We start from the raw sequence: 72,089 nt of genomic DNA, 5'->3' as shown, positions 1-72,089 counted from the left end.
AGAATCGGAATCAGAGGGTCCAAATTAGTGGGAAAGGATCGGTTGCACGACCGGTGGCTGCCGGAAAACAGGCAAACCAGCGACACACCGGCCGCCAGCGTTAAAGGCCGATCCCGGCGCGTTAGCCACCCCACCGGCCGGAGATTGAGTGACCGAGGTCGTGCCGTCGTGGGTCGCCGGTCTGTCCAGCGCGTGTGGCCTGCTGCCGTCCGCACGGTGATCAATCGGCCGGAGATGAGGGAGGAGGAAAGTGGACCCGTCGGGGAAGAAAAGAAGAAGAAGGAGAAGAAGAAGAAGAAGAAAAAGAAATTCAAACCGTAGCTTCGTTTTTAACGTGCTACTAGTCTATGAACTCGTGCCAACGTGTACTTCGTAACGGTACCTCAGTCAACCTAGAATTCCAACCGGAACAAAAAGTCAACTTTTGACCCCTGATCAACGGTCAACGGTCAAAGTTGGAAAATTTCCGGTGTACTTCGGAACGGGGTGTTACATCCAATACCTACACCTGAAGCATCACACTCAATTTCAAAAGTCTTAGAAAAATTTGGCAAAACTAACAAAGGTGCATTACACAAATTTTCTTTCAACAAATTAAAAGAATTTTCTTGTAATTCCCCCCATTTAAAGCCGACATTCTTCTTAACAACTTCATTCAATGGTGCTGCTATGGTACTAAAATCCTTGATAAATCTTCTATAAAAGCTTGCCGAACCATGAAAGCTCCTCACTTGGGTGATAGAAGTAGGAAACGGCCACTCTTGAATTGCCTTCACCTTAGCTTGGTCAACTTTGATTCCTGCGGCACTTATTACAAATCCTAGAAACACAAGCTCATCTTTGTAAAATTCACATTTTTTAATGTTAGCAAACAATCTTTCCTTTCTAAGAACTTGCAAAACTTGCCTAAGTTGATCCACATGGTCATCCAAATTTCGGCTATATATTACAATGTCATCAAAATAAACAACCACAAATTTACCAATAAATGGATGCATTACATGATTCATAAGCCTCATGAAAGTACTAGGTGCATTGGATAATCCAAAAGGCATAACTAACCATTCATACAGCCCATATTTAGTTTTGAATGCGGTTTTCCATTCATCACCTTCTTTTATCCTAATTTGGTGAAAACCACTCCTAAGATCAATTTTTGTAAACATGCAAGCACCATGCAATTCATTAAGCATATCATCTAATCTAGGAATAGGATGTCTATATTTGATGGTAATATTATTTATAGCCCTACAATCAATACACATTCTCCATGTACCATCTTTTTTTGGCACTAACAAAACAGGTACAGCACATGGACTTAAACTCTCACGAATATAACCTTTGTCAAGTAAATCACTTACCTGTTTTTGCAGCTCCTTTGTTTCTTCGGGATTGCTCCTATAAGTTGGTCTATTTGGTATGGCAGCCCCCGGAACAAAATCAATTTGATGTTCTATCCCTTGAATAGGTGGTAGTCCACTTGGAATTTCATTTGGGAAGACATCTCCAAACTCCTTCAAAAGAGAAATCATTGAACTTGGCAATTCAAGTTCTTCAAAGTTAGTTTGATCATTAAAATAATTTTCTTTATAAATCATGACCAGCAAAGGTTTCTTACACTCAATAACCTTATTAATATCCCCTAAACTCAAATAAAAATTTCTACTTAACCTTTCTTTTCTTTCTTTTTCTTTTTTTCCCTTGGATTGGCGCAAACCTTCGAATTTCTCTTCCTTCTCCAAGCTCTCGGGTTTGCCACTTCCTTTTCCCTCTCTTTCGCTTTTCCCTTGATCTTTCCACTCAATATGAACCCTAGAAACCTTACCTTGGTCAGCAACCTCAATCTTAACTTCTTGAAAGGATGGTGAAGCCGTTCGTGCCATACTTGCCTTTTCCTTGAGCTTTTCAACTTCTCTCCTTTGTTGCATTTGTAATTGGTCTTTGTAAATCTCTTTAAGAGATAATGGTTCCAGCTTGACCTTCTTCCCTTTGAACCTGAAAACAATACTATTTTCTCGACCAAAATGAGTAGCATCTTTATCAAATTGCCATGGTCTACCTAGTAGTATATGTCCAGCAATCATGGGAACAATATCACATAAGACTACATCCTCATATCTACCTATACTAAATTTTACTTTGGCTTATTTATTTACCCTCATCTCACCACTATCATTTAACCATTGTAACCTATAGGGCTCTGGATGTTTAATTGTTTTCAAGCCTAATTTATCAACTACAAGGTTACTTACACATTGGTACAACTCCCACTATCTATAATCATGCTACAAATTTTACCTTGTATTTCGCAGCGAGTGTGGAAGATGTTTTCTCTTTGTATCTGCTCTTCATCTTTGTAAACAGCAAGTACTCTCTTTGAAACCAAGCTAAACTCGGCCTTAGATGTATCTACAGGTTTGGCTTCATCTTCATTGCAATCCTCCTTTTGCTCGGTTTCAGCCCCATTAGTCTCACTCTCGGATTCCACCTCTCCATTACCCTTAATTACCATTATTCTTCTATTCGGGCATTGACTGGCTATATGTCCTCTTCCTTGGCATTTGAAACAAATAATTTCTCTTGACTTTTGAGGTTTAGGTTCAGATTTTACCTCACCTTTAATGGCTTGGGCAGATTCGATTTTAAATTCTCTTCTCGGCCGGTTGGTAGTTTCTTCACGAAGTTTCAACTTCAGCTTGCTTTCATAAGTGGAATTTTTTTTCCAGCCACTTGAACTTGTCCTTCCACTGCGAGAAACTCCTCCAAACCGTGTGCTAACACCCCTCCTCTTGAATTGGTTCTCAAGCTTAATTGCTACATGCAACATCTCCTCCAATTCCAAGTATTGTTGTAATTCAAGTTGGTTGGCAATGTCACGATTCAAACCACTAAGAAATCTCGCCATTGTTGCCTCCCTATCCTCATTCATATTCAACCTCATCATTAACATCTCCATCTCTTTGTAATAATCCTCCATAGACCTACTTCCTTGAGACAACGATTGAAGCCGTTGATGCAGCAACCTGTGGTAATGGGATGGCACAAACCGTTTCCTCATAGCTCCTTTCATTTGACGCCATGTTGTAATCAAGTCATCACCAACTCTCCTTCAGGTGCTTTGCTCATTTGTCCACCATTGGAGTGCATAATGGCCAAACTCCATTGCTGCCAACTTCACCTTCTTACCTTCCGAATAATTATGGCAGTAAAAAATCATCTCCATTTTTTCTTCCCACTCCAAATAAGCTTCGGGATCACTTTTACCCATAAAAGGTGGGATGTTAACCTTGATATTTTCCAAATCATCATCTGTATCTTCCCTCCTATATCTTCCACGGCCAGCTCTATCTTAAACAGCAAAAGTTTCATCCATACCTTCTTCAAAGTCTCCACCGAATGGCTCCTCATCAAATTCCTCTCTCGGTCTCTCGCGACCTCCTTGTCCTCGGCCTCGCCCTCCATGGAATTCTTGCCTATTTCTTGTATTCAGCATTCCTTATGAGGCTTCTAGTCTTCCCACTCTTTGATTCACATGCTCAACTTGAGCACTAACCTGCTGTATTGACTCCAAAACAGCTCTCATGTCCACTTGGTCTCCGCTACTGGTAGCTCAGGCATCGCCATGGAATGCTACGGACTCCTCCTCATTGATCCTTAAGGGTGGCTCTCCTCTCCTCATTCTTGATTCTGTCATGTTAGTATAATAATGCAATAGAAATAAAATAGGACCTTACAATTTCACTCCCTTACGTGTTTCACTCAAATGAGAACTCGACACTCGTGTTTGCATACTTGTTTCGGCTTTTTACCCTCTTTTAAGCTCAACACACTTTTGCCTTTTTCCACTCAATGAATTATCACAAAGTTCTAATTAAAACACCCATAAAACAGCAATTAGACCACTAGTATGTTTTAATTAAACTTATCAACAAAACAGTAAGCAAAAATAAACAAATACCGAACGGAATGAAAATACCTATTTTCGGTTTTTCTAGACAAAATAAAGCAAATTAATGAGAAAACTTTGGAATTTTGAAGAACTGGACCAGATGGTAATATATTATGAGTTCAAGAATAAAATTCTAGAAAAAGAAATTCAAATACGAACAAGAAACAAAGAGAACAAAAATATAGAAAAGTTGTTGGTTGTTGTTCTTTGTAATTCGAGTTTTGTATCAAATCCTTTAACTGATTTTAATCCAAATAATTTAGCTGATACGAACCTAGGACGACCTACTCCTAAACCCGTATTATATTAGCCCAGATCTTAATTAAGTTCAAGTTCTAATGGAATGGACCTCAACCCCTAACCAACCTGTGGTTAGAAACCTTGGTATAATGTAGACGCCACAATAGGCGATGGAAAACCTATTGATAAGTCAAGCTAAAACAACCAATTTTCTAATGGTCTTTTAGGTGTTTTCAAAGAACAAAGAGATAATTAATCTCACAAGTATTTTCTTTATCAAATCAAAGTTGTATTCATATTGAAAAATAAGCCTTTAAATAGGCTACAAAGCCATGAAATAAAACCCTAGAACATAAAGAAAACCGGCCACCACACATAAAGAAACCTAGTTGGCCGAAACTATACTTCCTTTCCTAATCTAAGTTTAATTAATTAATTCCTTTATATTAAATTAGGAATTAATTAATTTACAATGGAAAGAATAAAATAAAAACCTTCCTAAAGTTATTTGTCCAAAAAATAAATAAATAAAAGCCAAAAAGAAAGAAAAGTCAATCGCATATTAGGTAACGAGTTGACTTTGACATCTAGGCGGAATTATATCTTCAACCAAGCTAACGTACATCTGCCTGTTGTCCGAGCTAACTTATGGCCTATCCGAGCTAACTGATGTCTATCCAAGCTAACTTGTGTTTGGCCGAGCTAACTGATGTCTGTCCGAGCTAATTTGTGTCTGGCCGAGCTAACTAATGTCTATCCGAGCTAAGTTGCATCCGATGTCTGAAGTCCGAGATCAGATGTCCGAGGCAAGACTCTGAGTCAAAGATTAGATGTCTGAGGCAAGGCTCCGATGTCTGAGACAAGGGTGTCCGATATAAAATGTCTGAGACAAGGGTGTCTGATTTAAAATGTCCGATATATGAGTATCCGATGTATTAGCCTCCACCACTTGGATACTTAAAACAGGTCTTTTATCTTCAGGTATGGACAAGCCCTTTTGAGAATGAATTACTCTCTGGATAAAGGCAGCAAGGTTATCCTTAAACCTCTTAGCTTGAGCCCTAGTGATCGGTCCAGTCTTCATCTGTATCAGATCAGTACCCCAGCGAGTTGTCGGTGGTGCGAGCTCGGGCGGGTTTGCATCATTAGCACTCAAACTCAAATATCCAACAGCAAAAACAACTCTCCAAAAACTCCAATTATGGAATAGATAATCAACACAGCAGCAGTTACAAGAAATTTCCAGCAACCAAATCAAACTCCAACAAATCGAAATATTTTTCTTTTTCTTTTTTTTTTTAATATTCGGCTTTACCTCTTCTTTTTTTTTTTGTTTTGAATATATGAATGCAAATATTTAAGACTAAAATAGCAAAGAAAAATCAACAAAAACCAAAATTAACAAGAACAATGATGAAAACCAACCAACAAACTAGGAAACAAAAATACGATAAGACTAGGAAATCCTAATTCAACTAGGAATGAATTTTTTTTTTCTTTTTAAGATGCAGAATGTGTATGGGATGGATGCAACCTTAACCTAATGCTAAAATTGCAGAATAACACAAAAACAAATAAAACAAATAAAGATAGATTAAACTTGAACAAAACTTAGCTCTGATACCAAATGATACGAACCTAGGACGACTTGCTCCTAAACCCATATTATATTAGCCCGGATCTTACTTAAGTTCAAGTTCTAATAGAATGGACTTCAACCCCTAACCAACCTGTGGTTAGAAATCTTGATATAATGTAGGCGCCACAATAGGGGATGGAAAACCTATTGATAAGTTAAGCTAAAACAACCAATTCTCTAATGGTGTTTTAGGTGTTCTCAAAGAACAAAGAGATAATTAATCTCATAAGTATTTTCTTAATTAAATCAAAGTTGTATTCATATTGAAAAATAAGCCTTTAAACAGGCTTTGAAAGAAACAAAATAAACCCAAAAAAAAAAAAAACCTAGGTAAAACCGGCCACACACATAAAGAAACCTAGTTGGCCGAAACTATACTTCATTTCCTAATCTAAGTTTGATTAATTAATTCCTTTATATTAAATTAGGAATTAATTAATTTATAATGGAAAGAATAAAATAAAAACCTTCCTAAAGTTATTTGTCCAAAAAATAAATAAATAAAAACCCAAAAAGAAAGAAAGTCAATCGCAAATTAGGTAACAAGTTGACTTTGACATCTAGGCTGAATTATGTCTTCAACCGAGCTAACTTATGTCTGCCTGATGTCCGAGCTAACTTGTGTCTGGCCGAGCTAACTGATGTCTGTCCGAGTTAAGTTGTGTCTGGCCGAGCTAACTGATGTCTGTCCGATCTAAGTTACATCCGATGTCCGAAGTCTGAGATCAGATGTCCGAGGCAAGGGTGTCCGATGTATCAGCCTCCACCACTAGGATACTTAAAACAGGTCTTTTATCTTCAGGTATGGACAAGCCTTTTTGAGAATGAATTACTCTCTGGATAAAGGCAGCAATGTTATCCTTAAACCTCTTAGCTTGAGCCTTAGTGATCGGTCCAATCTTCATCCGTATCGGATCAGTGCCCCAGTGAGTTGTCAGTTGTGCGAGCTCGGGCGGGTTCGCATCACATCTTGTTCAATTTACGTATTCAAAGGCCTTAGTAGTGCAATAACAGAAGATAGTCAAATCATTTAAATTAATCCCTCTTAATTATTCAAATTAATATGTAATACCCCGTCCCGAAGTACGTCGAAAATTTCTCAAGTTGACAGAAGTTGACCGGGTTTGATCATTGTCGACCAAGAAGGGTCAAACTTTGACTTTTTGACTCTACAAGAATTCTAGGTTGACCGAGGCACTATTATGAAGTATGCATCGACCCGAGTTCATAGACTAGTAGCAAGATAAAAATGGAGCTACGGTTTGAAAGTTATAGGCAAAACAAGTTGAGGTCCGTGTCTGAGGGTGCCGAAGTTGACTTTTATTTTTGTAGAATTGAGCTTTGAATCATTTATGGTTGTGAAGTACTTGTCAATACAAGTTCATAGATTAGTGGCACGCCTAATTTGGACATTTCTTTGGAAAGTTATGAACCTGCAAAATTTTTCTAACATTGTAATATTTTATATTATTTTATGCTTGTGTAAAACATGTGCACAGTACATGCCACATGTCAAAATCTCAGCCACTCCTTTGAGTGCAAAGTGGCACCCATGGGATGGTTTCTTATTGGCTCAAACCCGTGTGTGAGCCATGTGAGAAAAGAGAGAGACCCACCACCAACCAACCACCACCGTTTCTTCCATTCTAGCCACCATTTCCATACACACGCCACCCCACCACCTCCGTCTCCTCATTTTCGGCTAGCCCACCAAATCCCACGGCCAGCCAACTGCCGATGCATTAGGATTGAGGCTTTTTCGGCTGGCGGCACCGATTGCTTCAAACCCAGATTTCTCCCTATCCTAACATCCATTTGCCTCACCATCTGTCCCGTTGAGTCACCTATCCCCCGATCTACCTTTCCACCAAACTTCACGGCCAATGGCCATCGAACACGCCGCCGGCTGTGATGGTTTCCAATGAGCGCAACGGGTCATCGAAAAACTTGATTCCAACGAGTTCCCAATCACACCACCCACCTTTCCCACTAATCCAAACCCTTTGAACCCAAATCTGAGGTCAGTTTCCTCCAATTTACGGCGATTTGTGAGATTCGAGGATCTAAAGACCGAAACCTTCCCGGCAGGATTCAGGCCACCTCGGGTCCGATCTCTGGAAGGTAAGAGTCAATCCTTAATCCTCACATTGTAAGCTTCGTTGCGATATATTATTCGTGAATTTTAGTTACCGTTTGTATTAGCTCCCCCGGATACCGTGTGTTGTTTATCCAAATAAAATATTAATATATTTGATCTTATGCAATGTTGATATTTTAGGAGCACGTGTGGGTCGTGAGACTGATCCTCTGGAGGATCTTGATTACGTGTGCTTGAGGTGAGCGACCCACCTTCGAAATTATTTTCGGGTGTTAAATTAATTATATTTTTGGATATTTTAATATTTGAATATTTTTATTCTATGTTGATTATTAGATAAATTGTGAATTAAATTTTTATGCCAATATGTGAATAATTTGAAGTATATATTTTTGACAAATTATGGAAATTTAGATTTTATGGAAATTTGATATTTAAAGGAATTGTGAATTTAATATTATTTTATTTAGTTGTGGAATTTATTTATGATTTTATTTTGCTTAATAAAAATATGTTTCTATGATTTTATGAATATTTGAACTTTTATGTGATTTATTGGAATTCCATTTATCTTGGACCTTGAGGATTAAATTATTGTTTTAAAATTATGTTGAAGAAAATATTTACGCGTTGAATATTATGGGAATGATTTATTTATGGTGGAATTGATGGAATTTATGCAATGGATTTATGATGAGGATTTAAGAAAATGTGGGTTTGAAAAATGGTATAATTCCCATAGTGAATTTTGGAAAAACTGGGTATTTTAATAATAAATTTAATTATTTGTTTTAGACGCACTCATACAGTACTAGTGTTCTGTACTGTATATGTGGATGAGCGCGCAAGTTATATTGTCTCTCGTGAGTTGCCACTGGATCAAGAGCAGGCAAGTTTGATAGTGCATATAAGCCGCCCCCTCCATGGCCGGGATGACGGTTTAAGCAACGGGGCTATCGGAACGCCAAAGCGACCGTATGCAAGTTTCTCTCTTTAACCTCCTGCCAGACGGTGCCCGAGACGCTGGGTATCGTAGGGCATCACTGGTATATAGTGTGGTGCATCAAGAATTTTTTTTTTCAAATATAAATTTCAAATTCCAAAGTTTTAAAATCGTATTTAAATTAAGTGTATTTAATTTGTTTTATCACCTATTTCCAATTAGTATTTTCTAAAATATGTTTATTCATATTTTATGTCAATTATTTTAAATCAATGTTTCTAAAATGCATTTTACCTTGATTTTTACTATTTAAATGGATTTGGTGTTTTAAAATAAATTCTTTTATATTTTTACCATTTACTTCAAATAGATGATTAAATTGATTTAAGTATTTCCATTATTAATTAAATGATTTACTCTGCTTATTTTAGATTGATTGTTTAAATGTACTTTACCATGTTTTTATTATTTGTTTTAATTCGAGATTTTAACATGAATTTTATTATATTTCATACTCTATTTCAAGTTGAAGTTTAAAATTAATTAAAAGTTTTCTTTGATTATTCCATGGATTTAACTAGTAAATTTTGTAATTTATATTTTGAGTTTTTTTTTTAATGCCAAATTCCTTCAATCCAAGTTTATTTATGATTTTATTTATTTTATCTAATGATATCTTATTCTAAATTTAATAATTGGATTTTTTTTAAAAAAAATATGCTTTCAATATATATATTGAGTTCTAAATTAATATTTGTATTTTATGTGCATTCTAAATTATTGCATTCCATTTAATTTAATATTTCCTTTATTATTTTTAATGTAAATTTATTATGATTTTGCTTATTTTATTTATGACATTTTGTGTATAATTTAATAATTGTTATTAAAATTATTCTTGTTTCTTATTATACATTCTAGATCTTTAATTTAATTATTTTATTTATAATTTTTTAATTAATTACTCCTTAATTTTTGGGGTACAATTATTGGGTTTTGTGAAAATGTTTTAAAAATGGAAACTTTTCCAACTGAGTGATCTGTGAGGGTTTTAAGTGAAAACAATATTTCAACTACTTATTATTTATTTGATTATTTATTATTAATTAATAAAGTTCATCTTATCGTTATATTATTATTATTATTATTATTATTATTATTATTGTATCGTAGTTAGGATCACTCACTGAGATGATTAGCATCTCATGTTTTTAAATTTCGTTCCCCTAGGCCCAAGTAAGTTGACGTTGATCGTCCAGGGACGAGCTCGGCTTCTTGGTTCGTTGCCGAAAGTTCAAGAAGCTTTTCCTTCCTTTCCTTTCTATCCTGTATTATTTCTTTTTATCTTTTATTATATTAAATTTCATATTCAATTGTATTTGATAACACGCTGTATACTATTTGAACAATTATTTATTTAATTGTGTACTGGTTCCCTGTTAATTATTGAAATGCTGAAATTTGTGGTGATACATTGTAGTAAAGTGGGAGGAATAAGGTAGTGTATATAGAAATGTGTTTTCAGTGCAGGGAATTTATGGTAAGTCCAACCCTTAAGGGAGGTTCTAATGGATTTTCCATTGGAAAGTCCGGTAGGATTTTCTTGGGATCAGGACTTGTCTAGAATTCTGGTGAAGGATCTTGGACGAGTCCTGACAAATATGTATCTAGTAAATATGCATGAATTACTTGGCTCTCATATCTGGTCTAGAAATCAATCTTTGAAGCTATTTGGAAAAACACAGTATGTAAAAATGCGTATGATGAATATGATTTGGTCTTGAATCCTTTTGCTAGGTAAGTTTCTTATGATTCTGCTAGGAATTTCTCAATTCTTGTTCTGCCAAAATTAAAAGTACCAGTTGTATTTTTAAAATGATTGTTTTTGTTTCCCCCCTGGAGAAATGAGCAGAACATGAGATTTCTTGGTAACTAAAAAGAACCAAGAGATATGTTATGGATTTAACATAAAGAAGTCACTTTGATGGAACATTTACCTGGGGCTGAACAGCCAAAGGTTCCTACAAATGGAGCCCAATTTGATGACTTTGTGTCTAAAGTTGTAGCAGAACCAACGTTAGAGATGTGAGCTTCATATTCATCATCCAACAAACCATTCTTACTTGATATGTCTCTGTGGACTATAGCTGGGCAACATTCATGGTGCATATAGGATATGGCATTTGCTAAACCTTTGACAATATTCACTCTCTTCATCCACTCCAACTCCATCGCGTTTACATTATCACTCAAAATTTTAACTAAACTTCCCCGTTCCATGAATTTATAGACCAAATATGAGTATCTTGTATGTGAACAAAATCCAAAAAGACCAATGATATTTCGATGGTGCATTTTTGTCAAAATACTTGTCTCACTTTTGAAAGCTTCTTGATGTGCTGTTCCATCATTCACATGGAATTTTTCCACTGAAACAACTTGACCAGTTGGTAGTAGTGTTTTATAAACACTTCCATTCCCTCCAACACCACTGCAATATTTAGAGTCAAATTCATTGACTCATGACATGCTAAATGCAGAACAAATAGTACACACAAACACGGAAAGACCACTGCAAGTTAGTAATTTTTAGGAAGTCCAAAAGGCTACATACATGGAGGGTTTGAGGAGGATTGCATTGGAGTTGATAGCTTGTGAGAAATTTGTTTCAAATGCTAGCTTGGTCATGGAGACTACTTCCTCTGCTAAATACATTCTTTTGGAGGTGAGAGTTACTGATCCAATACATCCTTGAGAAGAATTTGATGGAAACTTTCTGGTAATGAATAATGAATAGTCTGATGTTAACTAGCACGAGATTAGATCTTCCAATGTTACAATTTTAAAGCAATACACATCGTATTTCTCGTTTACTTGCAGAGTGTAAGAATGTTCAATTACAAAAATAAGCCCTGCCAACTAGTTACACTAGTTTCTTTATCAACTGGAAGTTATGTTGAGAACTAAATTACTGTTAAGTCTAAAAATGAGTTGTGTGTATGTCAATCTATTGTGATCTTGTATAGGAGCTCAAGAAATTTTTTTATTATTTTTTTCAAAAGAAAACTAAAATGGAGAGGCTCCAACTAGGGGGGTCAAACTGTTGCTAAGTAGAACAGTCAGTGGTAAAATTATGATTATGATTATGATTTTTGTATTGGCTAAAAAGTTGTCAAGTGGTCAATGGCTTTTAGTCCTGGAATGAACCTTTTTTGAGTATCTCAAAGGACTTTTATTTTGTGCTAAAATTTAGTAGATGGAGCTTCTGAATATTGTTCAGGCCTAGCATGGTGACGAAATCAGGAAGATATAACTTGAAGTGTTTCAAAGAAGATTATTTTGTTCTGTTTTGTTCTGCTGAAAGTCTTTATCGTTCAGCAAAGATATATTCCATTAAATTCTTTATAAAGGAATGCCAGTTAAAGTTTTTCCTCCATTAAAAAAACAAGTAGCTGAATGACAGGCAGCCAAATCCCTTGACTCATTCATGAAATTGTTTCTTGAAGTCTTCTTGTTGCACCATGAAAAAATAAAAATCATTTGTGAAACTAAAATAAGAGGAAAATAAAAAAATATTCCTCATTATATTCATTCATGCTCTAATATTCCCTTTTAAAATATTCCTATTGAAGTTTTGATATATATATATATATATATACAGGCATATATTTTGAAGATATTTCCCCTGAAGTATAGCATTATGTCAGATTAGTACAATTCTAAAATTTTATATTAGAGTTTGTAGATCATAATTTTCAAATAAAATAAAATAAAGCAATGTTTTTGTGGTATTGTCGTTCAACTTTAATTAATTTTGATCCAAAAAGAGTCATAATTTGAATATGTAACCAATTTAAGCATTGGTTAGATAAATTAGTCAAATTCAAATAAATAAAATATAAAAAATGAGGAAATTCGACATAATACAATATTTCAAAATAAAATTTGGAGGCAAATCGAAATACGTGTAAAAATAATGGGTTACTTTGTAATTTCATCTAAAATAGAATCAGAAAAAATTTACACAAACGGAGAAAATTAAAAGAAACAAAAGTTTAAAAGTTTTGACTTTTCTCCAAATATAGTTTATGACTTTTCTCGGTTTAGAGATAATGGCTTTGAGAAGAAAAATTATTAAAAATAAATTGTCTGATTTCCAAATCCAAAAGGGAAAGAGATTTCCGACGGATTTCACATAATGCATATGTAGTCCCATATATTTAAGAAGTAATAACCCACTTTTCTATTCTAAACCGAAAAAATAATAATAATAATAATTTCTTATTTCTTTCTTGGGCTCCAAGTTTCAAGTGTTTCACTCTGTTTCTTCAAGAAACATCAATGGCATTTCACGGAGGAGAAGAGGTCGAAGTTTGCAGCAGAGAGGATGGCTTTCTGGGATCATACTACACAGCTTACGGCAGTGGCTCATCTCGAAAACATGAACAGGTACGCTGTGCAGTACAAAGAGCTGTTGAAGAACGATGAATCTGGACTGTTAATGGAGACAGTGTTGAAGAACGAGGTGAGGCCAGTACCACCGGAGATGGTGGCCAGCGGTTTTGAATACCTTGACAATGACGGTTGGCGGGTGGGAAAGATCACAGGGAAGGAAGGGTCAAACCACTACAATGTCTACTTTCAAACCACAAGGGATGAGATTGATTACCCAGTTTCTCGTTGGAGGTTTCATCTTGATTGGCATTTTGGAAAGTGTGTTTCTTCCAAGAAATCTCTACTCCCATCATCTGCTAATTCCATTTGCTGATTCTTGATCTTTCACTTGTTTTCTACTCCGTTTTTTTTCGGTGTTGGACTGCTGGCACGCAAATGCCATCTCTGCAATGTAGATCACTTGGTCTGCCATTTGCCCCCTTGGAGGTGAGAGATGTTGATCCAGTACATCCTTAAGACAGCCAGTAATGGTGATAGTAACAGAGATGATATGAGGTCTCCCGGATGCTTTCCCATGGTCACTTCTAACGTTACAACTCCGAAGCTTTACACGTCAATCTTCTCATTTACTTCCATTGTATAAGCAAGCTGTTCAAAGTAATATGACTTTGAGTTAATATTTTATGATGATCAGAAACTAGAAAGCATTTTACCCCCTTGGAGGTAACATGTTTGGTAGATTATGAAGGTAGAAATTGAAATGGTTCAAAGAAGGTTGCCTATGTTCTCCAAATTTGGAAGAAAATATTTTGTTCTGTTTTGCTATTTTATTGAAACGTTTGATATAACTAAGCGTCACCTTTACGGCCTTGCATGCCGTGGTTTTACTAAATATTATTAAACATTTGAAAAGAAAATGACTGCAAATTTTGCTCTGTCCCCATCTATTAGCAATTTAAATACCAGATCATGTTCTTAATCCATTAAAGACACCAGAAGCTAGACATCACACAACCAAGTCTTGGAATATCTAAGCTCAGGCTAAGTTATTAAGCAAGAAAACAAAAACAAACCAGTGACTAATGAAGAATGACAGAGTCAAAGAAAATGCAAACACACACACACACACACATATAGACAACCTAAAACTAGGAAAAACTGCAGCAATTTAGCATGTCCACGTTGGGGAATCAAACAGCTGATTTATTGTAACTGTGGACTTTGTTGCCAGCAAACAAATGCTATTTCTGCAATGGAGACCACCTGGTCTGCTATTCACATTGTTGGAGATGAGAGACGCTGGTCCAGTACTCATTTATCAAAATACTAAGCAAATTGATATAAGCCCAAATTTATCAATATGCCCTACCTCTTAAGTTTTCCACGTATCAAGTGGTTTGAAACAAACCAAAATTAGTAATTCCTTTCCAACCAGGACAATTCGTTTTGCTTGGTTTACGAAAATGAATTTCTTGGTTTTTTCTTATGTTTCCTTTTGAAAGACTCTCCGTTTCCAGTTGACCCCTTTTTTTACACAAGTGGTTGTAGGCCAACCAATCTAAATATCTACATTCCGACCAAGACCTTAATTTCTTTTCCCTTTTTTTTTCCCCACCGATATAAAGACACTAGTTAGATATATTTGTCAAAATTAATGATTTCATGGTTTCTTTGAATTTTCCTTAACCTCTTCTCCATGTTAAGTGTGTCTATTAAGTAGAGTTTGTAACTTTTGTGTATGTCTATTAACTAATGAATTTCCATATTTCTTTGAACTTTCATTCTAACTAGCTTTCTTGTTTCTTAACTTAACTGATTAACTTAATTTGCTCAATCTAGTTTCTATATTAGGCGTGTCAATTACTAAAGTAGATTTTATAAAAGAATGTGTTTTTTGAAGTGTCTATTTGTGAAAGCAATTAAGTACTCACTTAGTAGAGAAATGTCCTATACTAAAGGTAGTTAAATAGTCACTGCCATATTTGACTGCTATGCAACGTAATCGCTCTGTTTTTGCCCTGTTTGATAAGAGAAAAAAAAATTTTTTTTTTTTTTTCCTCAGTGATCTTTACTAGACAGTGACTTTTACTTCTAGTATACCTCTTACTTTGAAGTCTTATCTTCTTGTTAGTAACAACCCAAACCCAAAAAAAAAATATATATATATATATATATATATATATAGGGAGGATCGGATTAAAAGTCAACAAATACATTCTCCTCAAAGAAAAAGATTATGTATACTCTCTGGGTAAATTTTAAAATATAGAACTGGACTAGATTATTTTAAATTTAGTCTAATATAAGTACAATTAACACAATTCAATTGGACCACATCTAAGCAATGTTCTAACCTCATCTTATATGTTCCCAATAACAAAAGCAATAAAATAAAATTTTCCTATAATTACTTGTAAATTTATGCTTAAAACAGAGATATTTGTTTAGCTTTATATATCTTCTTCATTATATAAGTTCTTTACAGAGAATTCTAATGGCAACTTTCATTTTCATCAAGGAAGGTTTTCTTATCAGAAAATTATAGTCACGGGAAATGAAACAGCTTGTTTACCTTTCTTTTCCCTGTAAATTAATACTTGAAACTACAATACCAGTTCAAATTTATATCGATCCTATATTTGAAAATACACTTGAGGGAAATTATGATATTGAAAAAAATCTGTGATTCATGTTTTTATATGTATAGTTTTACATACAAAGTAAAAAATTAAAAAACCTTTGCCTCTTTTATGGGCAAAATGTGACATCCCATTTCATATTTTAATTTGCATTTGATCACAGTTCAGATAAGTAACTGCAAGGCCAGGTGAATCTTGAGCCTGCTTTTGCAAGGCTTGTGATCATAATTGTTGTTGCAGCTAGACAAAGAGCTTGTCGCTCATGATATATTATGGACAAAAAAATGGCCCTCTATGGAAATGGTTTTAGTAAATATTATATGACATTTGGAATTTAAATGACAGCAAATTTAGCTTTGGCTCTATCTATTAGCAAATAAAAGAGACTCATGAAATTGTTTATCCAAAATCAAAGAAATACAAGAAGCCAGATAAATAAAGTCTCTTTACTCATTAAGACGTTACACTGCCAAGTCTTGGAATATCCAAGCTTAGGCTAACTTAAATATCAAGAAAAGGAAAACAACTCAGTGACGAAATGAAGAAAGACAGAGTGAAAGAAAATGCACACAGACATGTAGACAATCAAAAACAAGGAGAAACTGCTGCAATTTAGGTTGTCCATGTTGGGGAATCAAACAGCCGCTTTATTGTAACCATATGAAAAGGCACTGATAAAGATTGTAATGGAGTCGACAGCTTCTGAGATACTTGCTTCATAGTTGGTCGTGACTGTGGACTTTGTCGCACGCATGCAAATGCTATTTCTGCAATGGAGACCACTTGGTCTGCTATTTGCCGCTTTGGAGGTGAGAGACGTTGGTCAAGTACATCCTTAAGCAGAACATCAACAGCATGTAATGGTGATGATAACAGAGATGATATGAGGTCTCCGGGATGCTCTCCCATGATAGATTCTAATGCAACAACTCCGAAGCTGTAGACATCAATCTTCTCATTTACTTCCATTGTATAAGCAAGCTCTTCAAAGAAATATGAATTGCAGTTAATATTTTCCAATTATAAGATACTTTGCATGTGCGAAATGAAAAAATGTTAGTAACATTTTGGTCATGGTAGTCCGTAAAATAAATTGTATACAACTTCTTCTAAACATGCAAGTAGAGACCTTGAAAGTGCATATACAGAATATAGTCAAACAATTAGTTTAACCTCTCTATTATCTAGTAATATACATAAAGGACTATTTGTAGTAAATCTGTTTTTGAAGTTGTATGAAAAAGAAAAATAGGTAAAAACTACAATTAATGTGATCTAGTTTGAAATCCTTTTGCTAAGCATGTAAACCAGCTGTCTTATGTTTTTGCTAGGAACTTCTCAGTTCTTGTTTTGACCAAAAAAAAGGGGGGGGGGGGGGGAATGCTACAATATCTATTGATCAAATGACATTTTTTTGTCGAAATGAAAAAACATGACATTTCCTGGTTACCAAAAAGATAAAAATGAATTGTGGATTTAAATTTTGATGGAACTTTAATGGAATACCTACCTGGGGCTGAGTAACCTAAGGTTCCTACAAATGGAGTCCAATTTGATGAGTCTGGATCTAAAGTTGTAGCAGAACCAAAGTCAGAAATGTGAGCTTCACATTCATCGTCCAACAGAACATTCTTACTAGATATGTCTCTGTGGACTATAGCTGGAAAACATTCATGGTGCAGATAGGATATCGCGTTTGCCAAACCTTTGACAATATTCACTCTCTTGAACCATTCCAACTCCATTGCCTTTTCATTGTCACTCAATATCTTTACCAAACTTCCCAGTTTCATGAACTCATACACCAAAAATGAGTATCTTGTATGCACACAAAATCCAAAAAGCTTGATGATGTTTCGATGGCGCACTTTTGGCAAAATACTTGTCTCATTTTTGAAAGCTTGTTGATGGTCTATTCCATCATTCTCATGGAACTTTTTCACAGCAACAATTTGACCAGTTGATAGTAGGGTTTTATATACACTTCCATTCCCTCCAACTCCAATGCAATATTTGGAATCAAAATTCTCTGTTGCTTCTACTATTTCTTCATGAACTTTTTTCCCATCGTGATTCCATGCTGCAAAGAAAGCTTCAGTTTTGGTTTCTCTTGGTTAATCCATATTCCTCACTCTTTTTTGGCAAACAAAAAGAATCCCACCAATGATAAACAATAAAAATAGAATGCTGGAGATAGAGACTATCATTGCAATTACAGCTTGATTTCTATTTTTATCTTTAGATGTGGGGCAAGGCTTCAAACTAGGGTTATTGCCGCACAATCCTTTATTACCTTCCAAGGCTTCGATTGGAGCTTCAGTGAAAGCTTTGATGTGGGGCAGAGGACCTTCTAACTGATTGTAGGATATATCAACAGTTGTCAAGCTTAACAATTCATTAGACATGAATGGTATTAAGCCTGATAGATTGTTGTGTGAGAGGTTAAATGATTCTAGCTTATCCAAATGACCAAGCTCTGAAGGCAACTCTCCTACAAGCAAATTCTTACTTAGATCAAGATCTTCAAGGGAGAGCAGATTCCCAATTTGGAAGGGAATAATTCCACTAAATTTGTTATTCCTCAAGTTTAAATGCAGTAGTTTTGAACATTGTTCCAAATGCATGGGAATTGGTCCACTCAATTGGTTGGCTGCAAGGTCAAGTGTTTCAAGGTCTGACATCATTCCAATTTCCACAGGAACATTGCTAGAAAGGGAATTATTGTTGAGCTTGAGTATGTACAACATTTTCAGCTGTCCCAATTCCTTAGGAATTTTACCTACAAGAAGGTTGGAAGAGAGGTCAAGTTTTCGCAATCGAGTAGCCTTCCCAAGTTCAGGGGGTAGCCTACTGAAAATTTTATTGTTAGAGATGTTCAACATCGTGAGTTTTGGACACTGTCCCCAGTTTTCGGAAAGTTCTCCAAAAAACTTATTGGTGCTCAAGTCCATATAACCCAGGTTTGGGTATCTTCCCAATTCTGCAGATATATTTCCTCTCAGTTGATTTCCTGCAACTGAAAGGACGACTAATGAACTGCAGTTTCTTATGCTTTTTGGAATGGAACCACTAAATTTGTTATCACCTGCTGTAAACCATGTAAGCTTTCCACCAAGACAAATATTATTTGGAATGGACCCAACTAATTTGTTTCCACCAAGTTCCAAAGAAGATAACCTACTTAAGTTTCCAATGGACACAGGAATTGAGCCAGTGAATTGGTTATCAAACAAATAAAGGCCAATGAGTGATTTAAGCAGTCCAATCTCATTGGGGATGGACCCAACTATTTTGTTCTCATCAAAATCTAAATCAGTTAACTTGCTCAAGTTTCCAATGGACACAGGAATTGAACCTGTGAGTTGGTTAGCATCCAAATAAAGGGTAGTGAGTGATTTAAGCTGCCCAATCTCATTGCGGATGGACCCAACTACTTTATTTTCACTAAGTTCCAAAACAGTTAACTTGCTCAGGTTTCCAATGGACACAGGAATTGAACCTGAAAGATTGTTACTATAAGCATACATCACTTCAAGAGACACCAACATGCCTATTTGAGGTGGTATAGAGCCATTCAAATAATTTTCAGCCAAAGCAAGGAAGCGTAAACTTGTCAAAAGGCATATTTGGGAAGGAATGTTTCCAGAGAGATGATTGGACCCCATATCAAGGAAGGTGAGTGTGTAAAGGTTGCCAATGTGCATGGGGATACTTCCATAGAGGGAGTTGTTATAAAAGTCAAGAGTAAGTAAGCTGGGAAAGGAGGAGAAGTTGAAGTTGTGAAGTGTACCTTTCAAATTACTGCTTTCGAGGGTAATATTGATGACACTTCCAAAGTCATTACAAGTGATCCCAACCCAAGTACAGGGGATATTATTATAGAGATGATGAGAGGTTGAATGAGTAGAATTGAGATTCCAAGAGCGGAGAAGAGAATGAGTAGTTGGATTCATATCAAGGCTGTCCTTCCATTTCACAAGAGCCACTGCCTCTCCACTTGTTGCAAAACAAGTACTAGAAGAACAAAGAAACAGTAGAATGATGATAAACAACAAAAATTGATCAAGTGACCGTACAACAAGGTTTGGACGCCAGGGTGCCATGGATTCAATAATTTTTTAACTTTGATAATCTAATTAAGTAAGGCTTAGATGCCTTGACTTTCTTTCCAATATATATAGGGAGAGAGTATTTTATTTATTTAAAGGAAAAAAAAAAAGAAGGTAAAATTACAATAACATGCCTCCCAGTTTAAAACTTTTGCAATATTGCCATTGTATTTTTGTGTTTTTTTTTTTTTTTTTTTTTCTTTCTTTCTTTCTTTCTTCCTTTCTCCCTTTCTTGTTTTTTGGTGGTGAAACTTACCTTTAGTTGCATTTTTATTGCAATTAATCTTTTTTTCATTTCAAAATGGATAATTAAAGTAAAAACTGTCTGGTAAGAAGACAAAAACACCCTCTTAAGTGAAACTCACAATTCCACATTAACAAATAATATTAACAAACTGAAACAAAAAACTTATAATAAAAAAACAAATAAATTAAATATTAGCAATTTGAAACCAAAAAACTTATAATCAATTGCCGAACAGGCTCCTAACAAAAAAACTGTCGAATAGGCAAACACCATTGCAGAGTGATGGATTTTTTTATTTTTTAATTCAAAGGTTAGCTGCATTTGTTCGGTATTTTTTTTTTTAAAAGAAAGTATTTATATTTTAAACTATATATAAAATATTTTAATATTTTGTTATTTTTATTTAAATTTTTTATTATATATTTAACTTTTTAAAATTTTTTTTATTTGTTCACATTTTACCTTTTATATATTTTTTTTTTGGGTTATATTAGGTTTTTTATATTTTATATCTCCATTTACTTTATTGTTTTAACTGGACATTTGTGGAGACACATTGATTTTATATGTACTCAGTTTTTAATAATGCTAGCTATTCTTCAATGCTTGTAATTGATATTTCGCTCGAGTCAATTAACCCTTTTTGTACATTAAGATGTATATATTAAATTATAAGAGCATATTTTGAATGTAATAAAAATGCCTTAAAAACAAAGTAGAAATTAAAATTAATTAATATGGTTTTGTAATACCTATGAATTTATAGTCTATGAATCAAGTGTTTTTCTTTTCTTTTTTTAATTTTATTTTACGGTAAAAGTTATAACGTCTATCAAAATTAGCTTTATTTTATAAACAAACTGAAATAGAAACCCGCTTGGTGCTTTTTTTCTTTTCTTTTTATTTAGTTTGAAAAAAAAAATGAGAAGCCTAATTATTGTTTGAAGCAAGCCAATTATAAATCATAAATGTGAAGAAACTATACTGATAAAACCGGTGTCTACATTTATTCGATGTTTGTTGAATATAAAGGTAAAAGTCTATATCATGTTGCTATATATTTTTGCCCATCGTATTCGCCAAGTCGATTAACACAAAATGATAATAAAGAGTTTCTTTGACTTTTTTTTTCATTTTGAGTGGACTTCAGTTTCATCTTGACCTCTGAATATGCCCTACATCTTAAGTCTTCTACATTTGAATATGCACAATTCGTTTTCTCTTAACGTATTCAACATGGTTTATAAAAAATGAATTTATTGGTTTATTTGATTCTTCCTTATGAGTGACTTTCTGCTTCCAGATTACCTCTGTTTTTAGCCCAAGTGGTTCTTGACCAACCAAGCTAAATATCTCCTTTCCGACCAAGAACTTAATTTCTTTTTTGGTTTTTCATTTATTATTCAAGGATATAAAGACACTAATTAGACATATTTGTCAAAATTAAGTTTCATGATTTCTTTGAATTTTCCTCAACCTCTTCTCCATATTAGGCGTGTCTGCTAAGTAGAGTTTGTAATTTTGTGTGTGTACATTAACTAATGAATTTCATGATTTCTTTGAATTTACCTTCTGAATGGCTTTCATTTTTCCAAACTTAAAGACCTCTAACTTAATTACTAATCTCTTTTCCATATTAAGTGTGCCTATTAGTAAAGTAAAGTTTGTAAATGACACAAAGAATGTGTTTTTATTGTGTGTCTATGTATAGAAGAAAACTAGGTGCCCACTTAGTAGAGAAATTATGAGATCCCACATTGGTTGAAAAGGGCAACGAACCATGCCTTAAAAGAGGATGTGGATACCTTTCCCTTGCGATGCGTTTTGACAAAACCGTGCGAGCTGGGCCCAAAACAGACAATATCGCATGTGGATGGACTGGGCTGTTACAGATGGTATCAGAACCAGTACTTGGATAGGTGTGCTAGCGAGGACGCTGGGCCCCAATGGGGTAGGATTGTGAGATCCCATTCCACATCGGTTGGAAAGGGGAACGAAGCATGCCTTAAAAGAGGGTGTGGATACCTTTCCCTTGCGATGTGTTTTGACAAAACCGTGCGGGCTGGGCCCAAAGCGGACAATATCGCATGCGGGTGGACTAGGTTATTACAGAAATGCTCCACTTTTTTTTTTTCCCCTGTTTTTGTGTGTATCAGTGCTAGAATTGACTACATGTAAGCCAAATGCTTTGTTTTTACCCTGTTTTGACAAAAGAAAAAGACTCTGCTTTATTTTTTTTCCTTTTATTTTTTACTATTATTTGTACGTTAATACATGAATCAAAAGATTGGGAAGTCCTTTTAACTCCATTGATAAACATGTTACAATAAGAGAGTGATCTATTAAGTACTGTAATGACCTGCTTTACTACACCATGACTTTGCTTCTAATGTACCTCTTATTTTGAAGTCTTTTCTTTTTTTCAGTAACATTCCTAAATAAGAAAATAAAATAAAATGAAGGATTAGATTAAAAGTTAAAAAAATACATTCATCTCCAAGGAAGAAATTTTGTGTACATTGTGGGTAAATTTTAAATTATAGAACCAAACTAGATTATTTTAAATTTAGTCCAAATATATTGAACTAATATAAGTTTAATTAACACAATACAATTGGACTAAATCAAATCTATGTTCTAAGTTCATCTTATGTGTTTCAAGCAATAGTATACATAAGAGATAGAGAGGATGAAACATGCTTAACAAAAGATAAAACAAATTTTCTTTTATTTACTTGTGAATTTGTCAGGACCCGATGAAGATTTCTCACGGGAACCCTAAACAAGTTCTCATTCTAGAGAAACCCTACCGGACCTTTTAATGGAAAATCCGATAACTTCTTTCCCAAGGGTTGGACTATCTACAAAATTTTCTGCACTGAAAACACACTTCTATATACATGACTTTATTCCTTCCACCTTACTACAATTTATTTCTACAAGGTTCAGCACTTCAAAATTTAACAAGGAACCAGTGCTGTAACAGCCTAGACTACCCGCATGCGATATTGTCCTCTTTGGGCCTGGGGAATCCCCTTACAACCCAGCCCTTAAGATTTTAAAAGACCTCGTAAGGGAAATGTATTAACACCCACTTATAATGTCAGGACCCAGTCCACCCGCATCAAGATATTGTCCGTTTTAGGCCCAGCCCGCATGGTTTTTCTCTGCGACCCCGTTACACTGTGGATCCACAAAACGCATCTTGAAGGGAGAGGTATCCACAGCCTTATAAAGACCGCTTCGTGCCCCTCTCCAACCGATGTGGGATGTTACAATCCTTCCCCCTTGGGGCCCAGCGTCCTCGCTGGCACACTGATCCGGGTCTGGCTCTGATACCATTGTCAGGACCTAGTCCACCCGCATCAAGATATTGTCTGCTTTGGGCCCAACCCTTACGGTTTTGCTCTGCGACCTCGTTACACTGTGGGTCCATAAAATGCGTCTTGAAGGGAGAGGTATCCACAGCCTTATAAAGACCGCTTCGAGCCCCTCTCCAACCGATGTGGGATGTTACATATAAGGAGTGTTTCGTTTCCCTTTCCAACCGATGTGGGACTTCACAATCCTCCCCCCTGGGGGCCCAACGTCTTCGCTAGTACACCAATCCGGGTACTGGCTCTGATACCATTTGTAACAGCCCAGACCACTCGCATGCGATATTGTCCTCTTTGGGCTTGGGGAATCCTCTTACAACCCAGCCCTCAAGGTTTTAAAAGGCCTCACAAGGGAAAGGTATCCACACCCACTTATAAGGAGTGTTTCGTTCCTCTTTCCAATTGATGTGGGACTTCACAAGTGCACTATTATATAAATGCATTCAACATAGTATACAGAGCATCAAAGGTTTACAAATAATTATGGAATTTAATATAACAAAGTATAAAAAGAAATAGTACAAGGTAGGAAGGAAAAGAAGAAAGGAGTCTTTGGAATTCAGCAGCAACTAAAACGTAGAGCTCACTTCGGTCGATCACATCTACTAACTTGGATCTAGAGGAACGAATTTAAAAACATGAGATGCTAATCTTCTCAACGAGTAACTCAATCTACTATACAATAATAATAATAATAAGATTAATATAATGATAAAATAAACCTGATCAATTAATAATAAATAGATAAATAAATAATAATTAACTGGAAAATAATGCCTTCACTCAAAACCCTCACCATTACACTCAATTGGAAAAGTTCACATTTTTAAAACAATTTTACAAAACCCAATAATTGTATACCCCAAAAACCAATAAAGTAGTTAAACAATAAAACAAATAAAATACAATTAATTTTAGAATCTAAAATTAACACTTCGAGATTAATAATAACAAATAATTTAGCCAAGCCAACATTTAATTCAACATATGATAATGATATTTATTAATCAAGCCAAGGGAATAATCAAGGAATATTAGTAAATAAAATGCAAATAATATACAACAAATCAATTTAGTAATAAAGGGGTTTAACGTAAAACAAAATTGATTTCAATAAATAATTTATAAAAATTTTGCTCAATGATTTAATAAAATAATACGAGATTCCATAGAAAATATTTTTGATAAATCTTAAATTTATGTAAGCCTTGAAAGCATGGTAAAATTATATTTTTGGACACAATTTAAATAAATAATAAATAACAAAATCACAATTAAATACTTTTAGTTTCAAAAATAATTTTGAAAACATTTAATTTTGATAATCGGGTTGAGAAAATAACTTGACGCACACACTATATACCAGTGATGCTCGAAGGTGGACAGCATCCCAAAGCACCGTCTAACGGGAAAGTTATAGAGAGAAACCTGCATCCAGGTTGCCCTGGCATCCCAGCAGCGCCAATGCTATAAACCTCAATCCCAGCTATGGAGGGGGACAGCTATGACCAATATTAAATTTGCCTGCCCTCGGTCAGATGGCAACCATAGGAGAGTGTAAACCTGGGCACTTATCACACTCCATCCATGCGCTAATCACATCCACAACTACAAAATACTGGTACTGCGTAGTACGTCTTAAAAACCAAATATTTATATATATATATATACACCATTTTCAAATACCAAAATCTTATCATTACCACTGAATTTTTATTTATCTCCACATCCATAAATTCACGTTAAAATCAATTATAATTTCGTTGATGCAAATACACCAAAATCCCGGTGGCATAAAATCAATCCATAATCATAAATCCAACGGTATATATATATATATATATCCAACATTTTCCAATACCATAAAATAATTTTCCCATCATTGTTCCAATGCGTAATAAATTTAAATTAATATTTTCTTCAAATCCTCCAAATTAAATACAATTGAAATCGCATTGAAATTCGTATAAAAATCCACATTTGCATAAATTCATATAAATATATTTTATCAAACATAAATAATCCGCAATTAATTCCAACCATAATTTAATAAAAATTAATTTCACAATGTTTTAAAATCAAAAATATGATCTCCAAGCACATATATTTATATTATCCCAAATTTGGCAATTATAATTCTAAATAGGCATTTATCAAATACTAAGCACATAAACATAAAGTTTCCACATATTCAACCAACACCAAATATATATATATAGATATATATATTTATATATTTATATATATGTGTGTATATATATATATATATTTTCACAACCCAAAATACAATTTGGCAGCAATATATCTCAATTCATCATAAAATTGGCACTATAAATTTGAATAGAAATTCTTTTAAATAGCAAACATCAATAATGTATTTTTCAAAAATTCAATTATCACAAAATATATTTAATTTAATGCCCAAAAATAAATTTAAAAGTGAGTCACTTACCTTGAGCATGCAATTCAATCAAGATCCTCCACAGGATTGATTTTACAATTCATACGTGCTCTTAAAATATCAATATTATACAAGATCAAATAAACTAATATTTTATTCGGGTAAATAATACACGGTAACTGGAGTAGCTAACACAAACGGTATAAAAAATTTGCAAATAATATATCGAAATGAAGCTTACAACACGAGGATTAAGAATCGAGTCTTACCTTTCGGAGATTGGACCCATGGTGGCTGAAATCTCACCAGAAAGCTCTCAGAATTCAAGTCCTCGAATCTCATAAACCATCTAGAGTTGAAGGAAACCGACCTCGGATTTAGATTCAGGGAGGTCGAATTAGTGGGAAAATGTGGGTGGTGTGACCTGAAACTCGCTGAAATCACAATTGCCAGCTAGCTGCCATGCCCACTGGCAACCACCATAGCTAGCGGTGCATCTGGTGGCCACTGGCCATGATTTTTGGTGAGGAGGTAGATCGGAGGATAGATGTTCTAATGGGACCGACGATGACAAAAATGGGTGGCTGGTTTGGGAGAAATCACCGGAAAACGTGATCAGTGCTGTCGACAGAAAAAACCTTGATCCCAACGCGTGGGCAGTGCATTTTGGATGACTGGGCCGGAAACGGAATTTGCTACAAGGTGGTTAGGCATGTGTGGCTTAGAAATGACTGGATGACAGTTAACGGTGGTGGCCGGTAATGGTAGTTTGTCTCACCCTCTCTCTCTTCTCTCTCTCCCCGCTCACACACTCATCCACCCAATAAGAAGCCCATCCATGGGTGCCATTGTGCACTCATGGGATTGGCTAACAAATTGATATGTGGTACATACCGTTCACATATTTAAAAATAATATTAAAATAATACAGTATTCGGAAAAATTTGCATGTCCATAACTTTTCAACAAAATGTCCAAATTAGTCGTGGCACTAGTCTATAAACTCATATGGACCAGTACTTCACAACCATGCATGAGTCAAAGGTAAATTTTGCAAGAATAAAAAGTCAACTCTGGCACCCTAAAACAATTCGGACCCAACTTGTTTTGGTTGTAACTTTCAAACCATAGCTCCGTTTTTTACGTGCTACTAGTCTATGGACTCGTTTCGATGCGTACTTTGCAATGGTGCCTCGATCAACCTAGAATTCTTGCCGAGTTAAAAAGTTAAAGTTTGACACCTCTTGGTCAACGACGGTCAAACCTGATCAATTTCAACTAACTTGAAAAAATTCCGATGTACTTTGGGATGGGGTGTTACAGAATTAATACTTGAGACAGAGACATTTTGTTTAGCTTTATGTATCTTCTATATTAGATAATATTCTAAAGAGAATTCTGAGAGCCATTTTCATTTTAAGCAAGGAAGGCTTCATTACCAGAAAATTGACAGTCAATGAAACAATTTGTTTTACCTTTCCTTTTCCAGAAAATCACTGTAAAATATTTTAGAGTTCTACTTAAAAGGGTTGGAAAAGAAACTAATAATTTTGATATTAAAAAAAAAAAAAGATTCTATGTCCTTTTACTTGTCCTTGTCCTTCTTGTTCTTGGACAGTTTGTGCTTGGGTGCAATAACACTTGCAGTGACAGAGGAAGAAGTATCCAACAAAATGTTGATGATAATAATGATGATGATGGTAACTAAGAAAATGAGACTAGCCTTCCAATTCAATTGGTTTTGAGTAAAAGAACAGTCTTTGATTATTATGATTATGGTTTTTGTATTAGGTAGATACATTTAAGTACTCTGTTACAAAGTTTGTATCTATCACTTTTTAGTCATGGAATGAATTATTTTGACGTCTTAAAGGAGTTTGTATATAATGCTTGTTATTTTTCGACCACTTACTGGTCTTTAACATGCGTTTGAACTTGTGAATTACATATTCTAAGGAACTGCTTGACCAGGGATTGCAACATTGGACGATATAAGTAGTTAAACCTAACCTAGCAGCAAATATATACACTGTTTTTGAATAATGCTATCAACTTTTTTATTTCTAGGCAAGGTTTGAGCAAGGTTTGTGATTAATTATTTGCAATAGGATAAGAGTGTATACATCATTGCAGCGTATATTCACACAAACTAGTGTCAACCATGTTAGATATCGTGGAATTGGCTGCAAATTTTGTTTTGGTTCCAATTATTGATGACAAATTAGAGAGTGTTATATTGAAATTGTTTAATTGGAAAGGACACATATGAAGAGGCTGCTTTAGTGTAATCATATGAAGATGCTGTGATAATAGTGGCGATGAAGTTGATAGCTTCTCAATAACTTGCTTCATAGCTGGTCAAAGACTTTGGATTTGGATTGATACATGCAAATGCTAGCCTTGCAGTGGAGACCACTCGGTATGCTATTTGCCTTCTTGGAGGTGAAAGACGTTGATCTAATACATCCACAAGCAGAATTTGATCATCCTTGTAAAAAAGGTACTTTTTAATGTATCTTTGGATAGAATTATTTGACTTGATTTGACATTAGGAGTATTTTGTATGTTGATGTTGCATTATTCTTCACTTAGTCATACCATGTCCAAATGATTGAATTGATGGGTTTGCCTCATTTAAGTTACAAAGATAAATTACTTGTAAATTAATGCTTAAAACATAGCTACCAGTTGAAATTTGTATAGATCCTATTTTTAAAAATACACTTGAGGGAAATTATGACATTAATAAAAACTATGATTCATGTTTAGTAGAAATATACTTTTACATTTGAATAAAAAAAAAAAAAAAAACCTTGTCTCTTTGTTTGGGAAATTATGACATCCCATTTCATATTTTAATGGATAAATTTTATTTAGATCCCCTCCATTCTTCCATAATTAAACTTATGATTTTTAATTATAAAAAATTAATAGATAAAAATTGATAGATGAGTTATGAGTATAATTTTTTTATAAACATGAATTTAATTCTAATTAAGACAAAACTGAAAGGATGTAATAAAATATTCCCTATTTTTTAATTTGCATTTGATTACAGTTGAGATTATAAATAATTGCAAGGCCATCGTACATTGTTTAGATATACATATTAAATTGTATATATGAGCAGACAATATGTAAAACTACCTCAAAAACAAATTAAGTAGAAATTCAAATATGTTTGTATGAATTTATTGTCTTTGAGTCATGTCGTTTTCTTATTTTGCTAATGACCAAAACACCTATATGTTGTTTATGAAAATGAATTTACAAATTCTGTTTTTTTCTTTTGACAATTGACTAATGGCTTTCTATTTGTGCACTTCCCCATATCAAAGTCGTCATAATAATTGCTTTCGTTTTTTTCTGTCTTTTAATTCATTGCCAAGGACCACGACTTTAGAGATATACGTAGGTGATGAAAATAAATGTCTCTGTCATTTTAGAGAAAATCAATAATATTGATTAAGATGTTCCCCTCGTGACAATCCAGTAGAGAAATATCCACTATTTCTTAGAAAGCCTAAATTTGAATCCTCGGATCATAAACACTGTTATTAACATCCGTTATGAACAAATTGCTTTGCAACCATAAAATACATTAATTAAAAAAATTAATAATAAAATAATTAAGTCATATACTATGATACCTTTCTCCTCTAGTACTAACAGGCAGGACATATCCAGAGGACATGGTTTTGTGGAGAATTTAATAAGTTCAAGGACATGTTTTTTAAGTCCGAAAGTCTTCCACGTATGGACCTCTGAATATGCCCTACATCTTAAGTCTTTAAGTCTTCCACATATATATCAAAGTTTTTCTTAAGTCTTTAATCTTCCACAAATCAAGTGGTTTTAAAAAAAATAATAATAAATAAGGTGTTTTTGTTAACGTGTTTAGATTCTATTTTTTTTCTTCTCATTGTATGTAGCTTGTTTACTTCAATGGTTTATGAATGTTGATTGATGATAGTTAGATATCATATTAACTATAAATACAAGGAAAAAATAAATAAATAAAACATGAAACATAACTTAAAATTGTCTTGATTTTTGGTTTTTATTTTTATTTTTTTTGTTCATTCACATTGTAGTTAATTAATATATCTAACAAACAGGACCTAAGTAACCGCTTTCCAACCAAGACAATGATCATTTCCGTTAATGTATTTAACATGGTTTTATGAAAGTGAATCTGTATGTGCCGTTGATTTTTTTTTTTTTTTAATTTTTTTTGTGACTTTATGCCTCTAATCGACCTGTAGGTATATTTCCCAACCTTTTCGGCTCATCCCGGCCCATATCAAGTGTTCTATACGAATCAATCAAAATATGATCTGCTTTTCGACCAAGGCCTTGGTTTCCTTTTCTTTTTTCCTTTTATTTTTAGTTGAAGGATAATAGAAGACACAAATTAGACATATTTGTCAAAATTAATAAATTTCTCAATTCCGCTGTATATTCTTTATTGAATGGCTTTTGTGCTTCTTAAGTACCTCTAACTTAATTTGCTCAAGCTCTTCTCTATATAAAGTTTGTCTATTACAAATTAGAGTTTGTAATACACTAAAAGAATGTGTTTTTGTTTGTCTATAGAATTAAATAAAGCACTTTTTCTAGCTACTTTTCATAATTTTAAAATCTTAGTACTAGTGGAGAAATTTCTTATGCTTATCTAGTTAAATCGTCCCTGTTAGATTAGATTTGCTAGGCAGTGTAAATGCTCTGTTTTGTCCTGTTTTCACAAAAGAAAAAGTCTCCCCCCTTTTTAAACCCCCACCCCTCTTTCTTGTCTTTATAATATTAAAACATGTTACGATAAGAGATTGATCTATTAAGTATTGACAATGAACAATAAGGTTGATTGTCAATATTTCATTCATTGCCGAGTGGAGAGAATAAGCATGTTTTTATTCCCCTTTCTTCACGCATGGCAGTTTTTCCAAAATGATAGTGGTCTTCCACTAGTCCACTTTGCTTTGCCACGAAATTCCTTGTTTCTCTAGCATCCACTGCAGTGGGCCCCATTCAAATGTACGTAACATTTGGTTCATTTGCTTTGTCTTTGTGCATTCTTCGTCCTGTCAGCAAGTAATTATTGAAAATTTTGGTAGGAAATCTTAATGTTTAGCATTCAGATGTTTTCATGATATTTGAGTGACCACACACAATGACAGATTGTGTTTTTGCACCATTAGACACACTATTTGACCCGATCAAAATTGCAGAATTCATGCCATGCCAGAATTCTTCAATCAAAGTCAACGCACTATTGGTTCAGTACTCAAGCTCTATTCCATTAAATTCTTTATCACTAATGAATAAATTAATTAATTAATAAGCAACCAGCTATGACTAATGAAACATGAGACAATAATAAAGGCAACACCATGATAAAGTAGTTGTTGATTATTCTTCCTCAGATTTGAGAAGAAATTTCCCTGCATCTTCCCCTTGTAAAGTTTATTCAAAATGGGAAAAGAGTTTGCTTCGCACATAGGCACAAATTAGTTGCCTTTCAATACCGACATGTCTTTTTCCCTTTTTGACCTGCAAAGACTAACAAGTCTAATACACTAGTCATTGTTTTTGAAAATAAAATTTTCATTGGTTTTTTCTTCATTTTTTCTTCGTTTTCCCTTTTTGACCTGCAAATACTAGACTAACAAGTCTAATACACTAATCATTGTTTTTTAAAATAAAATTTTTGCTGGTTTTTTTCCTTCGTTTTTCGTTTTTCCTTTTTGACATTAACAAGTCTTTGCAGACTTGTTCACCTGCAAAGACTAACAACTCTAATACACTAGTCTTGAGACCTCTCTAATGAGCTATCTTTTTCCCAACTTCTTAATTCCACTTAGAAATAAATTAAACATTAACAAATCGAAACCTCAAAAACTTATAATCAATTGCCGAATAGGATCCTAACAAAAAAAACTGCCGAGCAGCCAAACACCACTGCAGAGTGACGGATTTTTCTTATTTTTGGATGATGGAAAATAACTATTTCATTAACTTTAAAAAAACAAATTAATACCTGATTAATAAGTCAGCTTTGAAGTTTTAGAGAACAACAATTGATAATTTCTTAATTAAATTGAGAATTTATTATTCCTGTATATTTTGAACTAACAAATGTTCATTGTGAGAAAATTATTGGTTAGTTTTAAGTAAGATTGAAATCAAAATTGTTAAATGCACTGGTTAAAATCCTTAACAAGTTTACTTACTTTCACTTGTTTTAATAAAATTGCTCCGATCGACCGACTTATATATATTTGACACAATATATTGCAATAAATGGCCGACATACGTCAAGAAATGAAAGTTTCACATAATAGGAATTAGATGAATATGAAAATTATTTAAAAAATTAATTCCTATGTTTAGATACAAATATGTGGTTATATTAGACAAATATGATATTGTCATAGAAATTTTGTCAATGGTCTGCTGTAAAGCAATTGGTTATTTCTACGTATATATAAATATATGTCCACAAGCATAACAATAGATAATATAAATTTTGTTATAATTACTTGTAAATTAATACTTGAAACAGAGATATTTATATATCCATTATATTATTTATTACTCTGCAAAGAATTCTGATAGTTCCACAAAATCAATATGTTTATATTTATCTAGTTTTGTAGTTCTGGTTAACAATGGAATCAACTGGTTAAACAAGAATTCCATCAATCACTCTCTGAGCTATGGCCTTCAAGTATGGGGTTGGAGGGAGATAATAAAAATATTGTGGTTCATGTGTTGGTATATATTTTGACTTAAAAATATCTTATCTATTTTTATGGGAAATTATGACATTTATATTCGATGAATTTATAATTTGTAGCTCTATAAATTTTTCTTACTGTATAAGGTTAACATTTAGATGGTCTATTAGTTTCTGAACTGCCATTCGTTTCGTTATATAGTAGTCAAATAGTTTGGTTGGTTTGAGTATTATGTTCCAACTTTTATTTGAGAAGTATTGAATGACTGAAATGGTCTTAAGCTCTTTGTAAAAAGATCTTGGTTCCCAGTGAGATGGGTGTGTGGTCAGCCATAGCAAAGAAAAAAAAAAAAAAGGAAGGAAGAAAAAAAATGAAAAATTCGGCACAGATTGGATCCAAAAAAAAACTCTGTTAGAGCTTTTAATGCTCTGATACCATGAGAAAGTTATTGTTGACTGATAAAGGAAAGTTATTTTTTATTGAATAAGAAACTAATATTTATATACATGTACAGTTGGTGTAGATGACTACAAATGAGTAATGATAAAAACTATTTACAACAGATAAGGGAATCTTGAAGATAGACTCACGTGAACTACTAATCTCTATCACCCAGGAAAACCAAGCAATCCAAAATCGTGAATGTAACATTGCAGGGTACAAAATTTGATTTGAATTTAGACCATATTTTTGTCCATATTCTTTGGAGATGGTAATGCACACTGAAGGGCACAAAAAAAGGTAATTTTGCTGCAATTCATTTGATCATTTTGGGATTATATATAATTGCAAGGCCAGGTGAGACTTGGATCTGTTTTTGCAGGCTTGGGAGTATAATTGATGTTGCAGCAGGATAAGAGTGTGTGCCTCATGCTAGAAATTATGGTCCAAAAACAATGTCACATATAGAAATGGTTTTAAGTAAATATTACATGACTGCAAATTTTGCTTCAGTTCCATCTATTAGTAAATTAAAGAGTGTTATGAAATTATTTTGTTCAGAAAAAACTCGCAGAGAAATACCAGATCATGTTTTAATTTTCTCCATTAGAGATAACAAAATCAGTTTCCTCATTAAGAACAAGACATGACAAAGTCCTGGTATATCCAAGCACGGGCTATCTTGTTACACAAGAAAAGAAAAATAATCTAGGACTAATACGGAAGGAAAATGAACACACATTGATGATATCAAACAAGGAGAAATTCCAGCAGTTTAGGATGTCCATGTTGGGGAATCAAACCGCTGCTTTATTATAATAATACGAAATGGCTCTGATAGTGATTATAATGGAGCTGACAGCTTCTTAGATGCTTGCTTCATAGTTGGACGGAACTGTGGACTTTATTGCAGGCACGCAAATGCTATCTCTGCAATGAAGATCACTTGGTCTGCTATTTGCCCCCTTGGAGGTGAGAGACGTTGATCCAGTATATCCTTAAGCAGAACGTCAACAGCCAGTAATGGTGATAGTAACAGAGATGATATGAAGTCTCCCGGATGCTTTCCCATGATAACTTCTAATGTTAAAACTCTGAAGCTGTACACGTCAATCTTCTCATTTACTTCCATTGTATAAGCAAGCTCTTCAAAGTAATATGACTTTGAGTTAATATTTTATGATGATCAGAAACTAGAAAGCATTTTACCCCCTTGGAGGTAATATGCTTTCTAGATTATGAAGGTAGAAATTGAAATGGTTCAAAGAAGATTACCTATGTTCTCCAAATTTGAAAGAAAATATTTTGTTCTGTTTTGCTATTTTATTGAAACTTTTGGTTAAGAAGTCCAGCAATGATATAACTGAGCGTCACCTTTACGGCCTTGCATGCTGTGGTTTTACTAAATATTATTAAACATTTGAAAAGAAAATGACCGCAAATTTTGCTCTGTCTCCATCCATTAGCAATTTAAATACCAAATCATGTTTTTAATCCATCAGACACCAGAAGCTAGACATCATACAACCAAGTCTTGGAATATCTAAGCTCAGGCTAAGTTATTAACCAAGAAAACAAAAACACCCAGTGACTAATGAAGAATGACAGAGTGAAACAAAATGCAAACACACACACACAGACAATCTAAAACTAGGAAAAACTGCAGCAATTTAGCATGTCCATGTTCGGGAATCAAACAGCTGCTTTATTGTAACTGTGGACTTTGTTGCCGGCAAACAAATGCTATTTCTGCAATGGAGACCACCTGGTCTGCTATTCGCCTCGTTGGAGGTGAGAGACGCTGGTCTAGTACTCATTTATCAAAATAGGCTGTATTTTATAAGCAAATTAGTAATTGCTTTCCAACCAGGACAATTCGTTTTCTTGGTTTAGGAAAATGAATTTCTTGGTTTTTTCTTATGTTTCCTTTTGAAAGACTCTCTGTTTCCAGTTGACCCCTTTTTTTAACCCAAGTGGTTCTAGGCCAATAAATCTAAATATCTACATTCCGACCAAGACCTTAACCTCTTCTCCATGTTAAGTGTGTCTAATAAGTAGAGTTTGTAATTTTTGTGTATGTCTATTAACTATGAATTTCCATATTTCTTTGAACATTCATTCTGACTAGCTTTCATGCTTCTTAACTTAACTTATTAACTTAATTTGCTCAATTCAGTTTCCATATTAGGCGTGTCAATTACTAAAGTAGATTTTATAAAAGAATGTGTTTTTTGAAGTGTCTATTTATAAAAGCAATTAAGTACTCATTTAGTAGAGAAATGTCTTACTTAAGGTAGTTAAATAGTCACTGCCATATTTGACTGCTATGCAAGGTAAACGCTCTGTTTTTGCCCTGTTTGATAAAAGGAAATGTCTTTCCTTTTTTTTTTTTTTTTTCCCTGACTGATCTTTACTACACACTGACTTTTACCGTCGAGTATATCTTTTACTTTGAAGTCTTATCTTCTTATTAGTAACAACCCAAAAAAAAAAAAAAAAAACAAAAATAAGGAGGATCAGATTAAAAGTCAACAAATACATTCTCCTACTCTCTGGGTAAATTTTAAAATATAGAACTGGACTAGATTATTTTGAATTTAATCCAAATAGATTGAACTAATATAAGTATAATAAACAACATTCAATTGGACCACATCTAAGCTATGTTCTAACCTCATCTTATATGTTCCCAATAACAAAAGGAATAAAACAAATTTTTCCTATAATTACTTGTAAATTTATGCTTTAAACAGAGATATTGGTTTAGCTTTATATATCTTCTTCATTATATAAGTTCTCTAGAGAGAATTCTAGTGGCAACTTTCATTTTCATCAAGGAAGGCTTCCTTATCGGAAAATTATAGTCACAGGTAAGGAAACAGCTTGTTTACCTTTCTTTTCCTTGTAAATTAATACTTGAAACTAAGATGCCAGTTCAAATTTATATCGATCCTATATTTGAAAATACACTTGAGGGAAATTATGATATTGAAAAAAATCTGTGATTCATGTTTTTATATGTATAGTTTTACATACAAAGTAAAAAATTAAAAAACCTTTGCCTCTTTTATGGGCAAAATGTGACATCCCATTTCATATTTTAATTTGCATTTGATCACAGTTCAGATAAGTAACTGCAAGGCCAGATGAATCTTGAGCCTGCTTTTGCAAGGCTTGCGATCATAATTGTTGTTGCAGCTAGACAAAGAGCTTGTCGCTCATGATATATTATGGACAAAAAAATGGCCCTCTATGGAAATGGTTTTAGTAAATATTATTTGACATTTGGAATTTAAATGACAGCAAATTTAGCTTTGGCTCTATCTATTAGCAAATTAAAGAGACTCATGAAATTGTTTATCCAAAATCAAAGAAATACAAGAAGCCAGATAAATAAAGTCTCTTTACTCATTAAGACGTTACACTGCCAAGTCTTGGAATATCCAAGCTTAGGCTAATTTAATAAGCAAGAAAAGGAAAACAACTCAGTGACGAAATGAAGAAAGACAGAGTGAAAGAAAATGCACACAGACATGTAGACAATCAAAAATAAGGAGAAACTACAGCAATTTAGGATGTTCGTGTTGGGGAATCAAACAACTGCTTTATTGTAACCATATGAAAAGGCACTGATAATGATTGTAATGGAGTCGACAGCTTCTGAGATACTTGCTTCATAGTTGGTCGTGACTGTGGACTTTGTCGCACGCAGGCAAATGCTATTTCTGCAATGGAGACCACTTGGTCTGCTATTTGCCGCTTTGGAGGTGAGAGACGTTGGTCAAGTACATCCTTAAGCAGAACATCAACAGCATGTAGTGGTGATGATAACAGAGATGATATGAGGTCTCCAGGATGCTCTCCCATGATAGATTCTAATGCAACAACTCCGAAGCTGTAGACATCAATCTTCTCATTTACTTCCATTGTATAAGCAAGCTCTTCAAAGAAATATGAATTGCAGTTAATATTTTCCAACGATAAGATACTTTGCATATGCCAAATGGCAAAAAGTTAGTAACATTTCCTTCATGGTAGTCAGTAAAATAAATTGTATACAACTTCTTCTAAACATGCAAGTAAAGACCTTCAAAATGCATATACAGAATATAGCCAAACCATTCGTTCAACCTCTCTATTATCTAGTAAATATACATAAAGGACTATTTCTAAGTAAATCTGTTTTCGAAGTTGTATGAAAAAGGAAAATAGGTAAAAACTACAATTACTGTGATCTGGTTTGAAATCCTTTTTCTAAGCATGTAAACCAGCTGTCTTATGTTTTTGCTAGGAACTTCTCAGTTCTTGTTTTGACCAAAAAAAAGGGGGAAAAAAAGCTACAATGTCTATTGATCAAATGACATTTTTTTGTCGAAATGAAAAGCATGACATTTCCTGGTTACCAAAGAGATCAAAAAATGAATTGTGGATTTAAATTTTGATGGAACTTTGATGGAATACCTACCTGGGGCTGAGTAACCTAAGGTTCCTACAAATGGAGTCCAATTTGATGAGTCTGGATCTAAAGTTGTGATAAATATCAATGCCGACTTAGCTCCCTAGAAGAATCTAGAGTTATCTTGTTTTCTCTTTTAAAAATGGAGAACAACTAGTGCCTTGGAAGTGATGAGAAAAATATCTATAATTAAATATTTCTAGAAGTATCCACAGCCGACTTTCTCTTCTATAAATAGGTGGTGATGTATGAGTTAAGTGTCATGTCCAATAGCAATTGAAAAAAGAGAGAGTGCTGTACGTGTGAGTGTGAGTGTGTGTCCTTTGAGTGAGAAGAGTGTGAAAAGGTGTTTTGTGTCCTAGTGTAAGTCAAAAATCAAGTGAGTGTGAGTGTGTTAGTGTGTGTTGCTCATTTGTGTGAGTGAGTGTGTTGCTCTCTTTATACGTGAGAGTGTACCAATTGTTTTATATTAATAAAAATCAATTTTCTTTGTTTCTCCTTTAGTCCTCTGTCTCCAACATTTTTTGTATCAGAGCCTGGTTGGTCCAAGTTCAACTTTGTGGGAGCTTCTTGTTCGTGGTCATGCAGTCAAGACTAAGTTTATGTAGTGCTGCGGGAATTTCCAGCAACCATAATGGGAGACCTTCAAGTTGGTGGAGGTATTAAGAAGCTCAACAGTCAGAATTACGGCACATGGTCAACGTGCATGAAGTCATATTTGAAGGGCCAAGATCTCTGGGAGATCATAGCTGGCAGTGAAGTCGAGCAATCACAGGATGCTGAGGCTTTGAAGAAGTGGAATATCAAAGCTGGTAAGGCAATGTTTGCCCTTAAATCTACAGTTGAAGAAGAGATGTTGGAGTACATACGGGATACTGAAGTGCCAAAAGAGGCCTGGGACACGTTTGCAAGACTCTTCTCAAGGAAGAACGACACAAGGTTGCAGCTTCTCGAGAGTGAATTACTGTCAACAATACAGCACGACATGACAATCCAAAAATATTTCAACAAGGTAAAAACTCTTAGTCACGAAATTACTGAGTTAGATCCTAGTTCTCCTATTACAGAATCTAGAATGAGGAGAATAATTTTACATGGGTTGAGACCCGAATTTAAAGGATTTATTTCAGCCATTCAAGGTTGGCCAGTCCAACCTTCATTGATTGAATTAGAAAATTTACTTATTGATCAAGAAAATATGATCAAACAAATGGCTGGGGTCTCACTGAAGAGCGATGAAGAAGCACTCTTTAGCGGCAGAAGAAAAGGCCGACCCAAACAACAAAAATTTAATAAGGTAAATCAACATGGAGAAGATTTTAGAGGAGAACAAAGGAATAATAGAAATAGACAACAATTTTTAGAAAATAAAAGAAATAATGGACGATTTTTTGAAAATAAAAGAAATGATGGAAGATGCTTCAACTGTGGAAGAAAAGGACATTATATTAAAAACTGTAGACTAAGGAAGAAATTTACAGAAAGTAATATAGTTATCCCAGAGTCTCAAAATAATATAAGTGAAGATGAATGGGATGTTGAAGCATCTTTGGCTACTGCTGAGCTCATGGATGGCTCAAGTTCAATGCAAGAAAGGGAAACGGCACTCGCAGTGGTTATCCCTAGACGCATTGATTATAAAAATGATTGGATTATAGACTCTGGAAGTTCAAATCATATGACGGGAGATAAAGAGAAGCTGCAAAGCATGACAGAGTATAAAGGAGGGCGTATGGTGGTGACGGCAAATGACTCAAGATTGCCGATAGCTCACGTTGGTAAGGCAGCAATCATGCCTCGTTTTAGTTGCCATCAAGTTCAACTGCAAGATGTCTATCATGTGCCAGGAATGAAGAAGAATTTGCTGTCAGTAGCTCAACTAACATCTTCAGGAAATTATGTATTGTTTGGACCTGAGGATGTTAAGGTGTATCGAGACCTTAAAATCTCCAGTACACCAACAATGAAGGGGCAGCAATTGGAATCTATCTATATGATGTCAGCAGAGTCTGCCTACGTAAACAAGACAAGAAGGAACGAGACATCAGACCTTTGGCACGCACGGTTAGGACATGTCAGCTACAAAAAGTTGAAGGTGATGATGAAAAAGTCAATGCTCAAGGGTCTTCCCCAACTCGATGTCGGTGTCGACACAATCTATGCAGGGTGTCAATACGGCAAAGCACATCAACTACCATTTGAAGATTCAAAGTTCCAAGCAAAAGAGCCTCTGCAACTCATTCACTCTGATGTCTTTGGGCGTGTCAAGCAGTCATCAGTTGGAGGCATGCATTATATGGTGACATTCATTGACGATTTTTCAAGGTACGTCTGGGTTTTCTTTATGAAAGAAAAATCTGAGACCTTTTCAAAATTTAAGCAATTTAAGGAAAATGTAGAAAGAGAATTAGGCAAAAGGATACAATGCCTACGCACAGATAATGGGGGAGAATATACCTCAAGAGAATTTATACAATATTTAAGAGAATACAAAATAAGACATCAATTGACGTGTCCAAATACTCCGCAACAAAATGGTATTGCGGAAAGAAAGAACCGACATCTTGCAGAAACATGTCGGAGCATGCTACATGCAAAAAATGTTCCAGGAAGATTTTGGGCTGAGTGCATGAATACAGCAGCTCATGTGATTAATAGGCTCCCTCAAGCAAAGTTAGGATTCCTCTCACCCTTTGAAAAACTGTGGAACATAAAACCCACAGTAAGCCACTTTCGAATCTTTGGCTGTGTTTGCTATGTGTTTGTGCCTTCTCACTTACGCATGAAGTTTGATAAAAAGGCAATAAGATGCATTTTTGTCGGATATGATAGCCAAAGAAAAGGGTGGAGATGTTGTGACCCTAATACTGGACGATGTTATACTTCACGAAATGTGGTGTTCGATGAAGCATCTTCTTGGTGGGCACCTCAAAATACAGAGTTGCCAAATTCAAAGGAGATTGAGGTCAAGCTGCAACAAAATATGGGGGAGCAAGAATATGAAGCATGCCAGCCAACAAATGAAGGAGAAGACGAGCCGATTGTAGCAGACGAGCCTACGATATCATCTTAAAGTCCCTGGCGGTCTGGTGTACATCAAGGAATACCAGAGAACATCGGGTTGAATCTTCAACAGAATGACGAAGAGACAACTCCACAACTAAGAAGATCGAGCAGACAACGAAGACCAAATCCCAGGTACGCTAATGTAGTAATAACAGAAATGGAGGATATAAAAGAACCTACATCATATGAAGAAGCATCTAAATACCATGAATGGAGAAAGGCTATGGAAGAAGAAATTTCTGCATTAAATCAAAATCAAACTTGGGATTTGGTGCCTAAACCTAAAACTGTAAAACCCATATCCTGTAAATGGGTTTACAAGATAAAAACTCATCATGATGGATCAATTGAAAGATATAAAGCTCGTTTAGTCGCACGAGGATTCTTACAGCAATATGGACTAGACTATGATGAGACGTTTAGTCCAGTAGCAAAGATCACTACCGTACGTGTTCTACTAGCACTTGCAGCAAGTAAAGACTGGAAGCTGTGGCAGATGGACGTGAAGAATGCCTTCTTGAATGGAGATCTAGACAGAGAAATTTATATGATACAGCCAAAGGGTTTCGAAAGCAAAACTAATCCAGAGTACGTGTGCAAGCTAAGGAAGGCACTTTATGGTCTAAAACAAGCTCCGCGGGCATGGTACGGTAAGATTGCAGAGTTCTTTCTTCAAAGTGGATATATAGTATCTTCTGCAGATTCTAGTTTATTTGTGAAGACTGAAGGAACAAAACTAGCAATAGTCCTAGTATATGTGGATGATTTAATTATCACAGGAGATCATGAAGATGAAATCTCTCAAACAAAGAGAAATTTATCAGTTCGCTTCCAGATGAAGGAACTTTGGGAGCTCAAGCACTTCCTTGGACTCGAAGTTGACCGAACAGAGAAAGGTTTATTTCTTGGTCAACAAAAGTATGCAAAGAATCTATTACAAAAATTTGGAATGTTGGACTGCAAGCCAATATCAACTCCAATGGAGGTGAATGCTAAGCTATCTGCATATGAAGGAAAAGACTTGGAGGATGCTACTATGTATCAACAATTGGTAGGAAGTCTTATCTATTTAACACTGACGCGGCCAGATATTTCATTTGCAGTTGGAGTTGTAAGTCGGTATATGCAAAGTCCAAAGAAACCTCACTTGGAAGCAGTTCGACGAATATTAAGGTACGTTAAAGGCACTATAAACTTGGGGCTTCTATATAAAAGAGGAGAGGAATGCAAGTTGGTTGGTTACTGTGATGCCGACTATGCTGGAGATCATGATACACGACGATCGACTACTGGATATATATTCAGCCTTGGTTCAGGAGCAGTATCTTGGTGCAGTAAAAGACAACCAACTGTGTCTCTGTCAACTACAGAAGCAGAATATAGAGCAGCTGCTATGGCAGGCCAAGAAGGTATGTGGTTAAGACAACTACTTAAAGATTTACATCAACAAGTTGACTATGTAGTTTCTCTCCATTGTGATAACCAATCAGCAATACAATTGGCGGAGAATCCGGTATTTCATGCAAGGACAAAACATGTGGAGATACATTATCATTTTATCAGAGAAAAAGTACTGCTAGAAGAAATTAAAATGCAACACGTTAAAACGGAAGATTAAGCGGCAGACTTATTCACTAAAGCACTCAATATTACCAAGCTTACAAAGTTAAGAGAAATGCTCAACATGGTGAATAGAGAATCAATCAAGAGAGTCGACATTGAGGGGGAGTATTGATAAATATCAATGCCGACTTAGCTCCCTAGAAGAATCTAGAGTTATCTTGTTTTCTCTTTTAAAAATGGAGAACAACTAGTGCCTTGGAAGTGATGAGAAAAATATCTATAATTAAATATTTCTAGAAGTATCCACAGCCGACTTTCTCTTCTATAAATAGGTGGTGATGTATGAGTTAAGTGTCATGTCCAATATCAATAGAAAAAAGAGAGAGTGCTGCACGTGTGAGTGTGAGTGTGTGTCCTTTGAGTGAGAAGAGTGTGAAAAGGTGTTTTGTGTCCTAGTGTAAGTCAAAAATCAAGTGAGTGTGAGTGTGTTAGTGTGTGTTGCTCATTTGTGTGAGTGAGTGTGTTGCTCTCTTTATACGTGAGAGTGTACCAATTGTTTTATATTAATAAAAATCAATTTTCTTGGTTTCTCCTTTAGTCCTCTGTCTCCAACAAGTTGTAGCAGAACCAAAGTCATAAATGTGAGCTTCACATTCATCATCCAACAGAACATTCTTACTAGATATGTCTCTGTGGACTATAGCTGGAAAACATTCATGGTGCAGATAGGATGTCGCATTTGCCAAACCTTTGTTAATATTCACTCTCTTGAACCATTCCAACTCCGTTGCCTTTTCATTGTCACTCAATATCTTTACCAAACTTCCCAGTTCCATGAACTCATACACCAAAAATGAGTATCTTGTATGCGAACAAAATCCAAAAAGCTTGATGATATTTCTATGGCGCACTTTTGGCAAAATACTTGTCTCGCTTTTGAAAGCTTGTTGATGGTCTATTCCATCATTCTCATGGAACTTTTTCACAGCAACAAGTTGACCAGTTGATAGCAGTGTTTTATACACACTTCCATTCCCTCCAACTCCAATGCAATATTTGGAATCAAAATTCGCTTCAACTATTTCTTCATGAACTTTTTTCCCATCATGGTTCCATGCTGCAAAGAAAGCTTCAGTTTGTATTTCTCTTGGTTCATCCATATTCCTCACTCTTCTTTTGCAAATAAAAACAATCCCAACAATGATAAACAATAAAAATAGAATGCTGGAGATGGATACTACGATTGCAATTACAGCTTGATTTCTATTTTTATCTTTAGGTGTGGGGCAAGGCTTCAAACTAGTGTTGTTACCACACAACCCTTTATTATCTTCCAAGGCTTCAAAAGGAGCTTCAATGAAAGCTTTGATGTGGGGAAGAGGACCTTCTAATTGATTGTAGGATACATCAACGGATGTCAAACTTATTAGCTTTTGAAATGAAGCTGGTATTGAGCCTATGAAATTGTTATGGGTTAGGTTGAGTGTTTCTAACAAAAACAAATTTCCAAGCTCTGGAGGCAACTCTCCTATAAGCATATTCCGACTTAGATCAACATTTCGAAGAGAGTGAAAATTCCCAATCTGAAAAGGAACAGCCCCATTGAATCTATTGTTTCTCAAGTTCAAGTTTTCTAGGTTTGCACACTGCTGCAAATGTTTGGGAAATGGTCCACCCAATTTGTTGTCTGCAAGGTCAAGCTGTTGAAGGTCAAATAACATCCCAATTTGAGTAGGAACATTTCCAGAAAGTGTATTATTATTGAGTTTAAGAATGTAAAGCAATCTCAGTTGACCCAATTCCTTTGGAATTTTCCCTACAAGAAGATTGGACGACAGATCAAGTTTCTGCAATTGAGTAGCTTTCCCAAGTTCAGGAGGTAGCATGCCAGAAAGTTTATTGTTAGAGATGTTCAGCATCGTTAGTTTTTGACAGTGTCCCCAATTTCTAGTAAGTTTTCCAAAAAAATTATTGTTGCCTAAGTCCATGTATACCAGGTTTTGGTACATTCCAAAGTCTTCTGACATATTTCCTGTAAATTCATTCACTCCAAGTGAAACAGAGACTAAGGAGCTGCAGTTTCTCATGCTTTTTGGAATGGAACCTGTAAAATGGTTATGTCTTACTGCAACCCTTTTAAGTCTCCCACCCAGACAAATATTTTCTGGAAGATAGCCATACAAGAAGTTATCGTTTAAAAATAGCAATTCCAGATTTGTAAGGTTATTCATTTCAGGAGGAAGGGATCCTGTAATGTTGTTAGTGAACAAACTGAAGGTGGCGAGGGATGTAAGGTTTCCAATGGATGCAGGAATTGAGCCACTAAGGTCTCAGCCAAGTAAATCTCTTCAAGAGATTTTAGCTGGCCGATGGACACAGGTATGGAGCCAGTTAGATGGTTATCCCACAAATAAAGGAAACTGAGAAATTTAAGCTGTCCAATCTCACTGGGGATGGACCCTACTATTTTGTTTCCATCAAGTGTCAAATCAGTTAACCTGCTTAAGTTTCCAATGGACACAGGAATTGGGCCAGTGAGTTGGTTATCATGCAAATAAAGGATAGTGAGTGATTTAAGCCGTCCAATCTCATTGGGGATTGACCCAACTATTTTGTTTTGACTAAGTTCTACATCAGTTAACTTGCTCAAGTTTCCAATGAACACAGGAATTGAACCTGAAAGATTGTTACTATAAGCCAAAATCACTTCAAGAGACACCAACATGCCTATTTGTGGTGGTATAGACCCATTAAAATAATTGTTATCCAAAGCAAGGATACGTAAACTTGTCAAAAGACATATTTGGGAAGGAATGCTTCCAGAGAGATGATTGGACTCCATACCAAGTGAGGTGAGTGTGGAAAGGTTGCCAATGTGCATGGGGATACTTCCATAAAGGGAGTTGTTATATAGGTTAAGCTCGAGCAAGCTGGGAAAGGAGGAGAAGTTGAAGTTGTGAAGCATACCTTTTAGATCACTGCTGTGAAGAGTAATGTTGATGACACTTCCAAAGTCGTTACAAGTGATCCCAACCCAGGTGCAGGGGGTATTGTTATAGAGATGGTGAGAAGTTGAAATAGTAGAATTGAGATTCCAAGAGCGGAGAAGAGAATGAGTAGTTGGATTCATATCAAGGCTGTCCTTCCATTTCACAAGAGCCTCTGCCTCTCCACTTATTGCCAAACAAGTAGTAGAAGAACAAAAAAATAGTAGGATGATGATAAACAACAAAAATTGATCAGGTAACTGTACAACGAGATTTGGAAACCAGGGTGCCATGGACTTAATAATTTTTTAATCTTGATTATGTAATTAAGAAAGGCTTAAATGGCTTGGCTTCCTTTCGAATATATATATATATATATATAGAGAGAGAGAGAGAGAGAGCATTTTATTTATTTATTTTTTTAAAAAAGGGGGAAATTACAATAACATGCCTCCTGGTTCAAAACTTTTGCCAGATCGCCATTGTTTTTATTTTTTTTATTTTTTTATTTTGGCAGAAACTTACCTTCTAGATATATTTTTATTGCAAGATATCATTTTTCTTTTTCCCCACTTCAAGGTGGTTAATTAAAGTCAAAATTGTCTGGTCAGAAGACAAAAACACCCTCTTAAGTAAAACTCATAATTCCACTTAGAAATAAATTAGAGATTAACAAATTGAAAACTTAAAAACTTATGACAAGCTGAATGCAGGGGAAGATGGAGGGACTATCTGCTGAAAGTGAAACTGCTTGTACAACAATTGTTAAGAGCAAATTTGATCCCAGTCTGCCACCACCATCTTTATCTGCTATGCAACACAGTGCAAAGATGGGATGAAATGGAATGGGAGTAGTTGCAGAAGCCCCAATAAACGCTGCGAGAATTCAAAGTCCAAGTTTGATAGATTCTATAGCACCAACATTACATATATTATTATGAGTGTGAAGGAAGTATTGGTATATGAGTACGAGAGAATTTTTGGTTGTTTTATCTGAGTTTTCCTAATTTTTAAATGAAATTGTTTTCATTTATTAACAAGGGTGTTTTTATCTTCTTATTTTTGAATTTTGAGTTTTAAAACCTATTTCAAGGTTTAAAAAAAAAAAAAGAAAAAAAGATAAACAGCAAGCAAAATACAACTAGAAAGCAAGTTTGTGCAAAAAATGAAAACTGAATGCACAAAATGAAAATTGAATAGTGATCCTACAAAAGTATCAAACTAGATTTTACATTGTTATAGTTATCCTCTTAAAAAAAAAATGGATATAAGTATTCTTGAGGGCAAAAGAAATTCAAAATAAATAATTGTTTCTATTCCTTTTTCTAATTTAAAGGTTAGCTGCATTTTTTGGGTATCTTTTTTTTAAAGAAAAATATTTATAGTTTAAATTGTATAAAAAATATTTTAATCTATTGTTATTACCATTTTAATTTTTTGATTATATATTTAAATTAATTTTTATTTTTTTGCATTTTACCTTTTATACAATTTTTTTTTTTTTGGGTTCTATTAGGTTTTTTATTTATTTATTTTTTATCTCCATTTACTTTATTATTTTAACTTGACATTTGTGGAGACACATTAATTTTATATGTACTCATTTTTTAATAATGCTAGCTATTCTACAATGCTTGTGATGCTCTAATTGATATTCCGCTCGAGTCAATTAACCCTTTTTATATATTATTTAGATGTATGTATTAAATTATAAGAGCAGATTTTGAATGTAATAAAAATGCCTTAAAAACAAAGTAAAAATTAAAAATAATTAATATGGTTTGTTATACTTATGAATTTAGAATTTATAAATCATGTGGGTTTTTTTTAATTTTAATTTTATTTTACGGTAAAATTTATAACGTTTATCAAAATTAGTTTTATTTTATAAACAAACTGAAATGGTAACCCGCTTGGTGGCCCTTTTTTTTTTTTCTTTTTCTTTTTTTTTCCTTTTATTTAGGTTGGAAAAAAAAAAAGGGCACTTATTATTTGAAGCAAGCCAATTTTCAAAGCATAAATGTTAAGAAGCTATTCGATGTTTGTTGAAAATAAATGTAAAAGTCTAAAATGCTGCTATCTATTTTTGCCCATCATATTCGCCAAGTCGATCTACACAAAATGATAATAAAGAGTTTCTTTGACTCTCTTTTTTTTCATTTTGAGTGTACTTCAGCTTCTTCTTGACCTCTGAATATGCTTTATCTCTTAAGTCTTAAGTCTTCAACATATAAAGTGGTTTGAAAAAAAACCAATGTGAGTAATTTCTTTCCAACCAGCACAATTCGTTTTCTCTTAATGTATTCAACAAGGTTTATGAAAAATGAGTTTATTGGTTTCTTTGATTCTTTTCCTTTTGAGTGACTTTGTGCTTCCAGTTTACCTCTTTTTTATCCCAAGTGGTTCTTAACCAACCAATCTAAATATCTTCTTTCTGACCAAGAACTTAATTTCTTTTTCTTTTCTTTTCTTTTTTTCATTTATTTTTCAAGGATATAAGGGCACTAATAAGATGTATTTGTCAAAATCAATGGTTTCATGATTTCTTTGAATTTTCCTCATCTCCATATTAAGCGTGTCTATCAAGTAGAGTGTATAATTTTGTGTGTCTCTTAACTAATGAATTTCATGATTTCTTTGAATTTACCTTCTGAATGGCTTTCATGCTTCTGAAATTTCATGATTTCTTTGAATTTACCTTCTGAACGGCTTTTAGCTTCTAAACTTAAGGACCTCTAACTTAATTTGCTAATCTCTTTTTTCCATATTAAGTGTGTCAATTACTAATGTAGAGTTCGTAATAGACAAAAAGAACATGTTCTTAGTGTGTGTCTATGCATAGAAGCAGATTAGGTATTCACTTAGAAGAGAAATGCTGTGTCTTTTTCCCCCCTGGTTTTGTGTGTATCGCTACTAGGTTGACTGCTTTGTAAGCTAAATGCTCTGTTTTTGCTCTGTCTTGACAAAGGAAAAGACTGTTTTATTTATTTTTTTCTTTATTATTGTTTTTTTACTGTTATTTGTACATTAATATGAAAATCAAAAGGTTGGGAAATTTTTTTTTATGTCATTGATAAACATGTTACAGTAAGAGTGATCTATTAAGTACTGTAATGACCTGCTTTACTAGACCATGACTTGTAGCTTCCAATATATCTCTCACTTTGAAGTCTCATCTTTATTTTTTTCTTCATTATTATTTTTTTACTGTTATTTGTATATTAATATAAAAATCAAAAGGTTGGGAAGTCCTTTTTACTCTATTGATAAACATGTTACAGAAAGAGTAATCTATTAAGTACTGTAACAACCTGCTTTACTAGACCGTGCCTTTAAGCTTCTAATATACCTCTCACTTTGAAGTCTTATCGTTTTATTAGTAACATTTCTAAATTAAAAACTAAATAAAATAAAATAAAGGATTGGATTAAAAGTTAACAAATACATTCATCTCCAAGGAAGAAATTTTATGTACACTTGGTAAATTTTAAAATATAGAACCAAACTAGATTATTTTAAGTCTAGTCCAAATATATTGCACTAATATAAGTTTAATTAACACAATACAATTGGACTAAATCAAATCTATGTTCTAAGTTCATCTTATGTCTTTCAAGCAATAGTATACACCACAGATAGAGAGGATAAATCAAGCTTAACAAAAGATAAAACAAATTTTCTTTTATTTACTTGCGAATTAATACTTGAAACAGAGATATTTTGTTTAGATTTATGTATCTTCTATATTATATAACAGTCTAAAGAGAATTCTTCGAGCCATTTTCATTTTAAGCAAGGAAGGCTTCATTACCAGACAATTTGTAGTTATAAGACACCAGATAAAATATTGAAGACCAGAATATATTTTTTATTCACTGCACTACTCTTTATATAGAGCTAACATTTAACAGAAAAACAAAAATATTTCCTAAACACAAGGCATGACTAACAGCTTCCTAATTTCTAGCTATTAACAAGTAAAACAGCATAACAGCATAAATAATAACAAATATCCTAAAGACTTGGTCAGCTAACTGCATAACAAATATTCTAATGACTTGGTCAGCTGACAACAACTCCATATGCAGCTACCTAGGCACTGTTACAACAATTTCTCCTCCTTGCCTAATAGCTGCATAGACTTAGTTTGTTTCTCAGAACTTCGAATCTTGCTTTTGGAAGAGCCTTGGTAAGCACATCTGCAATTTGGTTCTCAGTCTTACAATAAACTAGTTTAACTTCACCAGCCTTCTGTTCTTCTCTCAAATGATATAGCTTGATCTTGAAATGCTTTGTCCTTCCATGAAAAATAGGATCATTTGAAATTGCAATGGCAGCTTGGTTATCTACATAAATTTTTGTTGGCTCAGTTTGGTTCATGTGTAAATCTGCTAGTATTTTCCTGATCCAAATTGCTTGATTCACTGTAGCATTTGCTACAACATACTCTGCCTCCGCTGTACTTTGAGCTATCACATCTTGCTTTTTTTAGCTCCATGAAAAAATTCCTGATCCAAAACTGAAACAAAAACCTGTTGTGCTTCTCATGTCATCTATAGAACCTGCCCAGTCACTATCAGAATAACCATGAAGCTTAAAAGAGTGACAGCTAGAATATTTAATTCCATAATTTGTTGTGCCCTTGATATATCTTACAATTCGTTTGGCAGCCTGAAAATGCATTTCACTAGCACAATGCATAAATCTCGAGAGCAAACTTACTGCAAACATTATGTCTGGTCTGGTAGCTGTAAGATACATCAAGCAACCAATCAGACTCATGTATAAGCGTTCATCAACTTTTTCAGCTCCATCCTCTTTGCTAAATTTCTCCTTTTGATTCATGGGTGTGCTAGTGCTTTTGCAATCTTCCATATGGAATTTCTTGAGTATTTCCTTTGCATACTTCTTTTGGCTTATGAAGACTCCATGATGGTCTTGCTTCACCTCCATTCCTAGAAAATAGGACATTAAGCCAAGGTCTGTCATCTCAAATGCTTCAAGCATTTTGGCTTTAAATTCTTTCACCAGCATCTCATTGCTTCCTGTTACAAGAAGATCATCAACATAAACAGAAACTATAATTAAGTTAGCATCTGTTTTTTTTATATATAACGTAGCTTCACTTGGACTTTTAACAAAACCAAGGCTTTGAAGATATTCATCGATCCTGCTGTACCAGGCCCTAGGAGCCTGTTGAAGACCGTATAATGCCTTCTTCAATAAGTAGACCTTCTCCTCCTGTCCGTTGACTTGAAATCCTTCAGGCTGCTCTACATAAATTTCATCTTGAAGATAACCATTTAAAAAAGCAGATTTAACATCCAACTGGTAAATCTTCCATCCCTTTTGTGCAGCCAAAGCAAGTAACATTCTGATTGTATCCAAGCGTGCTACTGGAGCAAAGGTTTCTGAAAAATCTACTCCAAACACTTGACTATACCCTTTCACAACTAATCTGGCTTTGTGTTTATTTACAGAACCATCTGCATTAAATTTGGTTCTGTAAACCCATTTGACTCCAATGACCTTTCTATGTTGAGGTCTATTCACCAACTCCCATGTGTCATTCTTCTCAATCATCTTAAGCTCTTCTTCCATTGCTTCCATCCACTTGACATCCTTTTCAGCTTCTTTAAACTCTGTAGGCTCAAACACAGCAATATTACATCTTTCAGAAATATCAGATAATAACCTTGTACCTCTAATTGGTTCATCATCTATGTTATCATCCATATTTTGTTGAATTTCAGACCGCTGCTCCTTTACTGACTCCTCCCAGTTCCATTGTCTATCTTCCATGAATGTGACATCTCTACTTACAAGAATTTTTCCACTTTGTGGTTGGAAAATTCTGTAAGCCTTGGATGCTTTACTATATCCAATAAAAACTCCCGGTTCCGCCTTTTTATCGAGTTTCTCTCTTTTCACCTGTGGCACATGAGCAAAACAAAGACAACCAAAAGTTCTTAAATATTGCAGGTCTGGTTTGTAACCAAACCAAGCTTCAAATGGAGTTCTTTTCTGTAGAACTCTGGTTGGCAATCGATTCAACAGATAAACTGCAGTATTTGCAGCCTCCGCCCACAGGTTCTTTAGCAATTCCTTTTCATGCAGCAAACACCTTGTCATTTCCATAATACTTCTATTTTTTCTTTCACTTACACCATTCTGCTGCGGAGTATACGGTGCTGTAAACTGGTGCTCAATGCCAGCTTCATCACATAAATTTTTGAAACTATCACAAGTGTATTCCTTTCCATTGTCTGATCTGATTGTTTGCATCCTGTAACCACTTTGATTCTCCACCCAAGTTTTATATTTCCAAAAAACATTAGCAACTTCAGATTTAAATTTAAGAAAATAAATCCAACAAAATCTGGTGCAATCATCAATAAATACAATATAATATTTACTGCCATTTAAGGAAGATGTTTTTAGAGGTCCTCCAACATCTGTATGTACCAGTTGAAGTTTGCGTGTTGCTCTCCATGCAGTTTGAGGAAAGGATCTTCTGACTTGCTTTCCATATTGGCAAGCCACACAATCAGAAAGTTTGTCTTCCAGTAATGGTACTCCTTTTACCATTTTGTGATTCTGCATGTATAGAAGTCCAGCATGATGAAAATGCCCAAGCCTTTTGTGCCACAATTCCGCATTGCTTGCACTACTAGGAAATGCTATCTGCTCCCCCTCCATAAGATTTAGAGCAAAGCTTTTTGCTCTCATTTTCACCTTAAAAGCATCTCTTCCTTCTGCATCTTTAATCCTGCAGCATTTGTCTTCAAATATAACTTTGAAGCCCTTCTCAATCAGCTGTCCAACACTAAGTAGGTTTTGGTCAATATCAGGCACATATAAAACGTCAGTAATATACTTCAAACCTGATAAGCTTTCTAAAGCTACAGTTCCTTTGCCTTTGACTGAGATGTATTCCCCATTTCCAATTTTTACTTTGGAAATTTCAGTTTTGTTGAGTTCTTTGAAAAGCTCTAGATCATTAGTCATGTGATGTGTGCAACCACTATCAATCAGCCAAGAATCACTAGAACTGTTGCTTGCTGCAAAACAAGTTGCAACAAATAGCTGCTCCTCTTGATGTTGCTCAACAGCAGTATTTGCTTTTCCTTCATGTTGTTGTGACTTACAGATTCTCTCCATGTGCCCAATCTGACCACATTTCCTGCACTTGACATCTGCTCTCCACCAACACTTCCTTTGTGGGTGGTTAGTTTTTTTACAGTATGGGCAAGGTGGATATGTTACCTCATCCTTTTTGTCATTGTATTCAGTTTTCTTGCTGTACTTCTTTTTGCTGTCCTTCTTGTCTTTGCCTCCTCCTGAATTTTATGCCTTTACTTGAAAAGCACCCTCTACAGATTCTTCTTTTCTCATCATTCGCCTTTGCTCTTGGGCCTGCAATGCATTTACTAATTCTGCCAAGGATATACTTGACAAATCCTTAGATTCTTCTAATGAAGAAATTTTAGATTCGTACTTTTCAGGCAAAGTCACAAGAATTTTTTGTACAATTCGTTCATCAGAAAAATCCTTACCCAGCAACCTCACCTTGTTTACTATGCCCAGCAACTTGTCAGAGTAGTCTTTGATGGTTTCTGTCTCCTTCATTTTCAGCATTTCAAACTCCCTGATCAAGTTAAGCACTTTCATGTTTTTGGTTCTTTCATTGCCTTGGTATTCGCTTCTGAGATAATCCCAAATAGCCTTTGCTGTCTGTAGATTCATGATTCTTGTAAATATGGTGCTTGAAACAGTAGAGAATAGACATGCTTTAGCTTTGGACTTCTTTGTCTTCCTCTCTTTGTGAGTCTTTAGTTGTACTATCGTTGGATTTTCTGGCAATGGTAGAACATCATAGTCCTCCTCTACAGCCTCCCAAAGATCTAATGCCTCAAGATGGACCATCATTTTAATAGCCCAAGCCTGATAGTTATCACCATCAAAAATTGGTGGAGCAATATGAGAAAATGTTGTTTTAGCTTCCATTTCTAAAGGTTTTTGTGTTTCTGGTCTTTTAAGTTACTGGTTTTGGTTTGTGTTTCTGGGTTTGTGTTTAGATTCACTCAACTCACAGATCCCTCAAGAGATGGCTTAGCTCACAGATCCCTCAAGAAAAATAGCTCTAATACCAATTTGTAGTTATAAGACACCAGATAAAATATTGAAGACCAGAATATATTTTTTATTCACTGCACTACTCTTTATATAGAGCTAACATTTAACAGAAAAACAAAAATATTTCCTAAACACAAGGCATGACTAACAGCTTCCTAATTTCTAGCTATTAACAAGTAAAACAGCATAACAGCATAAATAATAACAAATATCCTAAAGACTTGGTCAGCTAACTGCATAACAAATATTCTAATGACTTGGTCAGCTGACAACAACTCCATATGCAGCTACCTAGGCACTGTTACAACACAATTGATAGTCAATGAAACAGTTTGTTTTACCTTTCCTGTTCCAGAAAATCATTGTCATATATTTTAGAGTTCTGTTTAAAACCTCTGAAACGTGCCCCTTTAAGTCTAGGGGTTGGAAAAGAAACTAATAATTTGATATTAAAAAAAAAAAAAAGATTCTCTGTCCTTTTACTTGTCCTTGTCCTTCTTGTTCTTGGACAGTTCGCGCTTGGTTGTAATAACACTTGCAGTGACAGAGGAAGAAGGATCCAACAAAATGTTGATGATGATAATGATGATGATGGTAACTAAGAAAATGAGACTAGCCTTCCAATTCAATTGGTTTTGAGTAAAAGAACAGTCTTTGATCATTATGATTATGGTTTTTGTATTAGGTAAATACATCTAAGTACTCTCTTACAAAATTTGTATCTACCACTTTTTAGTCATGGAATGAACTATTTTGATATCTTAAAGGAGTTTGTATCTAATGCTTGTTATTTTTCGACTTTTCGACCACTTACTGGTCTTTAACATGAGTTGAACCTGTGAATTACATCTTCTAAGGAACTGCTTGACCAGGGATTGCAACATTGGACGATATAAGTAGCTAAACCTAATCTGGCTGCAAATATATACACTGAATTTGAATAATACTATCAACATCTTCATTTCTTGGCAAGGTTTGAGAAAGGTTTATGATTAATTATCTGCAGCAGGATAAAAGTGTATACACCATTGCGGTGTATATTCACACAAACTAGTGTCAACCATGTTAGATATCGTGGAATTGGCTAAAAATTTTGTTTTGGTTCCAACTATTGATAATAAATTAGGGAGTGTTACATGTGAAATTGTTTAATCAGAAAGAACACGTATGAAGAGGCTGCTTTAGTGTAATCATATCAAGATGCTGTGATAATGGTGGCGATGAAGTTGATAGCTTCCCAATAACTTGCTTCATAGCTGGTCAAAGACTTTGGATTTGTATTGACACATGCAAATGCTAGCCTTGCGGGAGACCACTCGGCATGCTATTTGCCTTCTTGGAGGTGAGAGACGTTGATCCAATACACCCACAAGTAGAATTTGATCATCATTGTAAAAAAAAAAGTACTTTTTGATGTGTTTTTGGATAGAATTATTTGACTTGATTTGACTTTAGGAGTATTTTGTATGTAGATGTTGCATTATTGCTTCACTTAGTCATACCATGTGCAAATGATTGAATTGATGGGTTTGCCTCATTTAAGTTACAAAGATAAATTACTTGTAAGTTAATACTTGAAACAGAGCTACCAGTTGAAATTTGTATAGATCCTATATTTAAAAATACACTTGAGGGAAATTATGACATTAATAAAAACTATGATTCATGTTGCGTGTATTTGAAATTTTTATTTTGAACTCAAATTATGACATTTGAGTTCAAAATAAAAAAAAAAAAAATTGTCTATTTGTTTGGGAAATTATGACATCCCATTTCATATTTTAATGAATAAATTTTATTTAGATCCCCTCCATTCTGCCATAATTAAACTTATGATTTTTAATTATAAAACATTAATAGATAAAAATTGATAGATGAGTTCTATAAATAATTTTTTTATAAACATGAATTTAATTGTAATTAAGATAAAATTGAAAGGATGTAAATAAAATATTCCCTATTTTTTAATTTGCATTTGATTACAGTTGAGATTATAAATAATTGCAAGGCCATGTTACATTGTTTAGATATACATATTAAATTATATATATATGAGCAGACTATTAATGTAAATAAGTAAAGTAAAACTACCTCGAAAACAAATTAAGTAGAAATTCAAATATGTTTGTATGAATTTAAAATTGTCTTAAAAAATAAATTAAACATGAAACATAACTTAAAATTATCTTGATTTTTAGTTTTTATTATTATTTTTTCGTTCATTCACATTGTAGCTAATTGATATATCTAACAAACGGCACCTAAGTAACCGCTTTCCAGCCAGGACAATCATCATTTTCTGTTAATGTATTTAACATGGTTTTATGAAAGTGAATCTGTTTGTGCCTTTGATTTTTTTTTTTTTTTGTGACTTTATGCTTCTAATCGACCTGTAGGTACATTTCCCAACCTTTTCGGCTCGTCCCCGCCCACATCAAGTGGTTCTATACGAACCAATCTAAATATGATCTGCTTTCCGACCAAGGCCTTGATTTCCTTTTCTTTTTTCCTCTTATTTTTAGTTGAAGGATAATAGAAGACACAAATTAGACATATTTGTCAAAATTAATAAATTTCTCGGTTCCACTGTATATTGTTTTCTAAATGGCTTTCGTGCTTCTTAAGTACCTCTAACTTAATTTACTCAAGCTGTTCTCTATATCAAGTTTGTCTATTACAAATTAGAGTTTGTAATAAACTAAAAGAATGTGTTTTTGTTTGTGTATAGAATTAAGTAAAGTACTTTCTCTAGCTACTTCCCATAATTTTCAAATCTTAGTACTAGTGGAGAAATTTCTTATGCTTATCTAGTTAAATCGTCCCTGTTAGACTAGATTTGCTAGGCAGGGTAAATGCTCTGTTTTGTCCTGTTTTCACAAGAGAAAAAGTCTCCCTTTTTTATTTTTTTCTTTTTTCTTTTTGTTTTCTTTCCTTTATAACATTAAAACATGTTACGATAAGAGATTGATCTATTAAGTATTGACGATGAACAATAAGGTTGGTTGTCAATATTTCATTCATTGCTGAGTGGAGAGTATAATTAAGCATGTTTTTATTCCACTAGTCCACTTTGCTTTGCCACGAAATTCCTTGTTTTTCTAGCATCCACTGAAGTGGGCCCCATTCCAATGTACGTAACATTTGGTTCATTTGCTCAATATCACTGTTTGATTTGTCTTTGTGCATATTTCGTCCTACCAGCAAGTAATTATTGAAAATTTTGGTAGGAAATCTTAATATTTAGCATTCAGATGTTTTCATGATATTTGGGTGACCACACACAATGACAGATTGTGTTTTTGCACCATTACACGCACCATTTGACCCGATCAAAATTGCAGAATTCATGCCATGCCAGAATTCTTCAATCAAAATTAAACGCACTACTGGTTCAGTACTCAAGCTCTATTCCATTAAATTCTTTATCACTAATGAATAAATTAAGTAATTAATAAACAACCAACTATGACTAATGAAACATGAGACAATAATAAGGGCAACACAATGATAAATTAGTTGTTGATTATTCTTCCTGAGATTTGAGTAGAAATTTCCCTGCATCTTCCCCTTGTAAAGTTTATTCAAAATGGAAAATGAGTTTGGTTCACACATAGGCATAAATTAGTTGCCTTTCAATTCCGACATTTCTTTTTCCCTTTTTGACCTGCAAAAGACTAACAACTCTAATACACTAGTCATTGTTTTTTTAACGGTTTTTCTTCATTTTTTCTCCTTTTTTTCTTCGTTTTTCCATTTTGACCTGCAAAGACTAGACTAACAAGTCTAATACACAAGTCATTGTTTTTGAAAATAAAATTTTCATTGGCTTTTTCTTCATTTTTTCTTTGTGGTTTTTCTTCATGTTCCCTGACCTGCAAAGACTAGACTAACAAGTCTAATACACTAATCATTGTTTTTGAAAATAAATTTTCATTGGTTTTTTTCTTCGTATTTCCTTTTTGACCTGCGATGATTAACAAGTCTTTACAGACTTGTTAACCTGCAAAGACTAACAACCCTAATACATTAGTCTTAAGACCTCTCTAATGAGCTATTTTTTCCCCAGCCTCTTCCGCAAATCAAATCAAGCTTTTATACACACAAAACTGATGTCAAATATATATAGTTCACTCTGCATTTTATTTATTTAAAAAAAAAGGTGAAATTACAATTACATGCCTCCTAATTTAAAACTTTTGCAAGATCGCCATTATTATTGTTATTATTTTTCTTTTTTTCTTTTTTCTGGGAGAAACTTACCTTCTAGTTACATTTTTATTGCAATTTATCATTTTTTCGCTTCAAAATGGATAATTAAAGTCAAAATTGTCTGGTCATAATTCCCTTAGAAATAAATTGAACATTAACAAATCGAAACCTCAAAAACTTATAATCAATTACCGAACCGGTTCCTAACAAAAAAAACTGTAGAACAAGCAAACACCATTGCAGAGTGACGGATTTTTTTTTTATTTTTGGAAAATGGAAAATAACTATTTCATTAACTTTGAGAAAGCAAATTAATAAGTGATTAAGAATTTAGCTTTGAAGTTTTAGAGAACAACAATTGATAATTTCTTAATCGAATTGAGAATATATTATTCCTATATATTTTGAACTAACAAATGTTCATTGTGAGAAAATTATTGGTTAGTTTTAAGTAAGATTGAAATAAAATTGTTGCATGCATTGGTTAAAAACTAATGCCAAAGAGAAAGTATGTTGATGAAGATAAGAACTTAATTTAGAAAAAGAAAGAAAAAAAAAACAATAATAGAGGAAAAAAAATGGGTTAAACTTTCCGAAAAGAAAAAAATATGAAAAAAAAGGTTTTTCAGTAATTTTACAATCTATGCAGTGTGAGTAGAAATTCTTGCCGTGCAAAAAGATGCACTCTATTTCAATCTGTTTGGTCATTTTTATATGGGGAATTTGGCCCAATGCCCCTATAGGGATGAGCTTCACGATTACCCCTTTATTTGCTATCTTTTTTTTTTCTACCCTTTCAATTTTTAATAATCCCAAAATACCCTTATATCGAAACTAAATATTTTTACTTTTTTTTATTTTATGTTATTTCTTTCTTTTCTTCACCAGATTGTTCTCTTCTCCTTCATCACGCTTCCCTAAAGTTGTCTCATCTCTTCTCATTCATCCATCAAGCTTTCTTCACCTAGTTGCCCTTTTACCAAACAGCCCCGTTTCGTCTCTCTGGTCACCAAAATTCCATACAAAGAAAGAAATTGATGGTTTGGAATTCAAAATTAGGGTATTGTGAAGAAGGAGGACGTGGATTTGTATACGAAGCTCAAGGGTGGTACTGCATGGCGGAAGCAGATACCTAAGCTTGCTGTTTCACTTGGCCTCTCTGATAAAATGCCTAGTCTGTTTACTTCATTTTTCCTTTGACTTTACAATTTCAGTGGTTTCAAGGGTTTATTTAAAACATTTATGGGGTTTTTTTTTTTTTTTGATTGCTTTTGGGATAAGTTGGAATCAAAATTAGGATTATGTTTTTTTGTTTTTGCTATTTCTGTAATTTTTTTCCTTATGCTTTTGTAATTTTTGTTTTAGGTAGTGTTCGGTGTGCGATTTGACGGTCTGATAATGGAAATCGGCAATGATTCGGGAATGGAGGACGGGGATTTTGTGGTGGAGACTTGCATTACACATACTCTACCCCCGGCATTGACGCTTGAGAAGGGATTAGAGAGTATCAAAGATGCTGTGGGGAAGTTGAAGCTGAATCCTCCTTCTTCCTCCAATGGGTTCTTTTGGTTTCAGGAACTGGAAAATTCTGTAAGACTTTGCTGTTTTGATACTATGTCGTTTTGTTTGGTTTTCATTTCATATGTGATTCTGTGAGGATTTCTAAAGGTCACTGTGCCTTCCAATGCAAAAGCTTTGGATTGGTTTGCCTGTCAGTCAGAGTCTTGCGAGGTTTTCCCTCTGTTTTTATGTCGAAGGAAACGTAAAATTGTGATTGTATGTGAATGAAACCGTTGGAGTTTTTGGGATTGGGTCTGCTGTTCACTTTACATGGAGTTCTTCTTCTATCTCAGGAGAGAAGACAACGAGCAAAAGGTTTAGATTCTCATATCTCTTATTTCTCACTCATCAAAAGTGTCTCCTATGATGATTTAGGGGCTGCATTTGGTTTTTGTTGTTTGTTGTCTGTTGTTCATTATATATATATATATGTAAAATAATTTTAACGTTATTAGGACAAGAGTTCCTTTTTTCCTATTGAGCTTGATGGTTGAACTGGTTAAAGTTGGGGGTTTGTAATATGGTTCTCCAACTCCATAAAAGAAAAGATTGCCCTTTGAATAGTTAGTCTGAAAGATGGATGTTTCAAACTTCTATTTGGAGGGTTATGGACAATTTTGGAGCTATTGAGACTTACGGCTTACCGTATTCCATTGACATCAAGGTGTAGGAGGTTATGTAATCATTTTTTTAAGTGGCTTTAGGCTAACGAGCAGAATATGTGTTGAATAAGAACCCAAGATTTGTTAGTTATTTTGTTGAAAGGTTTATATGGAAAATGACAGGCAGAAATGAAATTGAATATTAACGTTAACTCTTCATTGGCAATTATGTAAGGAATGTTTCAACATATATGCTAAAGGCTCTAAAACATTTTATGAAATTTAGAATAATTTTGTCCATTTATTGGAAATTTGTGGTTGGTATGAAAAATTGATTAAGTAATGATGGTTAGTTGCTTATGGTTATGCATATAATTATGATGCAAAATCTATTGCCTTTAAGGTTCCTGCGTGTTTGATAATTTGCATTTGGTATTGCAAATATGATGCATACTGTAGTGGCAATTTTTTTATCTGCATTTAGGTGTACGTTGTTTTGCATGGATACTTGGGTCTTTTAGATTTGTATGAATCTTTTCTTTGACAACTATAAAAATGGTAGCTAGATGCTATTAAATTTAAGTAATGTTTGTGCTTTCTCCATAGATAGAATAAATGAGCTCTTGCAAAATAAGGGTAAAACTTCGACTGTTCATTAGTCACGATTTTGTATGTGATAGTTATTTAATTTATTGCTTTACGTAGTTGCATGTGATACTTCTTTAATGTATGTCTTTGCTATACTTAGTTGCCTGGTGCCATTGCTTATCGTTTTATTACCGTAGTTGTGTTGTGTAATGGTATGCTTTTTCTTATTCTTCTATTGTTTGTTATTTATTTATTTTTATTAATTTTTGGTTATTGGCATTCCAAAGCATTGTTGAATGTTGATCATGTTAATGTGTTGTTTGATTTGTTGCATCTGTGATGTGTAGTTTGTTCTCTGCTACATGTTTTGTACTTGTTAGATTACTGGTGGATGAATTTGATGCTGCACTTTGGAAGGTTGGCAGAGGTTGACAAGGAAGTAGCAAAAGAATTTGATGGAAAACACTTTCACATTCTTCCTTTTTTTTTGCTACTTTGGAGACTTGGGCATCCTTTAGCAAATCAGTCTATGAGATTGGATTTTGGTTCTATACAATTCATAGAGAGCAAGGGATATTACTGGGTATGAGCTATTGCCTCAATTGTTAGATTTGAACCTTTATACTTCTTTATGGATACTCTAGGTATTTAATTATTTTCTTTGAAACTTGTATGCTAAATATTGTAACTAACTGCAGATATTTCGTTTGATTTCATCCAGATATCATATTGGTCTCCGTTTTAGTGGAGGTGCCCCGTATGCTTTTAATGCTGTCACTAAAGTTTGGCATTATACTAATTGTGGTGCCAGTTGGTGTTCGAGATTTTGACATTGATGGGGAACATTGGGTCAATTCGGGATTGATACCAACAAAGGCTTTTGTAGGAGCTGTAATATTCTCTAGTTTTTATTCATAAAACACTTGTACAATTTCCTCTTGCTAATTCAGATTTTGTTTTTAGTTTTTGTACGTGATTCTCATGTCAATATGATGTGTAAAGACCCAATTTCATTATTAAATTCTCCATATTATTTGATATGTGGAAAAGCAATAAATAAGAAGGATGATAATTTAAATGGATGATAATTGAGTTCTCAAATATTGGCTCTCTAGTTTCTGACCATTAGAACTTGTTTGAATGGTATGCATTGAAATGTAGTTAGTTTTAGATTGTAGACTATTCCCAGCTTGCAAGCTTCTTCCAATCACTTTTAAAATGCGTCTCCATGGTAGTATGTCCAAACGAGAGTTGTTAGGAGGGAATTAATTGTGCACTTGTGGAAACTATTTAAATAAATGGATATGAAAGTGTAAAATAAATGTAACAATTTTCCATTTCTCATTTACCCTCATTTCTCATTACCTGTCGAATAAAGTGGAAAATATTAAAACAATTTTTTTTACCATCTCTCATTTCTCATCTACCCTCATTAACTTCTATCCCTCTCTCTTACTCTCCCTGCTACCACATTAAATGAATCCTGTGTGTCTTCCCCTCTCTCTCTCTTTTGTTGGTTACGTACCTTTCTGCCTTTCTTCGCACTGACGAACCATTGCAGAAAACACAATACCACCTTCAGTTCAGTTCACTCTCCCTGCATACCCCCAACCTTTTGTGATAACAACAAGACTGAAAATCTTCATTGTGGAGCCCATACACTTCAAAAGGGTGTAATTAAATTGTAGTTAAAGATTTTTTGGTATGTGTATATATATATACATATATATATATATATATATGTACAGATATGTATATATTTTTCCTTTATATTGGATTCATTGTTTGTCACGTTTTAACATGATATATAAGTGCAAGTTCTATGTTGGTGCTATTTTATGTAAAACAATCCATAAATGGTTCAGAAATTTCCATTTGAAAATTACAACCTTTGTTTGTTACGTACGGTTCATCAGTAATTACGAAACACTTGCTTGTTGGAAAATTTAATGGCGGTTCCATCGGAATATTTAATTTTTCCATTTTCTAAAAGCAAACCGATTGGACAATCGAATTTGTCCACTTCTCAAATATTATTGTAAATGAATGACATGCTAAATGTAACTATATTTATGATGTTTAACAAAATAATCCACAGAACTCCACATTGTCAACATTGCATCCATTCAAGCTAATGTTATGTTATGACTTAGCACATGTGCCACAAATTTGACATCTTAATCTACTTGATCCACTATGTCTATCAAGAGTAGCTATTCTACTAGGTGTTAATATGCAACATTTAAAGTGCATTTGTACTCATTTACAGAAAATGCATTTGTATTTTATCTTTACTCATTCACTGAAAATGCATTTGTATTTGTATTTAAAATGCTATTATACTCTTTTGCATTTAAAATGCTATTCCACTAGGCGTTAATAACATAATTGTATGGCTTATTTTCTGTACTCATTTACTAAAAATGCATTTGTGTTTTTTCATTACTTTTGCTTCAGGATTATAGTTAAACCTTCCAGCAAAGATTCTATGATTGCAATTATTTTTAGTCATACGACCTCACGAATTACCATAAGCTTGTGACAAGTAGATACTTAGTATGTTTTGAATTGGTAAACCCTTTGTGCTCAATGTTACAAATTTTAATTTTACTGTTCTATGATGGAACATGGAGTGTATGTTCTGAAGGTACTTGGAGATACCAACGTCAAAGAACGAAGATTATACGTATAAAAAGGAATTGTACATTGGCAAAACTTGAAGATGTTGTCTACAACGCTCTCAACTTAGATTCTACACAACATCAATTAATCTTCAAGTTCATATACCATGTGTGTTTGTCATGTGAGCCGTACGTTGTGGAAAATGATGAAGACCTACAAAGTTTTATAGAAGAGTATAGTTCACACAAACCTCAAGACAGATCTCCACTTATTATTAATGTGTTATCCAGGGTTCCACAGAGTATTAATACTGCTGGACGTGTTGTGAATAGGATACCTACAAGTTCAGGATTTATGACTATTGCCCCACTATCTGTAGTTCCCGAGACAGCTACTTGTACCTCTGATGCTAACATGCAGTCCCTAGCGACCGAACTTCATGTGCCGGAAACTCAACCTGGATTCTTCGAAAATCAAATTTGTGAAAACAATGTGCAATCTGTGGAACATGATCATGATAATGAGTGCTTCGACATTAATGATATGAATGAATATCGTGGACATGATTATGATCAAGATGAATAATTTGAGGTTGAGGTCAACACTGATCGTAGTGAAGATAGGTTACGTGACATTTGTTGGACCCAACATTCGGGACTTTCAGCTGGTGATAGTCGACATGGTGAGTCTCCTTATGGTAATAGTCCAATTGATAATGTGAATGATGATGTGCTTACCTCTCCTTGTACCGAAAACCATTTGGACATTCAGCAGGATTCTACCGCAACCATGGCTAAACTTAAGGTTAACCGTCGCTTCTTATCTGTCAATGCCCATGAAATCATTTGAATCAACCAACTCTTTGCGAGTAAGAATGCACTACAAAAGAAGATTAGTCTTTATGCACTAAGGAGAAATTTTGAATTCAAGGTCAAGAAGTCAGATAGAGTCCAATATGAGGTTGTATGTGCAAATGACAATTGCACGTGGCGAATGCATGCTACCAAACTACATGGTGATAATACAGAGGCCTTCATGATTAGGGCCTTCAAGGATGAGCATATTTGCTCTTTAAATATCATTGAAAGGGATCATCATCAAGCAACAAGTTCAGTTATCGGAGACATCATCCAGCCAACTTTTGATGGGATTTCAAGGCAATACAAACCTCGAGATATCGTGCATGACATTCGCTCTAATTACGAAGTAAACATAAGCTACCACAAAGCATGGGCCGCTAAGAAAGTTGCACTATCAGGTTTGTGGGGCACGTCAGAAGATTCATATGCAAAACTTCCTTTATGGAGTCATGTTTTGAAGAGCAAAAATCCGAGCATGTTTACTTGAATTGAAACTGACGATCAAAATAGATTTTTATATTTTTTCATGGCACTTGGAGCTAGCATTAGAGGGTTTCAGCATATGCGGGGAGTCGTAGCTGTCGATGGAACTACATTGAAGAATAGATTTAGAGCTTTGTTATATATTGCATCATGTTTGGATGGGAACAATCAAATTTAGCCACTTACTTATGGAATAGGCCCTCGGGAGACGGATGTGGCTTACACGTGGTTTTTTGAGAGCTTTAAAGAAGCGTTTGGGGATGATCCGAATATAGCTTTTATATCGGATAGACACAAGAGCATTGCAAAAGCAATACGTACAGTTTTCCCTAATAATCACCATGGCCACTGCACATATCATCTTGGTACAAATTTACGTGATAAGAAGTTTAAAGGTAATGCCAATGCGATTATATCAACTTTTAATGCTGCAGTTAGAGCATATAATGTTGAGGATTTTGATAAGGCCATGCAGCTTTTAGAAGGGGTTAGTATTGAAGTTGTACAATATCTCAAGGATGCAAGTCCTTCAAAATGGGCTAGATCACATTTTCCGGGCAATAGATACAACATAATGACAACTAACATCGCAGAGAGCATGAACTCTATACTTATTGATGCTAGGGATAAACCTATTTTGCCATTACTAGATCACATTCATGATGTCTTACAAAGGTGGTGGTATGAATGTTGAACTAACGCAGCTGCAATGCAAACTCCTGTTACTAATCGAGTGGAAAAAATCATGCAAGAGCGCTCAAATAATGGCAGAGGCTTACGTGTTATGCCAATGAACTTATATGAGTTTCAAGTTGTTGGCCATGGCATGTTCGTTGGAGTTGTTAACTTAGAAAATAAGACGTGCTCATGCAAGGAATTTGACATTGATGGATTTCCTTGTGTCCATGCAATTGCAGCATGTAAGCATCGACATATTTCTCCATATTTCCTTTGCTCGACTCATTACTCAGTTGACTCACTCCGTGATGCATATTCGGAAACCATATATCCACTTGGGGATAAATGTCAGTGGCATGCTCCAGATGATGTCATAAACTAGGTTGTACTTCCACCTCAAATTGGCAAACAGTCAGGACAACCGAGAAAAAAGAGGATTCAATCTCAAGGAGAGGAGCATCATCAATATAGATGCGGGAGGTGCAAACAGATTGGTCACAGCAGCCGATCATGCTCCGCTGCCGTACCTCTTGATAGCACTACCAACCAACAGCACCATTGAACCGAAGGCCCATCAATCGCGCGATGCTATATTCAAACAATGGGGCCATGTTATGCGGTATGCGTGTGTTTGCAATGTAGTCAGGAGTGTAATTAGTTGCTCAACCGCGTAACATGTGTTTTGGCATAATAGATGTTGGTTTTATGTGTTCTTTTGTTGTCAAATTCATCTGTCGTATTGTTTTGATAACATATCATTCTATGTTCAGTTTTTGGTTCAGTTGTTTGTATGTTTCTTACTATTGCACGGATGATATTACTGCCCAATGGTAATGACCGATGCATCGTTGGTAATTGGCATTTGTACACCGTCGTAAAAGAGTCACCACAATTCCATCCGACAACTTCAATCATGTGTGTTCCAACCAATAACATGCTAAATGTAGCATTATTAATGATAAATTCTGACAAAATAAGAGATCAAACGGCATTAAAAAATGAAACCGTTCAATTTGTTTTTGCTTCAAATATTACTGTAGGTTTCATCGATAATTACCGAAACCCCAGTGGTAATCACATTTTACCAATGTTATGGCCCTCCCCCCCCCCCCCCCCCCCTGCATCCCCTAATGTGTGTTAAATGCAAGAACATGGAAAATATGGATGGTTACATGATTGTAAGGAGAGAAAACCCAAAAATCTCCGACAAAGTTCTCACATTGGAAAAAAAATACAATAATTGTAGACCTTCGGTAATTACCGAAGCCCCTATGGTAATCACATTTTACCAATTTTTTGGGCCCCACAAGTCCCCTTACATGTGTTAAATGCAAAAACATGCAAAATATGGATTATCAAATGATCCTAATAAGAGAAAATCCCAAAATTGCTTAAAAAGTTCCCAAATTGGCCAAAAAAATACGATGATTGTAGACCTTCGGTAATTACCGGTGAAACCTTCGGTAACCAACATATACTCTCTGAAAAAATTACCATAGGTTTCATCGGTAATTACCGAAACCCCTATGGTAATCACATTTTACCAATTTTTTGGGCCCCACAAGTCCCCTTACGTGTGTTAAATGTAAAAACATGCAAAATATGGATTATCAAATGATCCTAGTGAGAGAAAATTCCAAAATTGCTTAAAAAGTTCTCAAATTGGCCAAAAAAATACGATGACTGTAGACTTCGGTAATTACCGGTGAAACCTTCGGTAACCAACATATACTCTCTGGAAAAATTACCATAGGTTTTATTGGTAATTACCGAAACCCCTATGGTAATCATATTTTACCAATTTTGTTGGCCCCATAAGTCCCCTTACGTGTGTTAAATGCAAACACATGCAAACTATGGATTCTCAAATTATCCTAAGGATGGAAAACCCCAAAATCTCTGAAAACGTTCTCAAATTGGCCAAAAAAATACGATGACTGTAGACATTCGGTAATTACCGATGAAACCTACGGTAATTTTTCCAGAGGGTATATGTGTGGTTACCAAAGGTTTCATCGGTAATTACCAAAGGTCTACAGTCATCGTATTTTTTTGGCCAATTTCAGAACGTTTTCAGAGATTTTGGGGTTTTCCCTCCTTAGGATAATTTTAGAATCCATATTTTCCATGTTTTTTTCATTTAACACACGTAAGGGCACTTGTGAGGCCTAAAAAATTGGTAAAATGTGATTACCATAGGGGTTTTGGTAATTACAGATGAAACCTACGGTAATTTTTCCAGAGAGTATATGTTGGTTACCGAAGGTTTCATCGGTAATTACCGAATGTCTACAATCATCGTATTTTTTTGGCCAATTTCAGAACGTTTTCAGATATTTTGGGGTTTTCCCTCCTTAGGATAATTTTAGAATCCATATTTTCCATGTTTTTTCATTTAACACACGTAAGGGCACTTGTGAGGCCCAAAAAATTGGTAAAATGTGATTACAATAGGGGTTTTGGTAATTACAGATGAAACCTAAGGTAATTTTTCCAGAAAGTATATGTTGGTTACCGAAGGTTTCATCGATAATTACCGAAGGTCTACAGTCATTGTATTTTTTTGGCCAATTTGAGAACTTTTTAAGCAATTTTATGATTTTCTCTCATTAGGATAATTTGAGAATCCATATTTTTCATGTGTTTGCATTTAACACACATTATGGGACTTGTGAGGGCCATAACATTGGTAAAATGTGATTACCACTCAGGTTTTGGTAATTACCGATGAAACCTATGGTAATTAAATATTTTTTCTAATTGGAGAACGTTTTCGAAACATTTGGGGTTTTGCTGTTTGGGGGCATTGATGAATGTATAATTTGCATGTTGTTGCCAGAAACACCCATTAGCTGAGTATTCGGAGAAAAAAAAAATGTTAATTGATATCACCGAAAGCGTATCGGTAATTACCGATGGTGAATCGGGAATTATCGATGCACCATCGGTAATCATCTTTACTTTAATTTTTATCACAACCGAGGGTCTTCTTTTCTCTTTTTTTTTTTTTTTCAATGGTTATCATTACTAAAGATAGGTTCAGCATATTAAGATAACATTAGTATAGAGTGTCATAACATTAAACATATGATCTACATTGAAAGTTTATTAAAGTACAAATCAACAACATATTTTTTTCTAAAAAACATAATGTCTTGCGGGCCAAATGAAGGATTCTCCTCACTACTCTTGTAGACGCCACAATCACCCCTGCAGAATAGCATTAATGATTAGCATTAATGAAAACCAACCACGTGTATTTCCACACGTAACCACAATAAAACATCAACAATAGAAGTTGTTTGAAATGACAACACATTCATACCCATTATCTTGGCGGGGTGCATCTTTGATCATGGTCATCGTGAATGGCTCTAAAGTGGGAGGCACATCCGAATTCTTCTCGTAATATCCCCCGTCCCTCAATAGGTAAGGCAGCATATATGTAAGGCATTCCGCATTGTTCAACTCTTTATTTTAGACATATTTATTTCCCATATTTGGATCGTATAAATCAATATGCCGGGCCTTCAAGTCCACACATGCTGCCAACCAATGCGCGCCTCCATTGTTGATAGGGATGTACACCTGCAAATTAGAACATAACCTCATTATCCACAAAATGGGAAACTTAGTGAGAATTTTTTTAAATATATGTAGGGACTTACATAATCAAATCTCCACCACGGCAAGCTAGGTTTGGGTGACTTCCCACGCACATAGCTACGAAGGGTCGCATCACATAAATATGTGCTACGTGATGCCCTCCATATGGGATAACTCCCTTTGATGGATGACTACCAAATAATGAAATATATACAATATAAAATATCATCAATATAACATTAAGCAATGTAGTAACATCCCATCATCTTACCCAAAATAACACGTCTAATATGGCATAGGTGTGGGTGAACATCTTCTCATTCTCAAACCGCCTTTTTCGTATGAAATACAAAATAGTGTCAATATGCTACAAAACCACATTAAAGGAAATAAATAACAAGTGCGAGGTGATAAATAAAACATCATTCCAAACATAGGAACACAATGATTTACATGAACATAAAGCATATAACTTACATCAAAAGTCAACCATCCTTCAGAGGTAAGTAGCTCAGCAAAAAATTTCTTCCCCACCGTCATATAAGATGTACACACGGTTGCTTCCTTCGGTGCCACCCTATACCACTCATCGAATGCCCTCTCCTTCGATGCATCAATATGTCGATTAAGATTAAATTTGACCTTCTTTTTACACCGGTCGGTGTAAGGAGAGATGATGTGATGTGACTGGTGGTAAACTCTACCGAATCGGCTTGTATCACCAATGTTATGCGTCCAATCTTCCATCTCAATCTCAGATGATTGGTCATGATGTGGATTGTCAACTGAAGCACCGATATCCCACCCCAAATGCAAAGGTCGATATGGCACCAAAGCCCAGGGGATGATGGTTGTACCAAAGATGACATTGAATGGCTATGCATATGATGTTCGGCCTACAAAACGCAATGGTTATTTTACAGTTCCCAAACCCTAACAACGAATAATTGCTGAATTACAATATATAATTTAATAATGCTGAAACACTAAAGTATACTAAGTTGTCTAAATGATACCTGATGCTTTTGTTGGTCAATAACAGAACTAAGCATCTTCCTTAACAATGCCATCTCTTTATTTAATTCATCAAATTTTGCCTCCAAGCAAGCGAGCTAATCAATATCAATATCCAAAACATAAGTCAACATATATTAGTACAGCATATGAAATACAAATTTGTGTGCAAGTAACAATTGCATACCCTGAAATTAGCATTTGGAGGGCCACTAGAATGCTCCTCAGCTTTGGACGCATCTTTAGCACCAATAGTGGATACTGGTGCTACAAGTGGTGGTGCCGTATAGCGAACTTCATGTATGTTCACTGCTATTGTTCACCAGTAATCCATAGTCTTCTCCTCATCGGTAGACTCTAACCTCCAGTGCACAACATACTACATGAAATGAAGAAAGGAAAAAAAAGTAAATTTGGAAACTGACTTTGGTAATGTAACTGGAATGTAGTCGTACCATGTAGTCTAAAAAAAATTTGCCTTACATTGCTATTTGAGGTGAACCAATTATGGATAGCAAAATGGTTCGGTTGACTTGTAGCATGCCATCCAAGGATCCTCAGACAACGGGTTTCCCGCCGCTCACCAAATTGGTTACCAAAATCAGGGATTGCTTCAAACCCCCACAACTACAAAATATAAATTATAGGTTATTAAATATAATTTTTAGGTCATAATACATGATTTATTCTTTACTGCACGTCCTCTATGCTGGAATGCATTGTGGAATGAGTTGATCGTCTCCTTGTAGCTCAGAATGCCCCAAGGGTAGGAATTAAATACCTCGATATCAGCAACCACATCAATGAATTTTCTATTTATTTGAACCCTCTGATCCATTCCGAGTACACCATGAACTAAGAAATAGAGTAACGCAATTCTTACAGCATCCCAATCATCCACAAAATGTGTACCCTTGAATATTCATTCCAATTCGAGTGATTTCAAGTCAGTCCTGTCATCTAGCAACCTCGTGAGCAACTCCTTTCCTTTGGAAATTTGCATATCATACATGGGACGTTACCTACAAAACTTTAAGCCACTAATGAGTGCGAATTCCCACTTCGTGAACCGCACTCCAGATCCACCGAAGTTAAACTCTAGTACTTCTGGATTGTTGGACACAACTCATCTGCAAAGCAGGTGATGCACTACCTGACCAGAGAACCGGAGGTTCTTCATGTAAAGTAAGTGTCCAAAACATGTTTGTCTATACTTTTCTAGCTGCTCACTTGTGAAGACACTTGTAATTACTTTGTTCGCTTCTATTAGATTCCCGAATGAATGTGCCCTAACTTTAAATATATCGGCATCTTGAAAGATCCGTTCCTTTGGAGCATCGATGGGCTGCAAAATGAATTACATAAATGGAACTGACATCAACGATTTAATCATACCCTATTTTTCCACCCTAACTTGATAATAATAATTTCCAACTAAATCTTAAGACATATGGGTTCACATTTTTGCACAAGTGATAATTACCGATATAACCATCGATAATCAACCTACAATGAACTAAAAAAAATCCTGATGGCCTATCGGCAATTACCGATGGCCATCAGGTGAAGTTTTTCTTGAGTTTTCACATTCATGAATAAATACTGATAGATGTCTTATCATTTACTGCACAAAACAACATAAGTGAATATAAAACTTACCATATCAGATGGGGGAGAGGAAAGTGGAACGTGCCCTCAAAGTTTGGCGCTTTCCGTCTCAGCTTTGGATTTCTGCCTAGTAGTTCGTCAATGCTTAGAGTCGGGTGCTGCTGTGCTACCACCGCATCTCTTACTTTCCACCTTCTTACCTCCCTTCTTTGGTTGACGTCGCAAGTTCCTCTTTGGTGCCATTATAAAGTACAACCTACAAATGTACATTGACAACATTAATAAATTTTTATCTACCTTTAACCACATTGTCAACTATGTATACATATATAAATATCCGCAATCCTCAATTTCATACACTCTCTTCCTAAGGATATTGTGTATGCCATCTACAAAACATTTACTAAACATTTACTGTATAACAGTGTGTTTACTTCTAAATCTTTCTATTTTCTTCTTCTTCTTTAATTTTTTTTTCTTTTTTGGGGATAAAGTGTTTGCGTGTTTGCTTCTAGCTAACCATGTTCCTAAAATTTTATGCACCGATCTTCTCTCTCTCTCTCTCTCTCGATATATATATATATATATCTATACCTTTAGAAAGTACTAACTCTGGAATTCTCAACTTCAATTCTAATTAATTATAAAGTATTTTTCTCTTATCTCCAAGTACTGATTTTTAGTAATAAATTACCCTAGCAAAAAGGAAGAAGAAAAAACTTAAAAGAAAAAAGAAGGTCTGAAAAGCAACTAAGATTTCTAATGCAACTATAGTCTAAAGTGGGGTTTTAATAGAGCAACCCACAATTGTGGCCAATTATGATGCTACATGCAGA

The 72,089-nt window shown here is 34.5% G+C and overlaps 4 protein-coding genes and 1 pseudogene across 4 annotated transcripts; 1 reads left to right on the top strand and 4 right to left on the bottom strand.

The window, feature by feature from the left end:
- Positions 1-13,210: 13,210 nt before the first annotated feature.
- LOC132803129 (protein AGENET DOMAIN (AGD)-CONTAINING P1-like) lies at positions 13,211-13,637 on the top strand (annotated as a pseudogene).
- Positions 13,638-16,321: 2,684 nt separating this feature from the next.
- On the bottom strand, positions 16,322-18,082 carry LOC107418142 (MDIS1-interacting receptor like kinase 2-like). Its single transcript, XM_048477785.2, has 2 exons — positions 17,414-18,082; positions 16,322-16,886 (listed from the first exon to the last, which is right to left on the bottom strand). The coding sequence occupies exons 1-2, from the start codon at positions 17,694-17,696 to the stop codon at positions 16,516-16,518; spliced, it is 654 nt and encodes a 217-aa protein (XP_048333742.2). The 5' UTR covers positions 17,697-18,082; the 3' UTR covers positions 16,322-16,515.
- On the bottom strand, positions 18,018-20,006 carry LOC132803128 (MDIS1-interacting receptor like kinase 2-like). Its single transcript, XM_060815380.1, has one exon. The coding sequence runs from the start codon at positions 20,004-20,006 to the stop codon at positions 18,018-18,020; it is 1,989 nt and encodes a 662-aa protein (XP_060671363.1).
- A 21,997-nt stretch (positions 20,007-42,003) lies between these two features.
- LOC132803127 (MDIS1-interacting receptor like kinase 2-like) lies at positions 42,004-44,531 on the bottom strand. The gene is made up of 2 exons (XM_060815379.1): positions 42,914-44,531; positions 42,004-42,128 (listed from the first exon to the last, which is right to left on the bottom strand). Exons 1-2 carry the CDS (start codon positions 44,529-44,531, stop codon positions 42,004-42,006), a joined length of 1,743 nt encoding a protein of 580 aa, XP_060671362.1.
- An 8,103-nt stretch (positions 44,532-52,634) lies between these two features.
- LOC132803126 (uncharacterized) lies at positions 52,635-53,294 on the bottom strand. Its single transcript, XM_060815378.1, has one exon. The coding sequence runs from the start codon at positions 53,292-53,294 to the stop codon at positions 52,635-52,637; it is 660 nt and encodes a 219-aa protein (XP_060671361.1).
- Between the last annotated feature and the right edge of the window lie 18,795 nt (positions 53,295-72,089).

The sequence above is a fragment of the Ziziphus jujuba genome, chromosome 3, assembly GCF_031755915.1.
Source record: "Ziziphus jujuba cultivar Dongzao chromosome 3, ASM3175591v1".
Classification (NCBI taxonomy): Eukaryota; Viridiplantae; Streptophyta; class Magnoliopsida; order Rosales; family Rhamnaceae; genus Ziziphus; species Ziziphus jujuba.
Note: the sequence above shows the minus strand (reverse complement) of the source record. Positions and strands in the feature narration are given on the sequence as shown.

Bases quoted from the DNA above. Each gene is read 5' to 3' on its own strand.
- LOC107418142 (XM_048477785.2), bottom strand. From the start codon at position 17,696: ATGAAACTGGGAAGTTTGGTAAAGATATTGAGTGACAATGAAAAGGCA. The intron at 16,887-17,413 runs GTAGGTATTCCA...ATTTCTTTGAAG, and splicing joins CTTAGGTTACTCAGCCCCAG to AGCTTGCTTATACAATGGAA.
- LOC132803128 (XM_060815380.1), bottom strand. From the start codon at position 20,006: ATGGCACCCTGGCGTCCAAACCTTGTTGTACGGTCACTTGATCAATTT.
- LOC132803127 (XM_060815379.1), bottom strand. From the start codon at position 44,531: ATGAATAACCTTACAAATCTGGAATTGCTATTTTTAAACGATAACTTC. The intron at 42,129-42,913 runs GTTGGAGACAGA...GGCCTGCCATAG, and splicing joins CTTTGGTTCTGCTACAACTT to CAGCTGCTCTATATTCTGCT.
- LOC132803126 (XM_060815378.1), bottom strand. From the start codon at position 53,294: ATGGAAGCTAAAACAACATTTTCTCATATTGCTCCACCAATTTTTGAT.